The 68,270-nt window shown below is 54.3% G+C and overlaps 1 protein-coding gene across 1 annotated transcript; it reads right to left on the bottom strand.

The window, feature by feature from the left end:
- Window positions 1-986: 986 nt before the first annotated feature.
- On the bottom strand, window positions 987-35,205 carry TCOF1 (treacle ribosome biogenesis factor 1). The gene is made up of 28 exons (XM_054568181.1): window positions 35,062-35,205; window positions 32,697-32,752; window positions 29,912-30,060; window positions 29,354-29,403; window positions 28,245-28,392; window positions 27,603-27,676; window positions 25,472-25,708; window positions 23,434-23,643; window positions 23,044-23,217; window positions 22,597-22,818; window positions 22,193-22,423; window positions 21,872-22,054; window positions 21,465-21,719; window positions 21,177-21,374; window positions 18,433-18,567; window positions 18,046-18,219; window positions 17,702-17,908; window positions 15,169-15,279; window positions 10,677-10,839; window positions 9,294-9,415; window positions 7,726-7,839; window positions 7,173-7,416; window positions 6,608-6,690; window positions 5,945-6,125; window positions 3,578-4,117; window positions 2,841-2,938; window positions 2,086-2,129; window positions 987-1,418 (listed from the first exon to the last, which is right to left on the bottom strand). The coding sequence occupies exons 1-27, from the start codon at window positions 35,167-35,169 to the stop codon at window positions 2,103-2,105; spliced, it is 4,494 nt and encodes a 1,497-aa protein (XP_054424156.1). The 5' UTR covers window positions 35,170-35,205; the 3' UTR covers window positions 987-1,418; window positions 2,086-2,102.
- Window positions 35,206-68,270: the final 33,065 nt, after the last annotated feature.

Genomic DNA, 68,270 nt, shown 5'->3' on the forward strand with positions numbered 1-68,270 from the left:
CCAAAGTTCTTTAAGCACAAACTCCTCTCGGTCCAGCTTCCGCTCCCCACACCCCGATTTTCACTGCTATACTAAGACAAATGTGATGGCAAAGGGCAACACAAGGACCTCGGCTGGTTGCTGCCAGGAAGGAATGGAGGCCCCTGTTGCCAAATTTCCTGACTTTTCAAGAGGAGGGCAGAATCGAGATGTTCAATATAACATCTCCATTTCAACGAAACCCAACCGGACACCCCTCTGTGGCCTCTGCGCTAGACCAACACACTACGGGGAGGAAGCAGCTCTGAGGGCCTTGCCCAGGGGCCCTGGGTCAAGGGTGCAGCCAGATGCTGGCCTCGGCCTCCAAGTCCTCCCCAGCTCAGTGCTCGCTTTTCCTGCGCAGCCTCTCGCTGTGTCTAGCAGGAGGCCAAATGCGTTCGAGAAAAAGCTCCCCACGGCCCTGGGCCCAGGGAAGTAGGCCTCCGCGCTGCTGGCCGTCGCCAACCTGGCGATGTCGCCCTGATGAATCTTTTCTGTCCATCTACTTCTCGCCTTCGTCGTTTCAGAACCTGCTTCCTGATCACACGGGCAATCCAGTCCTAACTAGATTTTCTGCTCCTCCTGTGCCTGCCCCCAGGTACCCCAAAGGGCCCCTCCCATCTCTTGCCTCTGGGTGTTTGCCTGGCCCACCCCAGCATCTGGCAACCATGACCATATTTAAGCTCCCCCTTAGTTATGTCTCCTCCCCCAGGAAGCCTTCCCCATCCCAATTCAGCCCTAGATACTTAACTGAGGCAAACTGTCCCACTCAGCACAGCATCCCAGGGCCTCGTTACGCAGCCAGGAACAAATCCTGAGCAATGGCTTGCTGACCTTCAAGTGTCAGCCAGACTCCCTTCCATGAATAAGTGAACTGCAAAATCTTTGCCCCAGGAGCACTGGAACTTGCACCGTTCCTTTAAGTCTTTTATTTTATGAGTTCTTACAAAAGCACAAAATGGGGAAAAAACTGACAAAAGGACAAGTCCTCAGCACCAGCCAGGGACCAGGGACAGGGAAGGAGCAGCAGGCCAGGCCTCACTGGGTCTGCAGGGGAAAGAGGTGGAAGGTCCCAAGGCCTCCCGGCATGTTGGGTCTGAGGCGGGAGGGGCAGGTCACTTAAAAAAATATATATATACTGTACACATCTGTATGAAGTGTCCTTTGCCAGGACAGGTCAGCGCGGGGTCAGTGAATGGAAGTCACGGAACTGGGCGCACTCCCTTCTCCTCCTCCTCCTGCGCCTCCTCAGACCAGCCTCTGCAGGGCTCATGGCGGGGCCAGCACGAACACTGCGGCTGGCAGTCTTCTTCTGGGGAGGAAGGGGAAATTCAAAGTTCAATTCCAATCCATGGTGGGCCGAGGGCAGAGGCCTTGTGCACCGCTTGGTTAAGGAATCCCTGGGGAGAGGAAACACATCTATCTAGATGAGAGGTCTACTGACTTTTGTCTCCATCAAAGAAAATCAAATCAAATCAAAGCCTGGCATGTGGACGTAGGGGACGGGCATTAGCTAAGCCCAGCGGACCCTGTAGCCCTGGCCACGGCCCGGAAGGCCGGCGGACGCTTGCCCAGCTCCATTTGGCCCTGCCCCCAGCCCAGGCAGGCTCTGCACGGCCCACCGCGCGGAGCACTTAGCCCCTTCACCACCACCTGGGGAGCACAGGTCCACTGAAATGGCTCGTCTTGGGCAAACCACCTTCTTTCCCACAAACAAATGCCCTCAGGTTAATGAGCCCAAGGAAAAGGAAGCAGAGAGCAGCGAGGGAGAGACGGAGCTCAGGCCTTATCCTCATCCACAAAGGGGCCCATCCCAGGGCCCACCTGCGAGGGAACCTGCAGTGCTGCCTCCAGGGAGTGCCAGCCATCGCCCTGGCTGCCCTGCAGCTCCAGCTCCTGGCACCGCCGCACTGACCTTAGGGACGGAACCTCTTTCTCCACCCCTTTCCCTCGGGGACCACCTCCAGGTCCTGCCTGGCTCCCTGGGACCATGGCAACGCTGGAGCTGCCCTCCGACCCTCACCGGGGGTCGCACAGTCAGCGAGGGTCCCTGGGCCGGGAGCGTACCTGTCACCTCGTGCCCCTCAGAGAGTCTGCTGTGCCGTCTTCTTCTGTGAGGAGAGAAATGCAAGAGGGTCTTGTACCTGAAGTGTCTCCCCACCCATGCCGCCCCCACCAGGAGGGCAGGCGAGGGTTCGCTCCTGAGGACACAAGGCCCCCCAAGAACAGATGCTGGGTACAGAGGGATCCCCGAGGACAGGGACAGTGCCCCACATGCCCTCCAGGAAGGAGCCAGGACTGTGCCGTGGGGACGCTCAGCTTTTCTGAACACAACTGAGGGCCTGCGGGCCAGTGAGAGCTTCGTCTCTACAGGTGCCGAGTCTCCCCGCCCCCGCCTTCAGGTGAGCAGCCTCCGTCACCCAGGAGGCAGACAAGGGCGAGCGTTTCTGTGGAGGGGATCCCGGCCAGCTGGGGCACATACACCCCAGGGAGCGGCTCCCCTCTCACCTGGAGCCCGCACCAGCCTCTGTGTCTCCTGGGGGTCTCCTCCCCTCCCAGTCCCAAGAACATCCTTCTACCTCACAGACAAGGCAGGGTCGCTTCTGTGACTTCTACACGCACAGACCTTGTCCCTCCTTGAGGTGGCTCTTCTCTAGTGTCACAACTCACCGCCCCGCCCCGCCCCCCCCCGAAAGGGGGCAGGAACCTGGTCTGGCTCCTGCCCTGCTGCCATGCACGGGTGGGGCTGATCACGCAGCCTGGGAGGCTGATCGCAGGTTGGGTCCCTTTGCTGGCCTGAAACCCTCAGGAACTCCCTTTACCTTTTTCTTCTTTTTTTTCTGTAATTGTGAGTCAGGGTCTTTAGTTGAGACCTTTTTTGCTTTCTTTTTCTTTTCCTTTTTTTCCTTGTCTTTTTTTTCTGAGGGAAGAAAGTAAACTTCCTAAACAACAAATGTTAAGCTTAAGCTTTGGGGTCAATGTCGGGAGATACGCAGGGTAGGTCTCCAGGGATCCCAGAAGTCGCTCCTCCCGATGCTGGTCCCCGGGTCTCCCCACACCCAGGGGAGCCATGGAAATACGCCCACAGGCCTGTCACCACCTGCCTGGGCCTCATCATTTCTGCCCCATACGTGGCCTATCTGGAGCATTACTATTTTTCTTTAACTCACTTTTAAAAACATATATATGTTATTTAAGACACTTTCTACCTGTAAAGTGGGAATGAAACCCCACGTGGAATACAGGTTAAATGAGGCCCCACTGTGCGCGGATTCTAGCGCAGAGGCCAGTGAGGGGCGGCTTCCCCTCGGGGAGGGGGATGCTGCGCAGGGGTGCGTACGGCTGAGGGAGCAGGCACGCCCTGCAGCCCCGGGGTCTCCCTGGCAGCGCAGGTCCAGGGGCTCTGGGGTACAGTCCCGGCTTTGCCAGGAGCCGCCCACCGTGACCCTGGACACAACTGTTTCTCAGCCTCTCCCTTCAGCTGCGGCCTAGGGCCTGCCCCGCCTGTGTGGTGATGGACAGCCCTCAGGGTAGGGCCGGGCTGCAGACGGCCACTTACTCTTGTCAGATTTTTTCTTCTCCTTCTTGTTCTTTAGGTTGGCTTGGTCTCCACCCTCAACCTTCACCGTCTCCGGCTCTCCTTCTGGCTTGTCCTTGGTGCTTGGGGAGCCAGGAGCCTCCTTCTCCTTCTGCTCCTTGCTGTCACCACTCGCTGTGTGTCTCTTAGACTTCCCCTTGCTAGTCCTGGGGGCCTTTTCTGAGGAAAAGGCACCCTCCCCGCCTTCCCCGGCCGCCACCTGCTTCTTCTTCTTGCTCTTGGGAGCCCTGGCGGCCACCTGGTCTCCCAACAACTTCCGCTTGTGGCTCTTCTTGCCGCTCTCCTTGGCGGCCTCTGTGGCTTTCTTCCTCTCCTGCTCCAGAAGCTCTGCCAGGACCTTCGCCACCGAGGCCTGGACCTGGGCCTCGCTCAGGGGCAAGGGCTCACTCAGGAGGCGCCGGGTGATGTCGCTCTGCAGTGCCAGCATCGAGGCTTGGAGGTCCCCAGCTCCCTTCCCGGGCTTCTGGGGCTTTGGAGCCGTGGTGCCAGCCTCTCTTTTGCCTGCAGAGAGAGGGCCTGTGACATGGATCTGGGGGACTGGGAAACAGACTGCTCGTGGTACGAGAGCCAAGGGGATCCAGGGACAGGACTGGCCTCCTTGGATAACGGTCACTCTTCTCCCACAAGGTCGCCTAGCCCACACCTTCCCGCCACCTTCTAATCTAGAGCTCTGTGCTTTGCTCCTTCACACTAAAATCTCAAGTTCAGGCTGGGAAGGGAACCTGACTCCAGAGTGTTAAGGAAAGGGCCTGAAATCTGTCAACACAACGAAAGGTCAGATAGGAGGGAGACGGTGTCGTCCAGTCAGAAGTCCTGAGCCAGGAAGCAGGAGGCCCGGGTTCCAGGTCCAACTACCACTAACTTGCTCTATGACCCTGCTCCTCCCACAGCCTGTTCCCCCGTTTGTAAAATGAGAGGTTAGAGGAACAGTGAGGCCCCCCATTCTATACTGCAGAGTCACAGAAATGTGATGGCCACGCAGCCACTCAATGCACGTCCGTCTGTGCACAGTGGGCCCACGGCCCTCCCCGCCCAGGAGTCTGGGCGGCCTGGGGTTGACGGGGGCGGCGTGCGCATGTGGCTGCTGACTGAGCAGGCTTTCTGTCTGCCGGAGTGGCTGCTGGTGCAGCCTTTGTTTAGAATTTTCCATGCTTCTGCTCTTATTTGATAACCGTACTGACTGCACGTGTCAAACCCCCCAACAGCCACCTCTAAAATGTCGGCCCAACACCACTGCCTCTCACAGAGAGAAGGCCAGGGAGGCGAGTGAGCGCACACTCCTCTGACCTGGCACCGGGGAAGCCGCAGCCAAAAGCCCAGGGACCGTGGGACCGTGGCACCGTCCCACACCACCTGAACTTCCCCGGCGGCTGGCAGGTCCCCACTCCATGTGGGCCTCAGGGCATAGCCCTCCCACACGTTGGGCTCTGAGAGGTGCCTGGTGGCCCGGCCCTGCGGTGGTTCCGAGGCCGGGACTCTCCTGGCAGCAGGCAGTGGGCCCCAGGCAGGCCTGCGGCAGCCCTGGCTCCAGCTGTGGTGGGCAGAGCGGGCCGAGCAGAGGGTGCCCCAGCTCAGGCAGAGCTCCAGCGCAGTCCTTTGGTGCTTCCTAGCAAGGGCCGGAGTTGGGTGGAGGGGAAACTGAGGACGGTACAGGCAGCCTGACAACCTCTCTCCCCGCAGTCCTCGTCTCTGCTTCCTGTTTACAAATACCCACAGCACCAAGGCTGGGGTGCCCCGAGAGCTATCCCAGGTGTGCCCACCTGAGATGCCCATCCCTTGGCTCTGGCGGAGTCAGGGAGGCAGATGCCCTAGGCTGGATGACCTAGGCATTCCAGTCTGCCCCTGAGACAGCATGTGACTATTTTCCTCTGTGTGTGCCACATCCGGACACCAACAGCTCGCACCGGCCCCTGCCCTGTTACGACAGAGAGGCCACCAGTGACCAGGGGCTCGTCTGAAGCTTCGGAGAAAGTCAGCCCATCATCTGGGGTCTTCACCATGTGCTAGAGACTTCTCTGATGTGGCTCTTGTCTTTCATCTGAGCTCCCTGACTCCCTAGATCCCACACCATAAGCCCACTTGTTAGGAAGAAAGGTCAACAGGGTCAGCTAGAGAGAGCCCAGTTCTACACTCTGCAAGTCAGGGTGCCCTTCCGCTATGGCGGGGGTCTCCTCCCAGAAGCCCGAGCAGAGGAGCCAGGCCCCACTGGGCGAAGCCCTGGTGACAGACGGGACCACACCGGTGGGACTATCTGAGGGAGGGAAACAAGGAGGCCACTGCCTTGTCCCCCCATGCCCTGCTGTGTCCTTCCTGCGGCCCTCGACTCACCTGGGTTAGGGGCCATGGTGCCTGCCGCTTGCTGGGGCCCCACTTCCCACTTGCCATCCGGGGCATCACTGGTGGCCGGAGGAGAGGAACCCGAGGGGCTGGGGGCTGGCTTCAGAGTGGCCTTTGCAGCCTGGGAATTGGCTGGAGTCAGCCCAGGGGTCACATAACCTGAGAGGAGAGACTGAAGAAGCCCAGTGTGAAAGAGGCCGGGATCCCACCCCACCAGCCCCTGAGCGCAGCCGGCCCAGCGACCCCTAAGATCGAGTCAGCCCCGTCGGCCTGGGTGGTGGGGACGTCAGCTCTTTGTGTGTACCTCCTGTTCTGTTTTAATGAGTACATATTTTAGGCGCATTTAAAAAGGAAGTATTCTTATTACTAATGCAAATGGAAAATCACCAGCGCTTGCCATGTGCAGAGGATAACCTTAAAAGAGATCCCATCTGTTAAGGAGTGTTTTTATCTGGGAATCACCTCACATCAGGGTACAGACTCCAAGCGTCAGCTACTCATGGCTTCATGCTGAAATGGGGCCTCGAGGGAAGAGACAGCCCGGCTCCACAGATAGGACCCTGCCCAGGGCCCCTGGAAGAAGGGCCCAGACCTCTGACCGGGGGCTCCTGGCCCAGAACCCCTGAGGTTGCCAGCCCTCCCCCTTGCTGTTACCTGGGAGGGCGCGACCGCCTCACCCTCGCTGGACTCTGCCGTGGTCTCCTCCACCACGGTCTCGCTTCTGGAGGGCGCTGGACCTACCGGAGGAGCACAGGCGTCCTGTTGGGAGCCCCGGGTGCGCCCTGCCACGGGGTGAGACAGAGCCCTTGGGAGGGCTGGGCCCCTCTGCACGCCTCACCCTCCTGTCCACGGTCACAGCATTCCAGGCGAGACACCCGAATGCCAGAACCTTCCATTCTAATTGCCGAAGCCCCCTTACCCTTCTTTGTTTTTCTGGGGTAGGGGTGGGTTGGCCCTGGGATTTTGGTGGAGTCTGTTATGGGAGTCTGATTCCAAAGAGCTGGGAGCGGTCAAACAGCAGCACCAAAGGGACTTTGATGGAGTCTGGACCAACTTCCTTAAGGGGTTGTACAGATGGGGAGACTGAGGCCCAGTGTGGGATGACCGGGCCAAGGTGGCAGAGCAAGCGGAGACACAGAGCAGAGGCCTGAGCCTAGGGCCCCACCGGCTACCTCTCCCCTCCTCGGGGCCACCCAGCCTTTCCCCCTGAGACCCTCACCTGGCCTGTGGGTCAGCAGGGCCATCTGGGGCCTCTTAGCATCCTCCTCGTCCCCTGAAGAGCTGCTGCTGCTGTCGCTGCCATCTGAGGTCCCAGGGGCCTTGGCTTTAGGGCGTCCCCGCGGAGGGGCTGTGGCCGGCTGGACCGCAGGAACCTTGGGCTTTCTGAGCTTGCTGGCCCCTCTGGCTTTCGCAGGGGTGCTCTGGGGACTCGCCACAGGGGCTGTTCCCAGAGCACCATCAACCTAATTGGGTGAAAGGAGAAAATGAAAGGAAAAATTAGGGAAAATAAGATCTGATGCTTACTCAACACCTCAGTTAAAGGCCTGACACCGGGCGGGCTGCTTCGCGTACAGGCCTCACTTAACCCCACCACAGCCCTCTCCGACGGCAGCCGTGGCCCGGGATGCGAGCGCACACGTGTGTGGAGGACACGGGGCGGGCCAGTGCTGGTGCTGGACCTGGGGCCCTTGCCTGGGCCTCCCTCTACCCTCTGTGCCTCTGATTGCTGTTCCCTCCAGGGCAGGGCTGGACCCCGGGGTTCCCCAGCTCACCCCACTCGAAGATGGGGTTCTGGCAGCAGGAGGCTGGGCCTCACTGGCTTTCTGGGCAAGGACCTTCAGGGCGGCCTGGGTCAGCGGGAGGTTAGCCAGGTTCCTCTTTGTCACCTGTGGACAGCCAAAGGCGGCCCTGAGACTCCTGGGTTCTCAGGTGTCACCACTGACACACCCTGGTCAGATCTCGTCTTGCTGGGGTGGGAGGGGATCTGTATCTGCAAGGAGCCATGGGGCTGGAGTGGGGACTGAGGAGGGGGTCGAAGGGGCCATGCCAACATCTGCCCAGGACACAGGGCCAGGCTTTGGGTGATGAGCTAATCACATCATTCTCAGAGGCTCCAAAAACACGAGCAGCGCCCACCACTCAACTTGAGCCTCTGCTGGGGACAAGCCTCTAGTCTGGTGGCGACAGTAGCCTCCTGAACAGCCCACCTCGTGCCACTCCTGCTTCCCACACCCGCCAGCAATTAGGGAGAGAGAGCTGGGCATGCCTCCTCGCCCTAAACCTGGCCCCCAGCTGCCCTCTGGGGGCCATGCAGCCCTTGCCCCATGCTGCTTTCTCCAGCGCTCTGACCCCCTCGCACTTTCCCAGAGGGCCCCTGCACCAGGTGTCCCCGCCTGGAGTGCTCCCCCGCTTGCCCACCGGGCTGCTCCTCCTGCCTCCACACCCCCCTTCGGGGAGGCCTCCCCTGCCCATCCTTCTAAAGCAGCTCATCCCCCATCGTTCTCCAGTTAACGCTGCTTCCTTCAAACCACACGCCAGTTAGTGAGTACTTTTGTTTCCGGTTTCCTTCTGTAGTGGCTGCCACGGAACCTCACGCAGAAACCCCACAGGGGCAGCGACCTCCCTGTCTTGTCCCTGCTACATTCCCAGCGCCCGGCATGGACAGAGGCTCAGCACCATCTGCTGGCCGAGTGGATGCAGTGCCCACAGCCCAGACACCTGCCCAGCTGTGAGGAGCCCCTCTGAGCTGAGGGGGCCCAACTTCTGTCCCGGCCTCCCCCAACTCTCTCCTGTTTGCTCTGAAAGACGGGGTGAGGAAACAGGGAAACGAACTGGTGAGGCCCAAAGAGCAACGGACTGGGAGCCATGAACTCTCCCTGCTGTTTTTAGATTCAGGCGAGGACCAAAGAAAAACGCATTGAAAATGGTGAAGGTTGGGAAGTTAAGTCACTACTAGGAACAGTAAAAAAGGAAGACTTTCATTTTTGGCCTCTCAGGATTGGCGGGGGGCCGGAAACAAACCAACAAATCAAAAGCCCAGCCATGTTAGAAAGCCTGATGAGGGACACAGGGCGGCAGTGGCTCTGCGCGGTGCCACGTTCCCGGGTTACTGCTCCTGACCACTCCAGGGTCACCCGGGAGCTTGGGTACCGTGTGGCCAGAGGGCCAGGAGAGCTCCGGCTGCGAGGAACAGCTGCTCCCAGGTGTGGGCGTGGTGAGAGCAGGCTGCCGCGCCCACAGCAACACGTGTGTGTACACATGGGGGGAGGGGGCGGAGGATGAGGGCGGGGGGCCTCCTCACCCTGCTGGCCCACACAGCAACCCCTTGCCCGCCACATACCTGAGGGGCAGGTGCCTCCTGCTTCTTGCCTCCTGTCACCCGACTGGACACCTCACTGCTTTTGGCTCCGAGGGCTGTCCTTGCGTGGGCTGCAGGTGTGGACACCGCATTGGTTCTAATGGCTGAAATGGAGTGGGATGAGGTGCCCATTAGGACACAGAAGCCCCGCAGCCTCCTCAGTGGTGGCAACACCCGATCTACCAGCCCTCCCGGGACTCAGCGCACTGCTCAGGGCTTATACAGTGGAAGCCTGTGTAATGTCCTCCCCAAGACATCCAAGCTGCTGCATCTCCATGTCACAGGCCCAGGGAGGTCACGTGGCTGCTGGGCCAGTGACCCTGGCTTTCTCTGTATCCCCTCCCGACGCTTCAGCTCTCCGAGCCGAGATGTTTCCTCTCGGCTGGCCCAGCTGCTGCGACTCTCCGTGGAGTTGACAGTCTCTTGTGAGAATCACCGTGGTCCCCTGCCAAGGCTCAGCTACACAGTGCTCACTGTAGCACTAAGTACAAAAGCCAAAGAACGGCCCCAACAAACCCTCAGCTTCCTCCAACATGGCCCTGGCTAAAAACTGCGGCATGCCCACCCAGAGCACTGCTTTGCAGCCAGCAGGAATCACGCTGTGAATATGTGATGTCACAGTATTAGCAAGTAAAGGTTTTCGAGCACATGTACAACAGGGTCTCACTAAAAACCCATGGATATAGCTCAGGTTTCTGTAAAGTTATCAGCTGTAAAATTTTAACAGTAATTATTCTGGTGGGGCCACAGGTAACATTTTTTTCTTTGGTACTAGTCTGTATTTCTCACTTGGCCTACCAAAATTAGGTATTAATATCCCTATTAAAAGATGTCATAAAAGTAATACTAATCCACCATTTTCTTGCTATCACTGGTAGAATCAGATTCTCAAATATCAAAGAAATCCCAGATGTGGTCCTGTCTCCGCTGATAGAGAGAACTTCCCTGCGGCGTCTAGGGTTTAGGGATTACCTAACCCCCTTTACATGCCAGTGGGAATGGGAGACTCACTACCACCTCACAGCCCTCTCCATGCTCATGCAGGCAGCTGTTACAAAGCTCATCCTGACCATACAGACACCTGATCCCTGCCACACGGAGCCTCTCTTCTGGGCTGTACCCACTAGGGCTGGCATGGAGAAGCCCCAGCAAATATTTCTCCTGAGCCAGCCCCTCATCGGATGAGCCAATGCAGTGCCCAGAGACCTTGTCCTAAGCCCTTCCTGACCAACAACCTGCTAGGTGACCCTGCCAGCATCCTCTGCCTTCAGGGCATGTGCGGGGCAGCCCCTCCCAACTGAGCCCAGGGGTTGCAGCAGGGGATTCAGCCCTTTGTGGCGGGTCCACGCTCGCCCCCACGCTCACCAGAAGTCAAGCACTGCGTGGCGGGGATCACATCCTCATCCTCGCTCTCTGAGGAGGAGCTCCTGGCCGTGCTCTCCGAGGCCCGGGCCTTCCTCGGGGCGCCTGCAGCCTGGCCAGCTGGACTGCGATTAGGGTCGACAAAAATCAGAGGGGTTTTAATCACCTTGAAAAACAAAAACAAAAAACACCCCCCCCAATGATTAAAGGCTGGGCCAGGGGGAGGGGGAGAAGGGACGGGGAGAGAGGCAGGGAAGGGTTTTACAAGGCAAGGGGCCCTGCACGCCTGGGGCAGCCGGACAGAGGCCGTTCCGGCTGCCTGGGGCACTCGCTCCCCGCTCCCCGCCCCCTGCCCGCACACCTGCTAACGTCCAGCACAGCACCTCACAGCTCCCAGGAGCCCACCTAACCGGCACCACGAACCCCTGAGGTCGGCAGATGAGGGGAAGGGAGCTGCCCAAGGACACCCAGCTGACTTCAGAGACTGATGCCCGCTGCATGGTCACAACATACGTCCACCCGGGGAGCTGTTGAGTCTAGTTGTCCCCACCCCGGATTCTGATGCAGCCTACTGAGTTGTGGCCCAAGATGTAGCAACACAGCTACGCCGACCAATGGCTTCAACAAATAAACTGGCCGGGGAAAAACCACCAGGTTAACACTAAGAGGCCCCAGAGCAGCGTGGCCCCTTATTTGAACACACAAGACAAAACAAAAAGCATTCATGAGACAATGTGGGAAACGGGGACTGGGCAGTTCAGCCTTTTAGGTGTGATATTGTACTATTGTTGTACTTTTAAAAAAGTCATCAGCTGAGTGGAGGGTTTGGGTGAAATGGGCCTGGTCCTGAGTTCAGAACTGCTGAGGCTGGGGAGGGTAGGTGGGGGTCCTCTTTCTTGGTCTGTGGGTGTGTTTTAAATTTTCCAGTAAGACATTCAAAGGGGAGAAAAAAGAAGCCAGCAGCAGCTCCCTAGTATTTTGCGCACCCGCCTGGGAACCACAGCTCTGGTGAATGTGACTGCTGTACGTGCTGCACACGAAGCCACCAGCCGGGGGGGGTGGGAGGGGGCAGGGAGCCTGCTTTCCCTTCCCCCAAGGCCAGGTCTGGTCCAGTGGGGAGACAAAGGGCAGCAGGAGGGAGCTGTGAGGTCACTGTCTGGGACCCGGGTCTCCTCCAGGACACCGCCCTGCCCACTCTTGGAGCCTGACTCCATATCTCGCCCCCGCGGTACTGAGGGAGGGGAAGAGTGAACAGCATCGCAGAGAGGTGCCGCCTGAGGGTGGAAGCTCTGCTGGGCCCGGACCCTTGCTACCCCTGCCAAACAGCCTCCCCCGCAGCTGCTCGGATCTGCCGCTTCCAGAGCCTTCCTGCCCACGTGATGAAACAGAGAAGGATGGAAAGTGGGAGAAGGCTTACAGCTGAGGGAGGGGGAAACTATATATATGCGAGAAGACAGAGGAACAGATTGTTGGGGATGAGGAGAGGCAGCGAACCCACCGAGGAAAACAATAGCGTCTGGGATGCTAAAGCAGCTCGGCAGCAAGAGCCGCCTCCTCCTCATTCCGCGGCCCACACCGCCCGCCCGGCCTCTGGGCTCTGGGGCGTGCAGGGGCACACGGCGACCATGGCTGAGACCTGCTTCTCATCCCACCTCTGCTATGGCCTCACTGTGTGGTCAGGCCCCTGTGCTTTGTGCCTCAGTTTCCCACCTGTTGGTAATGCCAGCGTGTACTCACTCATCAGTGGGGCTCGGGTGTTTGAGACTGTGAGGCACAGTACACACTTGGCGGGGCGGGGGGGGCGGGGGGGTGGTGGTGAGGAAAGCCCTCCTGCTGGGCTTGTTAGAAAAGGCTCATGGGCAGGTGAAGCAGCCTGAACGGAAGCAGCTTGAACGTCTGGCTGCGCCTCCACGTGGGCAGCTGGGCAGTGAGGGCCCCGAGGAGATGCAGGGGACTCCCTTCCTACTGCAGGGTCTGCTGGCTGCAGCACCAGCCCTGGGAGCAGCCCTCACCACCTCAGGCCGAGCTGAGCCCATCACAGCCGTGCCCTCATTCTGGTCTGGGGCAGAGTGAGGGCAAGGAGCTGAGCAGCCCAGGCCGCTGACTCTGGGCGAGGGACACAGCCACGAAGGCACCCAGGGCAGCAGAGCTCCTCAGGGAAGGTCTTCTCCAAGAGCCTCTCTCAGAACCGCCTGGTTTACAGGTCCTGGGCCAGCCCCACCCCAGGGCACTGAGTAGCCCCACTTGCTGGAACGGGGCCTGGAGCCTCTGAGGGTCACAAGCCCATGGGGGCCTCATCCCAGGGGACAAGAGGACTGAGGCTCAGAGAGGGCAGGTGGCTTCACCCAGGGTGACCTGTAAACTGGTGTCAGAGCCAGGACTAGAAATTAGCTCTTCAGGTACCAGACTGGAGCTCCTTCCAGGAGCAACGATGCTAATCCTCGGATTTAATAACCTAATCTGGTTTCTTTCGGGTCTTCTTCTTTCTTTAAGATTTTTATTTATTTTTAGAGAGAGGGGAAAGGAGGGAGAAAGAAAGGGATGTGAGAGAGAAACATCTATCGGTTGCCTCTGGCACACCCCTAACTGGGGACCTGGCTCGCAACCCAGGCACATGCCCTGAACGCTCAGCCCACTGAGCCATGTGGATTGGGGCAAGGCCTTCTTTTTCTCTGTGCTCAATCTAAAGCTTTGAGGGCAAGGCCAATGCCTTTAATGTGGCAGGTATGCCAAGCCTCAGTGTAGATCCTGGCCTGGGGTCAATGCCAGTCCAATGGGCTGTGCAACAGACCACCCCTGTGAAGTTTCTCTCAACGTAAGAGGACGGCCCCATCTGCTACGGGCAGGGAGACTGAGGCACAGTGGGGCAGCCTGGAAACGCAGCCACAATCCCTTATCTACCTCCCACCCTGGCATTGATCTCTTTCCCCCACTGATGGGCTAATAATAAAAACAGCGAAACTTCTCCATAGAAAAGCGCTGGATAAAAGCACAATAACAGTAATAATTGTAATTAGTGAGCTGGGTATTAAGCAGCTAAAAATCCCCCAGTTCGGAGGAGGCAGCAGGTTCCCAGGCTGTGCCTTTCCCTCTGAATCCTCTGGGGGAAATGCACAAACTGCTAACTTCTTTTCCTTCTTTTTAAATAGGGACTCCAGAACCTTCGGGACTAACGTGCCAATTAAATGTTTCAGTTTAAGCATGATGTTCATTTTAATTGTGTTAGTCCGCCCCCGCGGAGAAGGGGAAGGGGCCCCCTCCCTGCCAGCTGTTGAGGTCCTGCAGGAGGCAGCCTCTTGAAGGCTCCACAGGGCCCGGGGCGGTGCCCCCGCCGTGCTCGCCTCCTCCCTGGAGAGGCGAGCACTGAGGCAGGGCCAGAGTGCGGGTGGCCAAAGTTCCAACGCCAGGTCTGTCTATTGCTATTGGCCATGTCACCCTGGGGCAGTTCACCTGCCTTCTCTGAGCCTCATTCCTTCCCCCTTAAAGTGGAAATAGAAGGAGCTATCCTCCTAGTAGGCTTCTTGTGAGGGCTAAACAGAGTAACGCAAGTCTGTGGCTGAGCCTAGAGCCCAGCACACAGGAAGTGGTGGACTACTTGTGGTTCAGTGGTAATTTGTGCAACCTGTGCTACTGAGAAGAGAAAGGCAGTGAGTGGCCCACCGCTGGGCGTGCAAGCGGCCTCTGACCTTCCTGACGGTCAGATAAGCATGTGGTGCGACCTGTGAGGGGAGACGGAGAGAGACCCTGCTGGTCTGTGAGTTGCAGAACTCCAGTATCTCCGAGGAGCTTGGGGCCGGAGGAGGACAAAGGGCGGTGCTCTCTGCCAGAAGGCCTGCAGTTCACAGGGACGCTTGGACACTGGCCCAGCAGACTCGGGCCTCTGACTTGGGGGGACAGGTGGCCTCGGTCCCGCCTCGGGGCACGACCTGGGCAGGGTGACCGGAGCAGCAGAGCATGTGAAGGTGGGCCGCAGGGGCTTGAGCGGCTCTCAGGGCAGGCCCCCGGGGTTCCGGAGAGCCCTGCAGAGGGGACTTTTGGTCCCAAATGGGAGGCAGGGACACATGGGGGGCCTGAGGACCAGTGATCGCCCCTTCCTCCGCTTCTCATGGGTCACGAGAATTTCAGGAAATGCCTTTAGCTCAGGCGCAGGCTTCCTGTGTCCCGGCAGCGTGCTGGGGGCCTGCGCCAGGCGCGGACGCAGGAGTGAGGATGCCGCCCTGCCTGCTCACCCCTGGGACCCCCCCTGCCCCTGGCCTCAGCATGGTGAGGCGTGCCCAGGTCACGGGGCTGGTGGCAGGGGAGCCGGCTCTGACCCTACACCCTCTGGGTGTTTGATGGCACTCTGCCGCCCACCTCACGGGGTTACTGTGACAGTGAATGTGTCAAAACAGAGGAAAGAGCCCTGGAGACTGTGAAGTGCTGTTTAAATGGGAACACTCTGCCCTGACCCCACAGGCCTGAGCCCATGTGTCATTAAAGAGAAGGTCCGGCCTACCTGGCTCGCCGGCAGCTCCTCATCACTGCTCTCCGAGGATCCCTCAGCGTTCTTCTCCGGGGGTGCTGGGGCCAGCGCCTTGCTTCCGGCAGTTTTGGAGTTACTCTCCTTCTGCGGGGACAAGCACATGGTGGGGAAGAGGGGATGTTAGCTGATGGGGAGCACAACCGAGGGACCAGGAAGCCACGGCCAGCGAGCAGCAACCCAGGGAAGGCAGCGTGGCCCCTTCCTACAAGCACATGCCTAGGGGTTGGGGGGGAACACAAGGCAGATGGGCGGACACAAGGGCTGCTGGCCCAGGATGGCCCACAGCCACTGGAAATACAGGCCTGTGTCCTGCTTATCCTCCTGCCAGAGCTGACTCTGACCTTGAAGGGGGTGCATGAAGAAGGCAACACCCGAGGACTAGGCACTGTTGGCCTGGCATCTACACGTGGGGCCAGCAGGCTGGGGAAAGGCTGCAGGGGGAAGCCAGTGGCCCTGGCATGGTGCGCCCCTGGCTGTACCACCTCAGTTAAAGCGGGTGCTGGAGCTGGCCAGGTGCTCCATTGGCGGCCAGCCTCTCCTGCCGGGCCCGGCACAAATGAGTGGGGCAGGTTGCGAAGACTCTGCAGTCAGGGGCCAGAGGAGGAGGGAGAGGGCAGCTCCGCGCTTCCCAAACACCGCGAAGGCCCCACCATTCACTACTCAGCAGAGCCAGCAAAGTGCGGCCTAGGTGTCCAGTTTCTTGAGAGAAGCTAGAAGAGCCTGATTTGCATGTGCCATTTCCCAATTTTAAAATAGATCAACTAAAACGCACACCGCAGCTGCCGTGCTGGTGTCTTCCTCGCTAACAGAACCCAGCTCTGCTCTGGTGGTTCCTGCTTGAGGCTCTGGGGAGGGTGACCCCTTCTCCCAGCCAATCCTGGGAACCGCAGGCCCCTTGTGAGTGGCTTTGGGAGAGGGGAGGGGGGAGGAAGCTGGTGACTTAGATCTGGACAAGAAGACAGGAGAGGTGAAGTGGGTTGGGGGCTCTGCTAGCTCTTCAGGCGACGCCACAGCCCTGCTGTGACAACGAGGCAGGTGAAGCGGAGTGGGAGGAAATCAAGGTCCCCAGCGATGCTGTGCTTAAGGAGCCACGTGTACAGCAGCCTCACCTGGGACTTCACACCACGAGAGAGCCAATCCCCGTACCACCTAAGCTCTTATGAATGAGGTTTTCTTCTACAGATTAGGACATCCTGACAGATATGCCAACTCATTTAAAATTTAAGAAGAAAAAGAAAAAGGAATCTGCACAACCAAAATGTGGCTGGGGAAACTGGGCCTCCGTAAATGTTAATGGTAACAAGCACTAGAAGTGCCTGCTGCCTGACAGCTGGCCTTTGCCGACCCCAGGTCCCCGCCTTGGCACACACTTGCCCCCGCCCCTCCCTGGAGTGCCTGTCTTCACTCCTGGGTCTGGGGAGCTCCAGGTCTCCCTTCCAGCTCTGCTCTACCATCTTCTCTCTGGCCTCTCAGAGACCTAGTCTCCCAGCTCCATCAGATAGACACTACCAGAATATTCCCCCAAAATCCAGTCATCTCGCCTTGCCCTACAGGCTATAAGCTGCAGGATAAACATCTTTGTATAAGGGCAGGGTAAACATCTTTGTTCCTTTTACTTCCACGGGAAGACAGAGGGCTCAATAGTTGGCCAGATGCACTGACATGGAGGTTAGTGCTAGGAGCTCTTGGTGCTTGTTTTACTCACGAAGAGAACAAATCTAACAGGGGATGGAGCTTGGCCTGGCACAGGGACTTCTAGCTTTCCTTAAGAAATGGAAGATACAGCCGCACAGAGGGTGCAGTTCTACAAGGTCACGAGTGGCTGGAGCTGACAGTGACTCTCTCTGGGATGGGGCAAGGGCTCTCTAATTTGCCCAGTTGCCGCCACTTCTTGTCTCTTGTGACATCATGGCTTAATGTCAGTTGCCATCTATCATCTCTACTAGGCCTCTATCAATCATTTCCATTAAACGTCAGAGCCCTGTAAGCCCTAGAGTTTGTTACCATGAACTTCTGCAGCACAAGGCCACTGCTGCTGCCTTTGGCAGGCGGACAGGGAGAATCACCCCAATAAAAGCCAGGTCTTCACTCCCTCTCGTCAAACCCCAGGCCCAGGAAAAGGATGCGGCTCCCCCCAGCTCCCCAGGGCCTTGTGTAGTGCCTGCAGCACCATCCAAGCCTCCCCGTGACTTTCTGGCTGTGGCATCTTTGGATTCTTGGCCTCATGTGCCTTGGCAGGAGTTTGTTTCTGGCCTAGCCTTCCACGGGGCAGGTGTGTCCCTCAAACGGTGAGAGCTCTTGGTAGATACAGGAGCACATAGGACACCTTTCATCGGGGCGGCCTTGGTTTGGGGAAGTCTGACAGCAGGTTCCACCGAAGGAGACGGTAAGATACCCTGGAGCCAGAGGCTTACTCTGGTCTTCCTTCCCCACCTGGCCCTGAGCCGAAGTCCTGACCGAGGTGGTGGCGGCTCGGCACTGTAGCTGCTTCCCCATCAGGTCTCACCTGAGCCTGGGTCACAGCTGCCGGCGCCTCCTCGTCGCTGTCCGACTCCTCCTCGCTGCTGCTCTCCAAGTCCTCCTCCTTCTTCCCAGGCTGGGCAGCCGCGGGCCCTGCCTTCGCAGGGGGTATCGGGTCAGCCCCTTTCCTGGGGGACCCCTTGGTGGGGGCCGACGCAGTCCTGACCTGGGTGGTTTTCCCTGAGGGCTTGCCCTGGGGTAAGAGCAACAGTATTAGGAAAGGGAGCGCAGAGGGACACAGGAGATGGCGGGGCATATGCAGCTGTGCTGTGGGGGACCCCTGACACAGAGGGGGGCCCAGGGCCACTCTCTGCCCGCCCCGGGCCCCACCTGGGCAGGTGCCGCCCCCTCGCTGTCCGTCTCCTCCTCACTGCTCTCCGAGTCATCTTCCGCTGCCCCTGAGGCCTGGGCTGCCACAGCCGCTGCCTTCCCCACAGCTGGCGCAGATGCCTGGCCCTTCACCGAGACGGCACTGCTCCGGGGGGTTCTCGCTGGCGGCTTTACCTGAATGTCAAGGAGGTAACAGTATTGGGGGAAGAAGTGGAGAACAGGGTTCTTTTCAGGTTAAGCCCCACCCGTGGTGTGATGGTGGTGAGGCTGCTCCCGCCTGTGCGGGGCCCTTGTCCAGGATGGGGCCATGGCCTGGCCTTTCTCTCTGCACCGCCCCCCGCCGCCCCCCACGCCCCAGCACCTCCTGGGGCTTCTGGTCCCACTTGCCTTGGCCGGGGACCCCTGTTTGGCTTGAGCAGCTGCGGTGACCACTTTCCCAGGAGCTGATGCTGCCCCTTTGGTTGAAGCCACTCTGGAAGCTGGGGTGGCTTTGGCCTGAAGGGGTTTCACTGAGGCCTTCGCCTGGAAGGAAAAGGGAATTAGGGAAGGGAAAAGGTGAGGTGCAGCAGGACAGTCAGCCAAGGACTCGGATTCTTGAGGCACATATCTGAGTTTGGGTTCCAGTGCCTCCATTTGATAGCTGTGTGAGCCTGGGCAAATCATTTGATGTCACTGGGTCTCAGTTTCCTCCTCCGTAAAAGAGGATTAAGTGAGAGATTCGTGGTGTCTAACAGTTCCCCGTGTGTAATAAGCATTAAAACTCATTATTGTGAGCACTTTTCTTAGTGTTAATCACAAGACTACTCAGAGCAAAGGTGTTCTTGGCATCCTTCTGTCTGGGTGGCCATGAGATTACAAGTTCTAGCTAATGGAATGTAAGTTGAGGACACATTTGACTTTCTCACACACGTAGGAAACGTGTCTTCTTCCTTCTGGCTGCCTGGGATGCTGAGGTAGTAGCGGGAGCTTGGGCAGCCAACTTAGTCTATGAGGTGGGAGCCAGGTAGCGAGAACAGAACAAGACACAACACCATTGCGGTTTGAATTTTCCTTCAACTTAATCTAATGTTCATTGAGTCTAGGGAATCCCCACATTGTCTTCAGGGTCTCCAGCAAATACAGACCCTGAGATGAGAGTAATAAAGAGCGAAATCCTCGACAGGAGACAGGAAGCCCTGCTGGTGGGAAGTAGAATGAGCAAGTGGCAGCGCCTCAAGGCCCCTGCCTCAGGGAGGCCATCTGATCAGGGCCGGCAGACGCCTCCCCGCGCCTCAGAAGCCCTCTTCCACGTGAGAACAAATGAAACGGAGAGCCAGGACTTAGAGAAGACAATCCCCCAAAGCATGGACCGTGCGTCTCAAGGCCAAGGTGCTCGTCAGTGCAGCTCTCAGGCCACTCACGGGGCGGCGACGTCTTTTACGCAGACAGAACGAAGACTTACCCTGACCCCCCAAGTCTTCATGAACTTAAAAGGACTAAAATCATACAAGGCAAGTTCTTCAGCTACAACAGGACTGAATTGAAAATCAACGACAGAAAGAAATCTGCATAATCCCAGATATTTGGAAATTAGTCTACTTCTAAATCCAAAGAATAAAAACTAAATCATTTTAAAATCCATGGGATGAAGCTAACGTAGTCCCTAGGAAACACCAAAGTAATCCTGGCCAGTGTGGCTCAGTGGATTGGAGCATCGTCCAGAAAGGTCGTGAGTTTGATTCCTGGTCAGGGCACATGCCTAGACTGTGGGTTTGGTCCCTGGTTGGGACACATATGAGAGGCAACCAATTGATGTTTTTTCTCTCACAACCATTTCTGTGACTGGAAAGGTTTTAACTAAGATGTGGCAGAAGAAAGTGAGATAAGGAAAAGGCACTCTTCTGAGGTAGGCACTCTTGGGCAGAGGCCCGGCTCTGACCCTTACTGGTGGCTGAGCTGGAGCACCCAGTTGTTACCAAGCAACTCTTTTAAACTCCAATTTCTGTCTCCAGAAACCAACACAATTTAACACCTATCTCGTGGTACCAGTGGGAAGCTCAGATGGGAAGACAAGCATTTAAGTGACTGGCACACTGCACCTTGCTCTGGAACGTGTCCGCAGCTTGGAGTAAGGGGATAGGAGCCTGTTGGGCTGAGACTCTGGGGGGCCCATGCATAGTTTAAAACCTCAGTAGAGGAATTATAGGACTTTGGGTCTCACAAGGTAATCGTAAAGGGAAACTGAAAAATTCCATAGAAACATGTGCTCTGGTACAGGGAAGAATGAAATGACTCATATCTGAGTGGTTATTGGGGGGGGGCAATTAAAAATAATGAGCAGTGGGTGGGTGAGTGCAGGGAGGGGGCTATCTTCACTTCGCCCTGTTCTCTCAGGCAGGGAGGCGCCCCGATTCTGGGGCACAGCAGCCTGGCCGCCCTACGGGGGATGAGAGCTGGCTGTGTGCAGGCCCCTTGCTGGGTGTGGCAGGGGAGATCTCCCTGAATTCTCAAGCCTCTGAGGGTTGATGTTCAATTTACAGACAAGGAAACAGAGGCTCTGACGGACTGCATCACTTTTCAGGGCCTTGAAACCAGGCACCAACCCCTCCACTGTTCGCTGCCACCACACTGTCTCCCCAGTGATCCCACCAGAACGCTCTGCTTGGGGCAACTTGCCCAAACCAGGCGCTCTCCTGCCCCTGGCCCTTGCACAGGCTGGGGTTTCTCTGAACACTCCATGTCACGGGGCCAACTCTGCCCACAGTGTAGATGCCATTCCTCCAAAAGGCTTTACCTCCTGAAAAACCCCTAGATGCCAGCCCTTGCCAGGCTCTGAGAGCCCGGGTAGGCACCCTCTACCTCAGCCCTATCACACTATGCTGGAATAATCTGTGTACATGCCCACGCCCCCTGTTAGGCTGGGAACTCAGGGCTAGGGCCACAGGCGCCCTGGGCAGGAGAGCACCCGGCAGATGGGGTGGCTCAACAGAGCCTATGGAAAGCGTAAGGAACCACCTCAGTGGGAGCTCAAAGGCCATGCAGGAGACAGTGTAAAAAGCAAGGAATGAGACTGAGCTGGGGCTGCCCCTGAGACTTCTGCACACCTGGGGACAACAGCAGAGCCCAGCCCAGCCCATCCTGCTAGGTCTCACCTGCGCCGGAGCCGAGGCAGCCTCCTCACTGTCCGATTCTTCCTCACTGCTCTCCGAGTCTTCGTGTGTCTTGGCACTGACCTGGGCCCCCGTAGGTCCTGCCTTCCCAGGGACTACTGGGGTGGTGCCTTTCTCCGAGGGCCCTTTGGTGGGTGCTGAGGCAGCTTTCGCTGGGAGGCGTTCCCCTGCAGACGCAGCCTAGAACAGTATGGAAGAGAGCCATGACACAGGAACCTGAAGGACCACGACGGGGCTGGCCCTGGGCCAGCCAGGCACACTTGGCCTCACCTGTCCCCCAGCTCTGACAGGAGCTGCCTCTTCCTCACTCTCTGATTCCTCGCTGCTTGAAGAGTCCTCCTCTGGCCACTGGGCGACCCTGGCCACAGCTGGGGATGACGTGCCGGCCGGTGAAGTCGCTGGTCCCGCCTTCCAGGGCGCTGGTATGCCCGCTTGCACTGGGGAGGCGTTGGCAGTTGCAGGGGTAACAGAAATTTCCTTCCTTGGGGAAGCCTTGGTGTGAGGAGTTTTCGCGGCCGGTTTTGTCTGAGGGGACACAGAAGTGAGAAGCTGGTGACGGGTCCTAGATTCCAAGCCTCCACCTGTCCTGGGGGGAAGCTCACCGCCGCCCTTCCCCATAGCTCCTTGCGGAGCTGACCAGTGGGGGCCACTTAGGGTTGGCTAGGTTGCGGTCTCACCTGGGCTGGGGTCATGGCTGCGGATGCCTCCTCCTCACTGTCTGGTTCTTCCTTGATGTTCTTCAAGTCTTCCTTGGGCCTTCTGACCTTGACCTGGGTGGCTTCAGGCCCTGCTTTCTGAGGGAGCCCCTTGGTGGGACCTGACGCAGACTTGACCGGGAGAACCTTCCCAGAGGACTTTGCCTGGAACGAGACGCACGGGATCAGGGGAGGGAGCCCAAAGCATGTCTGTGTGCAGAGACACAGAGACTGAGGTTAAACCGTCACTGTGTATAGAGAGGGAGGGGGCTCTGACACCGGGGGCGGAGCGAAGAGCCTTACAGGCGGGGGCCTCCCCTGGGCCGAGGCCACAGCTGCCGGGGCCTCCCCGCCGCTGTCCGACTCCTCCGACTCCTCTTCACTGCTGCTCTCCGAGTCTTGTTCCTGCTTCCAGGCCTGGGCCGCAGAGGCTGCCGGCCCTGCCTTCCCGGGGGGTGCTGGGGCAGCGCTTTTCCCGGAGGTCCCCACGGCTGAGGTGGCTTTGCCCTGGGCATTCTTCCCCAAGGGCTTTGCCTGGGAGTGACAGAGGGCAGGATTAGGGCAGGGGACCCACAGAGGGAATGTGTATAAGACAGAAGGTGAGGAGGGCAAACGGGGGACCAGAGCTCTGGGGGTCGGGGGGAGGACAAGCACATGGGTGGCTCTGCAGGCAGGGTGCCAGTCATGCCCGTGTCCTCCTGCCTCACCTGAGCCAGGTTTAAGGTTGCAGGCACTGCCGCTGGCGCCTCTTCCTCGCTGTCCGACTCCTCGCTGCTGCTCTCCGAGGCCTCCTCTGGCCTCCCTGCCTTGGCCTGGGCAGCTGCGGGCCCTGCCTTCCCAGGGGACACCGCAACGGCCGCTTTCCTGGGGGACTCCTTGGCAGGGGCCGAGGCAGCTTTCACCTGGGGGGTTTTCCCCGAAGGCTTCGCCTGGAGCCAGAGAAGCAGAATAAGGGGAGGCAGCCCAGAAGGTGGAGGTGAGGAGAGGTAGGCAACCATGCAGGGCCAGTGACACCCCCCTCACCCGCCACTGCCAGGCAGGCAGGCTGCGGCAGGCCCCTGAGCAGGCCCGGGGCTCTCCCAGAATGGGAGACCAAGTCCTCAGGCCCTTCTGGGGACAGGCACAGCTGCGGGCTCTCCTTCCCTGAGCCTCACCTGAAGTGGAGTCTTGGCAGCTGGCGCCTCCTCCTCGCTGTCCGACTCCTCGCTGCTGCTCTCCGACGCCTGCTCTGGCTTCCCTGCCTTGGCCTGGGCAGCTGCGGGCCCTGCCTTCCCAGGGGGCGCCGGGACGGCCGCTTTCACCTGGGGAGTTTTCCCCGAGGGCTTTGCCTGGAGCCAGAGAAGCAGAATAAGGGGAGGCAGCCCAGAAGGTGGAGGTGAGGAGAGGCTGGAAACCACGTGGGGACAATGGCACCCCACACTGCCAGGCAGGCAGGCTGCGGCAGGCCCCTGAGCAGGCCCGGGGCTCTCCCAGAGTGGGAGACCAAGTCCTCAGGCCCTTCTGGGGACAGGCACAGCTGCGGGCTCTCCTTCCCCAGGCCTCACCTGAAGTGGAGTCTTGGCAGCTGGCGCCTCCTCCTCACTGTCCGACTCCTCGCTGCTGCTCTCCGAGGCCTGCTCTGGCTTCCCTGCCTTGGCCTGGGCAGCTGTGGGCCCTGCCTTCCCAGGGGGCGCCGGGACGGCCGCTTTCCTGGGGGACTCCTTGGCAGGGGCTGAGGCAGTTCTGACCTGGACAATCTTCTCCGAGGCCTTCACCTAGTAAAAGAGAAAGGGCAATTTGTTCCCTTCCTCATGAAAACCCTCTGGAGGCACCTGCAGGATAAAGCCGAGGCCTCTGTGGGGCTCTCGGGACCCCCTGCTTCTCTCCTCACTTTCCACCTTGGCTGATGCTCTGACCTGGCCTATCAGCTCCACTCTTTAATCCCTGAGGCCTTCACGCCCCCTGCCCATCTCACCTGGCCGCCACGGCCTCATCCTCTGGGCCCAGACAGACACCAGTTCCTTACGGCGGTTGTCCCTCACGCTCCTGCACTGCCCCACGGTCGCCATGCATGCAGGGTGTCAGACCCTGACCTGGCAGGGCGGCCCCACCCATGAGAAAGCTCTGCGGGCACCAGCCCCGAGCCTGGCTGACCGGCTGCTGCACCCTTGGTGCTGTGGCCCCAGTGTGTACGTGGTTGGGCTCAGGGGAGGGAGGAATCGGGGGAGCCTGGATGTGGTGAGCGGCGAGGCAGCCCCAAAGTGAAAAGGGGGCAGAGGGAGGCCCGCCCTGAGCTTTCTACAAATGGACAGCAGGTGGACCCCGGGGAAACCTGTCCTGGCCTCATGTGGCAAGGTCCCTGGAGCCCAGGACTCCTTCTCACTAACCCACTAATGGGCTCCTTGTTGACATGAGGCTCTGCTCACGGCATCAGGGTTTTGGCAGGACGGCTACAAGCCCTGTCTGTCTGAGAAAGGTCACAGCTGCTCAGGCCTGAGCCAATCACCTCAGAAAATCAGTGGCTCTGATCACTTCCCTTCTAAAAACCTTCCTGAGCAGAGGGTGCGGGCTACTCCAGACGGGCTGTGTCTGGCTAGCACCGTTCTGAAGCAATGTGGAGAAAGCAGATAGTGGAAGTTCACATCTGGGTTCCTTCTGAACAATGGGTGCCAGGCAACACGGGGTAGCCGTGGGCACAGCAAGCCTGCCCTGAGCAGAGGAGCAGCGGCCCCCGGGAGACAGGGTCTGCACACGCTAACCTGTCGGTTCTCACTCTTACTCCCACTCCAGGGCCTTGGCAAGTGCTCTGGTCCCACCTGTAATGACCCCCCCACGGCACATGGTCGCCTCCCCTTTTCCTTCAGGTCTTCCAGCCTTCACACAGGGCTCCCCTGACACTCCAGTTTAAATGGCCACTCCCACCTCCCCACCATCCCCAGCACAGTCAATCTTATTCATCGCACGTCTCCCACTCACCCTCCTGCGTGGGGTGGGACCTCCGCTCCTGGGCCTCCGCCAGGCGGGCTCAGGGCTGCCCCGCCTTTTACTGCCACCACCTGACCCCGCCTTCTTCTCCAATTCCAACAGCTTCCCAGCCCCTTTGGATTTCCCTCTGGACGTACCCAAAGCCTCAGGGGCTGCACCCCCGACCACCCCCCCAGGACAGAGGGCAGCAGATGGAAAGGTAACCAAATTCCTCTTAGCTATGAAGCCATGATTTGGCCTGAGAAGCCAGAGGGCCGAGCAATGGAAACTTCTCAAGTCCCTTCACAGCGGACTAGCTGGGGTGAGGACAGCAGCCCATTTACTAGACAGGGAAACGGAGGTAAATGGGAGTTACTGACAAAATGGGGTACAGGACCACCCTCTTGGAAGCAGCCGCTCTATGCTGCTCCTTAGGCAAGAAGAGTAATTTCTACAGGCGGCTGAGCAAGCCCAGTTGCAGCTGCCCTTCATGTTTCACACCCCCGACCCTGCTCACCAAACTCCAAAGGGAGTCTTCTCTGGCAGAGGAGGTGCTCGTGACCTGGCGGGGGGCCGTGGGAGAGCCCCAGGCCGCTGGGACCAGGAAACCCCAAGGGGCAGCCCTCTCCTGGGCCTCACCTGGCTGGCTGTCCCCGCGGGGGCCTCCTCCTCGCTCTCAGAGTCCTCCTCGCTGCTCTCCAAGTCCTCTCCAGGCCCCTGGGCCCTGCCGGCTGGGGTCGGGGCACCTCCTCTGACTTGGGGTGTCACATTCCCGGCCTTCCCAGGGGTGGGGGCTGCTGCCGCCTTTTTTCCTGGAGACGCCTTGGCAGGGGCTGGCGAGGCTTTGACCTGTGGTGGCTTAGCCAAGGGTTTCACCTGGAACAAGAGGGTGGAAGTAGGGAAGGAATAATAGTTCTCACCCCTGGTGGGCGTAACACGCTTCACGGTTTATAAAGCCCTCTCAGACGACTCCCTGAGACAGATGTCACTGTTACACCCATTTTCCAGAAAAGGACAAGTGGCTCCGAGAGGTCAACTCACTCAAGACCAGCACGAAGAGGCAGAGCTGCGACCGGAACCCATGTCCGTGCAGCTTTGGGGACAGAACTTTTGAGCACCGTGCTGCTCTGCCGCCTGGCACACTGGGTCCGGCACAGGGGGCCGCCTTTCTCCATCAGGAAAGCCCACCCTCGCCTGTCCCTTCAGCACAGCATCGGATCATGAGGCCATTGGGAGAGCGGAGGCCAGCACCCGAATACCAAGCCTGCCGCGGCTTGCCGAGGTGCCCCGGGCTCAACCCTTCCCTCCCTGGGCTTTCTTAGGCTTCTAAAAGGCTGACATCTGCAAGGCAGGCGGGCCCTACCTCCACCTCTGCCATCAGCGAGTCTTCACGTGACCTTGGGTTTTGGGGGCTGCCCTCTCCTCCACCCTGAACCCCCCCTCACTGCTGCCGGGGCCCCACACTGGCCCCTGGCCCCCAGAGGCACATGTGTAACTGCTGGTTTCCTGGGGCATCCTTAGAGCTGGCTGTCATCTAGGGCCCCAAGGTGGGGATGGCAAGTGAGATGTGCCAGGGCTGTGGCGGATGGGGGAGAGGTCTCCACCTTCACATGGTGAGGCCGGAGGAGAGGTGGGAAGCCCTCGGACACTGATCCGTCCGTCCATCCATCCATCCATCCGCATCCTGCTGGCTCCCCCTCCCCTCCCCGCTCCCCCTCCCCTCCCCTTCCCACTGGGCCCCCAGGGGGCAGCCGCCAGCCTTCTCCAACAGCCCCTCTACGGTCGCACTCCTTCCATTCTGTCCTCCCGTCCAGGCCACATCCAGTGAACTTTTTGAAACATAAATCAGGTCATCTTACCTCTGTGCCTGAAACCCTGCAAGGGCTCCTCACAGCCCCGAGGCTACACCCCAACTCCTCCCAGCGGTCCTCACGGCCAGGCAGTAGATCTGGCCCGATGCCTGCCCCATGTCACATCCCTTTCCCTCACACACAACACTGCACGTCAGCGTTCTTGAAAAGCACCAAACTCTGTCTCTGTCCCTGCTCATGCTGTCCCCTCTGTCTACGTCACGTTCCTATCACCGCCCCTCAGGACTCTCTACCTTCTTCCTTCACAGTATCTGGCACTGTTGTTGCGAAATTTCTGAGGGACCCTATACCTCCCCAGGCAGCAGGAACCCCGCTCATCTCGCCCACCACTGCACCCTAGGCCGGGCACTTGGCAGATGCACAGCGAGAAATGACCCCCGGCCACAGTTCAGAGAAGAGACAAGGCCACAGAGTAAGACCTGCCCATGTCCAGCCAGGCACCCTGGCCTGGCATTCGCCAGCGGGCTCAGCACCCCCTCGGCAGCCTCGCCCCACTCCCCTGACCGCATCACAGGACGGCCGCCCTCCTGCCCCTGGGCCCTTGCTCGTGCAGCTCTTCTTGCTTGAACACCCTTCCCCTACATCCCTTCCCTGGTGACGCCCCCGTGCACCAAGGCCCTGCTGTGGCCGCCTCTCCCAGGAAGCCCGCCTTTGCCTCACTGGCAGGACGCGCTCTGTCTCTCTCCTACAACCCTAGACCCTTCTCAGGCCCAGAGAGCAACGGGCAGCACCTGGCTCCCCTCCCCTCCCCTTGCCCCTGGGCCTCAGCCTTTCTAGCTCCCAGTCACCCCGAAACACTTGTTGAACTGATCTGGTCCCAGTGGTCTGTGAAGCCAGGCTCCGGGGAGGGAGGGTTAGATGTTTGCAGAGGGCAGCTCCTGAGGATGGGTTGCAATTACCTCCACGTCTGTGTCATCGCTGGAGCTGGAGGTGCCCTCACTAGAGCTGTCAGCCTGGCCCGAGGATGCCATTCCTGAGGGATGAACAGAGAGGGCACTGAGGGCCACCCTTCCCAGACCCGCCACACCAGCTAGTCAGAGCCAGGTACTGAGCACTCGAGCTGCGCCTCACTCCACTGTCTCTTGAAGCCCCACAGCCAAGGTGCACTCCACTCGTGTCCCTATGTTTCTGCACGCCTCTGAGGCCCTGGTAAGGGCGTAATAGGTCCTAACACACATGCCAGCTTAGAAAAATCTCCTACCACTATCACACTGAGGCAGGCGGGGCAAGCCCTTTCATACGAGAAACACAGGCAAACCCAGGCCTTTGAGTTTAGTTCCTAAGCCTCCGAAAGGGGTGGGCCTTGTACCCACCTGGGAACAATAAACCCAAAAATGCTCCACCACCGGGCTGCTCACTTCCCTCAGCAAAGCCCGAGGCCTCCCTGGGGTGGACTCTCCCTCCTCAAGGGGAGGGAAAATGGCTGGAGGCGGGGGGGCCCTTGTCATAGAGACAGGCCTCTGAATGTCCCAGAGCTTGACAAAGGGGCGCCCAGGCCTGCCTGCCCCCCACCCCCAGCCCACATTCAGGGCGCTCCTCACCAGGCTTGGCAGTGGTTCTGAGGGCTGGGACGCTGCCCGACGACTTGATTTCTGAGACTGGGATGGTATTTGCCAACTTTTTGGGGGCCTTCCCGGAGGCAGGGTGTGGAGTGGAGTTCACTGTCTTGTTGACTGTCTTGGTCTTTGCCTGCAGAGAACAAGCGACAGACAACCTTGGGGATGGTCCGGTGAACTAAGAACACAGACCCCATCTGAACCCAGCTCCACCACTTCCTAGCTGTCTCAGTTTGGACAAATCACCTTCCCTAGGCCTCAAGTTTCTTCATCTTTAAAGCTGGGCATAAAAAAAAGCCCTGACTGGTGTGGCTCAGCAGGTTGGGCATCATCCCCCAAACAAAAAGGTCACCGGTTCGATTCTGGGTCAGAGCACATGCCTGGGCTGCAGGCCAGGTCCCTGGTTGGGGGCATGAGAGAGGCAACTGATCAATGTTTCTGTGTCTCTCTCTTCCCTCTCTAAAAATAAATAAAATCTTTTTTTTTCCTTTTAATCTTCACCCAAGGACAATTTTCTTTTCATTGCTTTTAGAGAGAGAGGGAGAAACATTGATGTGAGAGAGAAGCATTGATTGGTTGCTTCCTGTACACACTTAGACCAGGGAATCTTACACATCTGGATGGGGGGGCAGGCGGTGGTTGCACACACCTGCACCTCGAATCGAACCTACAACCCAGCTATGTGTTCCGACTGGGAATTGAACCTGCAACCTTTCAGTTTCAGGACAATGCGCCAACCAGCTGAGCCACACCAGCCAGGGCAATAAATCTTTAAAAATGGTGCCTCCCCTCAGAGAGGTGTAGGGAGAACTACGCTCCTGTTGTAACACAGTTGTTACTTGCCAAGTGGTAAGTTGCAGCTTGTTGTGGTTATTGTCATTATTTCCTGATTATTTTTATATTTTTAAAGAAAAGGAAACTGAGGCTCAGAGTGGTGAAGAGACTGACCAAGATCACACAGCTGGTAACTTGAGCTGAGATCTGAATCCAGGCTGGGCAATTACCCACTATCCTCCTCCTCTGACACTGGTGACTGTCCCCTACAGGACACTTCAACTCTTACAGGTAGCAGCTTGGAATGCGGCCCCACTCACCTTGGCTTTTTCTTTCATGCTTGATGGCAACACCGCTCCCACGACTGGGGCTGCAAGACACAAACACCTGCTGGATGAGCCAGGGAGCTTTTTCTCATCTAAAAACAGCAAACAGGTTTCAGCTCCCCTAACAACTGGTGTGGCTGCCTGGTGCTGGATACGGACCTGAGGCTGAGCCTGGTCTTGTGGGAGAGCTACATGTCTGCATCCTCGATGGAGCCCCAACTCCCTGGTGACGAGGCGCTGGGGCCCCCAGAGGAAAAGGATTGGCTCACAGTCCTGCCACATGCTGCTAAGAAGGCACCAGGGACACAATGTTTGGTACAGAGGAAGGGTTCAAATCAATCCTGAAACAGACAGGTAGGCCCCTCCGATCTTCCACTTAAAAGGTCCTGGTCTTCCGAGGGCTCACTGAGGAAGAAGCTGGAGGTGGGCCCCTGCTGGAACAATCTAATACACAATAGCCTATTGCCAAAAGGTGCCGGGCCCCGGGCTAAGCCCCCACAAGCACCAGTGATGCCTCCAGCCCCCGATGCACCCCGCACGCAGGGCTCTTACCGGCTTTGGCGGTTTCAGCTTCTGCCTCCACCTCCTCTTCTGAGCTCTCTGAGCTCTCGGAACTGCTGATGGGGTCTGACACACGGGCTTTCTTGGCCTGCAGCGCCGCATCCTCCTCTGCCTTTCGCTTCCGGCCAACCTCCGAGGTTCTGCAGGACAAGGGTGACCGACTATACCAAGTGGTGACAAGGACAACTCCAGGAAATGTGCATAGGGTTTAAACAGCAATGAAGACGTAGTGTACATAAAATTCTGTGTTTTCACTCATTTCATAGGGTATTTTCACAATTGTCTAGTAGCCTTCAAGATCATCAGGAATGGTCAGTGACGTAACAGTAGCTAACAGGTGTTGAGGGACAGGTCCTGGCAACTGCAGGCACTTCACAGAGCCACCCAGGCTCCTCCCTCCTCCAGAACTTTCCGCACTTGCAGTACCCTCTCCCTAGAAGACTCTGCCCAGGTCCACCCTGCCCCTCAGGCTTCAGCGCAGCCTCCTCAGAGAGGCCTTCCCTCAGCACCCCCAAGGCATTCCCCACCCTGTCTTCCTGTTTCATTTTCTTCAGAGCGCTTTTCTCCCTCCTGTTATTGTACTTACTTCCTGCCTGATGCCCCTGCTACACATGAGGCCCGGGAACGGGGAGGGCTGGCAGGAACCTTTCCCAGCTCATTACAGTATCCTTCGTGCCCAGCACGTGTCTCGAAATGAATGAATCACTTGCCCGGGCGTTGGTAGGGTAAGCACCCAGATAGCTGAGTCCCTGGGCCTTTCAAGTATCATCTCTTTGACCCCACTCTGGGACCCTGAGGAGTCACTGTCTGCCCATGTTCTCCAGCCACGACAGACATGGCTCTGCCAGCTTGGCTGTGTTCTCAGGTCCCTGGTTCCCAGGAAGGTCACTTGCTGAGAATCTCCTGGTAAAAACAGGTTTCGTTTATGACAAGTATCACTGAAGGAGTTGTTCTCTGGTTTGTTTCCAGTTATGTCAAGAACAGTCCTGGCTCATAGTAGGTGCTATATAAATTGGGGGGCGGGGCGGGAGGGGCAGGCCTCCATCGGCCAGGCTTAGCACTTTATTGACTATCACTTTACAGATGGAGGCAGAGACTCAGGGAAACCGTTTGCCCATGCTCCTCCAGATCGTTGCTGGGTTTGAATCTGTCAGGAAGCACTAGGCCAGGCTTCCTCTGGTGGGTAGGAGGTTCCTGCCTCGCTCAGCACCCCTTATCCACAGAGGCCAGGGGTGGGGAAGGGCTTGCGGTGCAGCTCGCTGAAGCGGCTCTCTGGGGGAGGAAGTGCTCTGAACACCCAAGGCACCTGGGCAAGTCGGAGAGGGTGAGGGAGAGGAAGTGTGGGGTGTGTCCTGTGCTTGCTTTAGTAGCAGAGAAGAGCCAAGAACTGAGGACTGAGTGGGCTTTTAAGGACCATAGCTCTCCCCTGGAAGCTGGGGTCCCTTCTATACCATTCCTGCCTTTGCTTACCTCTCTGACAACAGGGAGCTCACCATTCCCACTGGAGCCTATCTAATTTTGGGGTAGCTCTGAAGACCAAATACTTGTGTTCAGAAACCGAAACCTCTTCTTAAAGCAGGTACATGCAGATCCCATTTCGGCCTCCCAGGGCCCCAGAGAACATGCCACTTCCCTTATCCTCAGAGATGTGCAGACAGTGGTCCCCCACCTGCCCCGCGCCATCTCTTTTCCATCCTGGACAATTCGGTATTCTCTATGGGACATGACTACAGGTCCTTCGCTCACCTGGTTGGCTGTGGTCAGGCCAGGGCATGGGGGGAATACAATTATCCCCTCCTCCCCTCCCAAACCACTCCTCTGTTGATACACTCTTGGATTATTTTCCCATCTTTGAAAAGTACTTAAGCTTTACACATTTCACACTCAACACACCTTTGAAATTTTCCCCTCCAAAGCAGGCTCCCTTGCAGCTCCATGCACAAGCCAGATACCCGGGATTCGACTAGACCGCCTCCCCAGCCCATCCACAGATCCTGGGTTCATCCCCAGTTATTCCTGGAATGCACTTCCTAACTCCTATGAGTCCTGTCTCAGGCCCCCCCAGCCCTTGCGTGGATGATGAGGCCCGTCAGTCTCGCCAGGCTGCAGAGCGATCTCGCCATTCTGCGTCACCCTTCCATGGCTCCCCTCTGTTCCCGGGTAAGGACGCAACTCCTTACCATGGCCACAGGCCTCAGCGTCAGCAGTTCTCTCTGCTCGGTCCGCTCCACCTGCTTCTCCATACCCATCGTCCAGTTCACTCCCCCACTCCCTGCAGCTCTCAAATCAAAGGTTACCACAGGGAAGCTTCCCCTAGAAACCCAAATGAGGTTTATGCGGTTTTGGCATTAGTTACCTCTTTTTCGTAATCCTTACTACCGTTGTAATTTAACATTCACTTGTTTCGTTCTTTGATGTACGTCTACCTCCCTGACTCCGATGTCAACTCCAGGAAGGAAGGGTGCATGTCTGTCTCATGACATCTCCACGCTTAGAAGAGGGCTTGGCATTCAGTAAGTGCTCCTCAAATGTTTGTTGACTGAATAACAAATTGCTGAGAAGCTTCTGTCCTTACTGTTATTCAACACTGATCACAGCTCTCAATGTCCTCTCCCCTTACCCGACACCCATACATGTGACCTGGCTTCCTGGAGGCAATAATGGTGTCTCCACTGGCCTATAGGGACAGGTCTTAGACCAGATTGGTACCCTAGCTTGTTCCAAAGTGAGTGCTTAGGGTGTTCCTACATCACACCTTCAGCACCATCAGACTTACTGTTGCCAGTGCGTATAGATGTCCAGAAGGGTGACAGGCTGAGTCGGGAAACTTTTCTGCAGAGAAGTAAAGAGAGAACAGCAATTAACCCCCCAGCACAATAAGGGTCCTCCTTGGGCCCAACTCTCTACAATCTCACGACTTGCACAGACAGGTGGTTGAGAAGGGCAGTCTTTTTGCTCAGGGAGAGATATGTCTGCTTGGCCCTGCCAGTGCCACCATCCAAACCTTCCAGGGACAAGCAGGGCAAATATTTCCAGTTAAAATCTTTTAAGACAATGTGTTGGTGACAGGTGCCTTTGAGAGACTGGAGCTGAGATGTTCCAGGCTGGCACTTACCCAGCCCCCAGCCTCCTGGGCACTTCCCATGCTTAGAGGCTGGCCCTGAGACAAAGTTTTCCCCACAAGTGACCTTTTAAAAGGCTCTTAAAGGTCAGGCCGACCAATCTCCCCAGGGTAGTATGGACCACAACCTGGATACCCGAGGCATCCGGGTGGCATAATCACAATCCACTTATCCACTGGGAAAGTAGTGGAACCAAAGGGTGCCAGTCCCTTGGTAGAAGCAGAGGGAACCAGGTGAAATCCAGGCCTTTGAAGCCAAGGCCAGAGGGCTCCGTCTCTGCAAATACCAAGAACCTGGGATGTCAAGTGCCCCAAGGAGGCTGAGTGAGCAGCGTGCCGCGGGGACAGAGGGTATAAGGAATCTGGGCAGAGGGACCAAGAAGGTGCACCTAGAGTCAGGCAGGATTCTCCTGTAAAACAGCTGGGCTAATCGCTCCACCTCTTCCAACTGGTTGCTTCTTTGTGACATGGGGAAAACAGCAGTACCCTCCGAGCAGGTTGCTCTCAGGCCTGAATGAGGCAATCTAGTCGGTGCCCTGCACCATGAACCAGTAACGCTGGGACTTCAAGTACCAGTCTCACTCTACTCCACTGTCCCCAAGATGTGTCAGGCACCCTGTTCCCATCAAGACTTGCTCTTCTTTGTCTGTAATACTCTCTACTGCTAACTTCACACCTCACCCCCTCCCTTCCTTCTCTGCCCAAATGTCACATTCTCAGGAGGGCTTCCCGACCACCCTATTTATAACCAGACAGTCCTATCCCCTGTGCCTGTCTAATTTTTACAGCCAGCACTGACCATCACCTGGTACACTATGTCACCAACTTTTTAAATATTTGTCACCTGTCTGGTTCCTGCTATAATGTACACTCCATGAGCAGGATACTTTTACTTAGGCAAATGCCCCAATGAAGACAGGTACTGTCTTTTGCCCTCTTTAGCTGTTTGGGGCTATAAATTGGGTAAAAAGGGCAACTGAGGTCTAGAGAGGGTTGGAAAAAGCATAGAAAATGCTCCAGGAGGTCCTGAGAGTTACAAGCATCAGGGCCAGAGCTTCCACTGTAGCCAAAGGGGTATTAACTAATCATTTTACTACCTTAAAACCCTCCAGGGGTTTAGCACTGCTCTTCAGGATAAGACCAAACTGCCTACATTAGGGCTCCAACCAGCACCATGCCCCCAAGAGGCCTCTGTCACCCCTGTATTCCACATTTCACTCACGACGGGCTTTCCCAAGGCCAAGAGTCAGCAACAAGCTCCCTCCCACCACACGGTATTTGCATCTCTGTCTGGAATGTCCACCTCCCTTCTCTTAGATCTTAAATCAACTTCCACTTTCACCGGAAAGCAGCCCTGGATACCCCTGACCAGGGCAATCCGCCATCCCTGACTTAGTACTCCATGCCTCTCATTCTTGGCGCGTCACGTAGTGCTCACTGTTTTATCGCCAGCACCCCGAGGACCAGATTAACAGTTGCGAAAGAATGAATGAAGAAATGACTACACCGGGAGTTGGAATGCCAAAGCTGTTTGACTCCGTACGGAAGAGCTACTAAAGGCCTAAGGGCCTGAGCTCCAGCTCAGTTACAGGGCCATAAGCTCCTTCTCCTGGCGCTCTCCTTCGCGGAGCCCCCACCCCCGGGGCTGATGGCAATCCACCCCTGAAACTTGTAGCTACCTTCTCACCCTAGCGGGGCGCGCCAAACCACGTGGCCTGGCACGTAGGAAACTTTAAAACGCCGCTACTAGGAAGAGGGTGGAGGTACGGGACGCGGGAATTACAGAGCTCTGCGCGGAGATCGCACGTCCCGGCTAGCCCACTGCATACGAAAGGAAAACTGAGGCCCAGAGGGTCTGGGAGCCTCAGCGGAGGACAGAGGCTGCGGCCCCTTCTACGCTCCTGGTAGCGTGCCCGAGCACCACGGGACCCGGCTCTGGGCGCCCACCGGGGGAAGGGGCGCGGGCTGCCGCTCTCCCGATCCTGCACGCGGCCCTCACACATGGCCCGCGCACGCTTACCTGGCCGCTCTGTTCCTTCACCTCCCGCGCTGCGCGCACATAGCCTGCCTTCAACAGATGCTGGTAGATCAGGGGGAGCAACTCCCGCCGCTTCCTGGCCTCAGCCATGCCTGCGACCTGCGGCAGGCCGGCTCACCTGCACGCCCCCCGTCAGTACCCGCCCGCCACTTCCCCTGTGCCCTTAGACCTCGCACATCCCACTTCCGGCTCCTCATTAGCCCGGCCCCACGGAACGCCGGGAAATGTAGTCCTTTCTCCTGGAGCGGCCGGCCGGGCGGCTTAGGGTGAAAGGGGCGAGGGCGCGGAGTGCAACGACACCTCCCATTGGCGGGGTAGGGGCTTGGGCCTGAACCCGCCGCCTGGGTAGGCCACGATAAGAATGGCTCCATCAAATCCTTCAGCTTTGCCCCGTGAAGGAATTTGTCTTCCATGTTAGCTCTCTGCCGGCCATCCGAACATCCTAATCTGTATCTCTTTGTAGACCCCAACTCCCAGTTACCAGCTCAGTTGTTCATTTCACACTCTTTAGGACCCATGAACTAGAAACTTGCCCAAGAAAGAGGGGCCAATAGGAAACCTGACAAGTTTAGGGGAGGTCTGCAAGGTGGCCTACAAACTCAGAGACCTAAAGTAACCACATAGGCTGGTCTGAAATTAAAACTTATTAACTAAAAGTGAGTCATGGAGGGTAGTCATGTCTTGGGCTGGTATCATCCTTGACAAGGACCAATCTTTACCTTAACTGAGCCTGTCTGTTTTCTTTTTGCATCTGAGACAACATACCCTTGAAATGTCAGGGTAACTTCCTTTTCTCCAGACCTGTCAGGGCACAATCACTGCACCTGAGCAAGAGACCACAGAGCCCCTCATTGTTATTATCATGTTAATTGTTAACTGTTAACAATTACCACGATGTAAAAGAAGTATGTATCTACTTGTTTTACTTTTTATCCATTCCCAGAGATTTCCCCTGCTTTCCCTTCTCCTGCCTCCCTAATCTATCACTGGTGGATTTCATGTAACCCCTTTATGCCTCCTCTTTGGATTGTGATAAAATGCAAAACTGCCATTCTCTGGAGCATTTTCTCAATTCATTGAGACTTTCCTTTCTGGCAATTGTCAGTTTGGTTCAAATAAACTCATAAAATCTTACAGGTTTGGACATTTCTTATGTTGACAAACTATTTGTCATCATCGTTCATTCCTTGAACAAATTGTTACTGAGCCCCATACTTTGAGCTACTATGGGCTAGTAGGGTGGGAAGATAAAAAGATAAATAAGAAGACATGGCAGCTGCTCTCAAAACTCACAGGGAGAGAGATACCTTGTAACTAAGGAACTGGGATCCAACCATCTGCATTGCCAGAGGGAGCAGGGATGAAGGGATACTCAAAAGAACAGCTAATTCTGGAGTGGGAAATTCTAGGTGCAGAGGAAAGGACTAGCATCCCAGGCAGAAGGCACTGCCTGAGTATAGACAGGAGTAGCTATAGGCTGGTATAGGTTGGTAAACCCAAGCACAGAACCTAGTCTGTGCTGCTGGGCTGTAGACTTGGGGGTAGGGATAGGAAGAGGGAACATGTGGGGACATAAGGATGAAGAAGCAGACGGTACCTACAGCACCTCTGTACCCACCAGCAGAGTTTGCACTTTGCTTCAAAAGCGACAGGTAGTCTCTGACTGGTGTTGTCCAGGACTGCGTCCTGCGTTGGGTTTTTAAAAGGTTACTATGACCCAAGTGTGGAGGATGGATTTGCAGAGAAAAGAACAGGCTCTTGTAGTTGTCGAAAGGAGGTAGGCAAGCACAGGATGAGCTAGCTGGGGCCTATGTGAGCAAGCTGTTCTGTAACCTCATGGGCCTGCTGAGACTCTGAAGGCAGCATGGATCACCTAGCCTTTGCTCTAGAAAACTTTGAGTGTGTACAGGCACTTGACATTTTGCATTAAATACCAGGACATAAATAAGCACATACCTGAACCTCCTACGGTTAGCAATAAATGCTTCAGGAAGAAAGAGGGACAGGACCATGTGACTGAAGCCGTGCAGTGCATGAAGAGGAAGGAGAGTAATCTACATTCTGCTATTTAGCCAATATTTATTGAGCACCTACTATTGGGGATGAAACAGTCTCTGCCCCAATAGAGCTTACAGTCTAATGAGGGAGACACATATTAAACAAATAGGCATACCAATTCATTGTTACAGTGAGTAAGTGCAGAAAGGATAAAGCTAGTGTCTTCTATCCTGGAGTCACCCTGCCCTCGTTCAAATTCTGGCTTTGCGTCTTATTAACGATGTGACCTTGGGCCAGTTACATAACTTCTCTGTGCCTCAGTTTCTTCACCTATAAAATAGGGATAACGGTAATTTCTATCTCACAAGGTTGTCATGAGGAGTAAATGAGTTCTAAGTAGAAATACTAAGAAGAGCTGCTAACGATAGGTGTATGTGTGTTAGCCATTATCATGAAAACATTCAGTAGGAAGGGAGATCTATCTTTTCTCGGGTTTTAGGGAAGGATTCTCTGAGGAAACCGTGTTTGTGAGGGGAGGATGAGGGGAAGAATCCTGGGCAAAGGGAGGAAACTATGCAAAGAGCCTGAGGCAGAAGATACAGCTGAGAGAAGAGGCAGGTAAAACCCTCTGTAGCAGGGCCCAGAGGGAGAGCAGAGGGATTGGAAAGTACAGGAGGTGGGTGGAGGGGAGATTCCACATTAAGGATCTTTCTCTTCATCCTAAGAGTGACAGGAAGTCACTGACAGGATAGCCTGAGGGGAACAGGATGATATTTGAATTTTAATGTGGCCTGTGTGAATGCCCTGTGGAGAATGGAGTGGTGTGTGTAGGAGTAGATGCAGGAAGACTGGTAAGGGTTAGAAGTGCAGGCAGGCATCCAGGGAGAATGAAAGGAGGGTAGTGCTGGTGCCCGTGGTGTTGGAGAGCCGTAGAAGCTTCCAGACTTATCAGGAAGTAAAATCATCACAGAGATGTGTTGAAATGGAAGGTAAGAGACAGGGAGTACTAGAATGGATGCAGAGGACTCCGTGCAAACAGGCAGGCAGTGACTTCCACAGAGACAGGGTAACCTGGACAGGACGGGCCGGGGCATGAGTTGGGGAGGGGGGCATGCAAAGTGCAGATTCCGCTTTAGACGAGTTGAGATTGAAATGCCTCTGAGACACTGAGTGCGGATGTTGAGTAGGCCCCGGGAAGCCAGCCTGGGTTGGACTCACAAGGAGATGGGAAGCTGTCCACGGAGAGAAGAGGACTGAGTTGGGGGACGAGGGCCGACAGTCCAGGAAGGAGCTCCCGGATGCACCCGCAGTTTAGGGCTGCTCTGAGAGGGCTCTGCCTGGAAAGTCTGAGAAGGAGTGCACAGGGAGGGAGGAGAAAACCCTGGGGAGTGGCCGCAGGGAGGGAAGGCAAGGGAAGAGTTTCTGGAAACTGGGGAGAGTCCAGGGGAACGCACTGAGAGGTGGGGCCAGATGAGAAAACAGAACCACTGGCTTTGGTTTCATGACCAGCGGGCAGGGGGGGGGCGGGGGGGGGACTGTTGGTGGCTTTAGGGAGTGCTACTTCTGTGGAATGATGGAGAAGTTCAGGTGGCAGTGGTCTGTGAGTGAGGGGGAGGAGACAGTTCTGTGACAGGGTCCACATGTGCTGGGGGAGGTGTGTTAGGAGGTGAGAGAGAGCTGAGTTTGTTTAAAGGCTGAGGGGAGATCAGAGGGAGAGAGATTAATGGGGGGAGGGGGAGGGAAACAGGGGAGGTAATCCAGATGACTTAGGAGCACGTGCAAGGGGCTGGGATCAGGCGGGTAGGTGGAGGGGTTGGTCCGGGGGAGGAGGAGGGATGACTTCTCCAGAACCAAAAGAAGGAACAAAGACAGGATGGGTGCAGATGTCGATGTAGGTTTGTAGTGGGATGTTAAGGGAGATTTCATCCTGAGCTTCTATTTTTTTCTGCCAAGTGGGAGGCAAGGTCTTTGGCTGAGAGCGAAAAGAGGTGGGGAGGAGTTTTAAGGAAGGAGGACAATGAGCATTCAGAGAGTTGAAGAGCACACTTGCCCACAGAATTCCCAATTGCCTGATAGCGCTGTCGACCTAGCGGAGGGTGGTGGCCATTAATTTATGTGTGTCCCATTCTGTTCTGCTGAGTGATTCCCCTTTCATAGCTCACCTACCTGGATACAGGAAGGGGGACAGCACGTAGTGGCATTTATCAAGGCCTAGGGCTTTGCCAGATGAGTCAGGGAAAAAGTGCAGGGGTCTCAGTGTTGGCAAAAGAGATGCCCAATCCTGGGCCCTGGGATCTGGGCACAGAAGGAAAGTGAAGACAGATAGGGCCATTTTCAGAGAGAAAGAGGAAGCCTTCATGGACTGGGCCTTCACAAGGCTGGTAATCAGGAGCCTGAGCTCAGAGAGGGTTGGCAGCTTGAACCGATGGTGATGCCCAGGTTACTGACTGGGTGGTGAGGTGGGCAGCTACTCACAGAGATGGCGAACAGGGTGGTAAGTAGAGAAAACAATGGAAGATTAAACTGAGTTTTTTTTTTTTTACCTTTCCATAAACAAATTTTTACCCCCTCGGGGGCATTATCATCCCAGGAGAATGTATATCCTGCCCAGTAGAATGTAAATTCTCTAGAAACAGTCTTGGGCTTGTCTTGTTGGCTGCACCCCAATCAATACATATTGGCAAATGCAAGGGTGGTTGCAGCTTGTCTCCTGCAGAAGAGAGGAGGGCAGAGCAGGCTGGCGCACTGTGCGTATCAGCCTGGGAGCAGAAATGTGGAAGGCTTCTAGCAGGTAATGGAGAAGGAACCAGGGGCTGAGTCCTTGGCTGACCTTGGAAGAAACGGAGAACTGGTATTAAATTAAAAAATCAAAACCAAAACCAAACCAGGATGGTTTAATACCTTCTGTCTGGCAACAGTTTGTTTTTGTTTTGTTCTTAATAAAATTTATTTAAGGCACTTAGGCTTTGCCCTCAGCTCCTGGGAAGCTGCCTCTTTTATGGACAATTTCTTTACTTCCTTGATTTTCCAAATCATACCCTTCACTGAATTGCCTCAGGGCCCAAGCACAAAATTAAAACATTATACTGATAAAATATAACATGGCAACAATTAAGACAGTGGCAAACAAAACAGTGCATTAAAAAAAAATTAGCCTCAGAGCGTTTTTCTACCCATTAGAAGAAGATGTCTTTGTTAGCAGTAGAAACCAGGAGCTTCCAAACCACTGGACTGTGAGCGCCTCTCGGGTACGCAACACGTCTTAGTCATCCTGAGTTTCCAAGCAGGGCACAAAGAAAATGAGCTAAGGAAGGACTGTCAGCAGAAGAGAAGGGAGCTAAGCAGGTGTGTCATTATATCTTTCTTTTCCTAGACGGAGTAGCTCCCACACAGGTGGGAGGGGGTGCGAGACGGAGCAGGCTACTGGGCCAGGAGTGAGGAAATGAGCCTTTTGGCCTGGCTCTGCTGTGTGACCTTGGCCACTTTCTTGGCTTCTCTGATCCTCAACATTTCTCTTGGTTAGAGAGGTCGGGAAAGGGTCCTTCCAATATTGGAACTCTCAAGAGAGGGGCTCATCTTGGGAAGACTGCCCTTGATCCCAGGAGCCAGAGGTAGTCCCTTCTTCCATTGTAACAATAGCTTCTCCCTGGACCAAGTCACTTGGGCCCGTAGATTTCCCAAAGCCTCGTTTCCTCTCGTGGGATGACAATTTCTCTCTTTTTTTTCCCCTTCAATCTCATAGGAGGTGAAGGTTTATAAAATGCTGAAAAGTTATTACTGAAGGAACAAGTCAAACACATCATAGGTGTACAGAGACGAAGGTAAATGTCCTGCCTCTCATCCATTTCCAGCCTGCTACCCGCACTCCAGGCCCTCCCCTCTGCAACCAGTCTTGGGGCAGGGGAGCTGGTGCCAGGTTCCTTCCCATCCTTCCTCTGCAGGGACAGACCCGGACCTCCTTTTTAATCCTCCTTTTCTTTTTCATTGCTCTTTTTTACAGAAGGAGATCATCCTAATCTCACAACTCTGTGACTCGCTTTTTTCACTTCACAACATATCAGATACTTGGATCTTCCGTAGCCATCTGAGTAAGAGTGACAGCTCACATCCATAGAGCAGGTACCCTGAGCCAGTGCCGTGCTGGGAGGCGCACAAGCGCTAACCGGCTTAACCCTCAGAGCACCCCATGAGGCATGTAACTGGGTCCCAGCCCTGTTTATAGATGAGGAAACTGAGGCTCAGAGAGATCAAGACCTGGGCCATGCAGCCAGTGAGGGACATGCTCCAGATGCCTGCATACACAGTCCTCGGGCAAGACGAGTGACAGAGGTGGAGACTGCATGACATAGATCATTCACTTCTAGTTGTATGGCTCATATGGTGGTGCTGCTCTAAACACCCCAGTAAATCTTCACAGCCCGGAGCTTTGATGATGGCAGGATGGAAGCAAAATTGGGCCAGAGGGGACGCCCGCATTTATTCTAATAGCTTATAGCCAGATTAACTACCAAAAGGGTTGTAGCAATTCACAGTCCCTTCAGCATCATTTCTTATTTATGTGGTTTTATTCCTCAGAGCAGGAAGGGTCCTCGGAGAGCATTGAGCCCAGCGCTCTCCTCTTACTGATAAGGAAGCAGGCCCAGAGGTAGAAATCGATGTAGCGAGGTGAAGAGGCCCTGTCGCTCCTTATCTGGACCACCTCCCTCTGCCTTGCCTCTGCCCCTGCCCTCTTCTCCCCTGCTTGTCCTCCACGCTGTGCCTAGCATTGCACCACTCCCCTGGGGAAACCACTGACCAAGGGATCAAGTCACAGCTGCTGCTTCTTTCTTTCTTTCAACATTAAAAAAGACCTCACCAAAGGATCTTTTTTTTTTTTCCATTGCTTTTAAAGAGAGGAGATGGGGGAGAGGAAGGGAAAGAGAGAAACATCGATGAGAGACAGAAGCATCAATCGGTAGCCTCCTGTATGCACTCAGACCGGGGATCCTATGCATCCTGACTGGGGATTGAATCCACAACCTAAGTATGTGCCCTGACCGGGAATCAAACCCGCGACCTTTTGGTTATCGGACGCCGCTCCAACCACTGAGCCAGAGTGGCTAGAGCAACTCACAGCTTCTTAATAGACATTCAAGCCCATTCCGGTCTGTTCAACGTTCAAAGCCGAGTGCAAATGCCATCCCTGCAACAATGTCTTCCCTGACTGCTGCAGCTTCTTATCACTTGCAAAATCATCTCTATTCCACAACCAGGCCCCTCTTCTGGCCACTCTTTCTAGGAAGAGGAATATTGTAGAAGGACCTGCCAGGAGGGGGCAGTGCGCAACCAAAGAAAGGTCTCTCAAAGGTCAAGGTCCCCAGGGTACCTGGGGCCCATCACAGCCCCTTAACTGTGCCTGTGTTTCCAGTGTGTTCCACTGGGGTGGCATGATATTTGGCAAGACCCACCTCCCTGTGCTTCTTTCGCATCACTGTAAAACCAGAGGGTTGGACCAGCTCAGTGTTTCTGGAAGCGTGGTGACGCACCAAGTAACATCAGGAGATAAATAGATGGACCCTCAAAAATGGAAAGCATTATGTGTTTATTTTAATATGTATTAACAAAAAATAACTAGCACATGAAACCTGTTATTTTACAAATATTATTGCTTAGAATGGGACTGAAGTAGGCATTCAAGTAACAAGACAGTGAGTCAATATAAAAGAAAGTGCCAATTAAATAGTAGTACAAATGGTAAAATGGTGATGAATGGCTGCAATTGAGAAAACATTGGTCTGCTTTTGATGTTCTAGAATTCTGGGATTTGTGGGGACTCCTGCCCTTGCTAGGGGTGGAGGCAGGGAGGAAGAGCCACAGGCCTTGGGGCAGAGGGGCAAGAATTCAGCAGGGGGCCTGTCCCTACCACCTGACCCTCCTCCACCTGTGGAAGGGTGAGTGCCTGCCCCCCTCCTCCTTTCTCTGTTTCTCTGCAGTTACTAAGGAGTGGGAGGCTGAGAGGGGCTGCATTCTGGAAGCTCATCTGCTCCCTCATTCTCACCCAGCACCCTGCTTGGCATAAACTATTCAGGGTGATGATTAACAAGGAGGCAGGAAGGCATTTAGGGTGGGGAGGGAAAATCAGGCGGTGTGGCCCAAGCGTTCTCACTTACACGAATGCCCAACCCGGAATGACCGTCTCAGGGTTCCCAAGCTTGGCCATGCATGGGAATCGGGAATCACCTAGTAAGTCCATAGAAATACAACTCCAGGGCCCACCTCAGGCAATTCTGACTAAGGGGTCTTGCACTCACGTTCTTAAAAGCTCCCCCGTTGATTCTGATGCTTCTAGGTTTGGAACTACTGCACTAGACCATGCGTCCTCGCAGCGTACCTGTGGAGACCCTGAGGCTCAGAGAGGTTGTGCCCCTTACTCAGAGTCAGCCAGCAAATCAACGGATGCCATGACTCCCAGCTCACTTCTCCCTACTGCACCCCTTGTTAAGCCTAGTTTGCGGTTAGCAGAGAACTCCGCTGACAAGCGGGTGGGGTTTCTTGGCGCCTCCTTTGTCTCTGGGCTTGTCAAGGACTTCCTACGGAAGAGAACCTGCTGTGTGGGTGGCCAGCCATCTGCTGAGAAGGCCGAAGAGGTGGGGAGGGGCAGAGGTAGGTGGCTGTGGAGGGGTGGCTGGGAGAGGCAGCCTCTTCCCTCCTGTGGCCAACCTGCGTGTTAGCCTGCTGCGGGCAGGAGCCAATCTGATATAGGCCACTGGTAGCTGAGGTTTCAGGCGGGATCCTTAAGGAACAGAATTAAGAGCAAGAACTTGGAGGAAAACTCCAGCTGGCATTTTCCAACATTTATCAGTCACCTGCGAGACAAACTTTGGAGCAGTTGTCCAGTTTCCTGCTTTTTTAAAGTTATGAAATATTTAACACATGAAAAATATGGGGACAAATACATATAGCCCCATGTTCCCTGCACCTGGACTGTGAAATAAGTCATCACAAATAAACAGATGTTTCTTGGCCTGCTCCCCTCCCTTCTGCCCAAGAGAGTCACTACCCGATTTCCTGAGGTTGGTGTGATTCATTCCTATACATGTTTTCATATTTATGCTCCGTATGCATGCATTCCTAAAACATATAAAGCATTGCTTTGCAGATTTTGAAAGTTTTTGTAAACAATATAATACTAGAATAACTTCCTACACAAGCAAATTGCTTGTTTTTGTTCAACATTTTGTTTGAAATTTATCCATGTTGATGGGCAGAGCTCTGCTTATATGTTTCCCCTCTCCTACTCTGTCTCTTTAGGTAGGTACCGCAATTTATTAATCCATTTTCCTGTGCATGGGCATTTGACTCATTTCCAGATTTCCACCATACAAACCACATTGCCATGTGTCACTGTGGATGCCCAGCGAGGGGTTCCCGGGGCACCTGCCATTGCCTGACCGCACCTGAAGGGCTGGCCAGTGTCTATAGTTTCACATCCAGACTCTCTCTGGCGATTGTCAGACTTTGGAACTGATGCCACTCTAACAGGGACCGCCGAATGTTTCTTTTTTCATGCTTTTAATTTGCATGTCTCTGATCTGGGCTGAAACTGCCTTTGTACCACCAGCTGCGTTTCCTTGAGGTTCTTATTGATTTGTGGGAGCTCTCATCCTGGGTCTGTTGCTACTCTTCTGCCCAGTCGGTGGCCTGTCTTTTCACCTTATTCATGGAGTCTCTGGAGGCACAAGGGCTTCACATTTTGGAATAGCCAACGACATCAATCTCTTCCTCTGTGATCAGGTCTGCAGTAGGTGAGGCCATTCTGTGGGTGTGGGACACTTCTCAGGAGGCCTTGTGACAGAGTGAGAGGGGAAGGGGCTCTTGACCCCAGCCAGCTCGAGTCCACGCTGAGGGACTGACAGGCTAGATGAACTTGACAGTCAGTTATTTTGCTCTGGGCTCTGGCTTCGTCACTTACAAAATAGAGGTAAGGGCCGTCTCTAGCTCTCAGGGATGCTGGAAGGAGGAAGGCAAGGGCAGAAGTGCCGAGATCCCGAGGCGAGGGGAGGCTCATTGAGAAAAGTCTCTGTAGAAGCTGTCACCTGAATGTCCCAATCTTGCCTCGCCCACAGGGATCAACAGTCTCTGCAGACCCAATGACATAATGACATCGCAGAGTGGGGCTGGGTCTCTGGAGGAACTGGGACAAGTGGAGCCCCCATCTACGACCCTCTCCCTTCCACAGTGGCCCTGGGTCCTGAGCCCACGTCTGGGGACTCCAGAGGCAGGGACATGTGTGGAGTGGCACTCCCAATCTGGTCTCAGGGAAGGAGGAAGGACGTTCAGCACAGCCACTGAAAGCTGCCTGTTGACCGGTGGCTGGGGAGGGTGTCTGATGGCTCCAAGGATAATATTTGTCTGGGGAAAGAAAAGGGCACACGTGCCTGGTCACTTTTACTCATATGTGACCACATGATAGCCCGCACAAACAGGTCTCTTGAGGCCACAGCAGGGGGTGGTTACGCCTATTACCCTCAAGTAATTCTTCCTGGGCACAGCAGCCTGTTATGGCTGGATTGAGCTGGGGGTTGGGTGGGTCAAGCCCTCTGGGGTCAGCAGCCTTTTGGACAAGGCCATAGAGCCCATGGTCAGCAGGGCCAAAAGATGCCTCCTTATTCACCCCATTTTCTGACCCCGAATCACTGCACCAGCATTAGCCCAGAGGGGTCAGGCTGCTTGAGTGGCCAGAGCACTGGGTGGCGGTCAGGAGCATTGTTTACAATTAAAACTTATTTCTGAAGTAGGGGATATAGATTCATGATGGAAATCATAAAGGTACAAAGGGGATACAGAGAAAAGTGGGTCCCCCAACTTTCTAGGAGGAAGCAATGTTATCAAAGATTAAATACATACATGTATTTATATAACAGTGATAGTAGCACATTAGGCCAACTATGGTAAACCTTGCTTATTATTTTCTTAACCCCATCTTCTCCCTCCCAAATTTAGGACCTGGAATAGAACAGGCAGAAGCTAATGTTGATGGATGGACAGGTTAGTGGATGGGGTGGTGGATGAAGAAGTGATGTTCATTCAGGGTTAGGCTTTAGGCTTTTTCTGCTCTGTGTTTCGAGACTCATCCCCACCCTCGGGTGGAGGGGGTCCTTCTTGCTTCACTGTGTCGCTGCAGGTAGGTACATTCAGGCCTTCTTGACCCTGGCCCAGAGCCATATCGGGGAACTAAGTGAACCAGGCCGCTGAACAGCTTAATTGTCATTTCCACCAGCAGATGGTTACCAGGGAAACTCAAAGAATGTTAGAAGTGGGAGGGGTTTTCGGGCAATGTAGAGGCAGCCTGACAGAATCTCAGATGGGAGGGGGGTTTGTTTCACAAGTTCTCTAAGACCTTAATTCGTTTATGTTCATTTCAAAGATCATCTAAAACAATGTAAAATTATGTTTTTGGAGCATCTGGATGTCTGCCTGATAACACCGAGTGGGTCATGAGACCATGCCCGTGCTGGTGTGTGTATTTCCGATCACAACGTCACTGGGAAGATCAATGACTCCCCAGCCCCCTGAATATGCCAACATTTTCATGTAGATCCAACCGAGCAGCTTCTTATATTTCATATCTGCAGGCCTAAGGTCCTGGATGTATTCTTAGGATTAGTGAGAATTTTCCAGAGGCAACTTCACGTTACTCAAGTACAAGAAACCCTGGCCAGGATACAAGGGCCCCCACATCAGGGTCAGGAACCTGGATTCACATCTTGTCTCCGCCTCTTACTGGCTTGGTCTCCTGAACTCTTCTGTCTCTTCAGCTTTAGTTTTGCCGTCAATAAAATGAAGATGGAAGTGCCATCCCACAGGATTTTAGGAAGGCAACGTGAGACAGTGAATGCGAAAGTGCTGTCTTTACAAGCGTGTTCCGCCCTCTCAGTTTGGAAGGCAGGGAAACGAGGACCTTGGAGAGGTGATATGACTTTTCCACATCAGTTATTGGCAGAGCTGGGCTGCTAGTCAAGTTCCTAACCCCACCTGGCACTTCGTCTGCTGCCCGGGTCACCTAGGCCCTTAGCAGGAGTGGTGTGATTCTAATTCTGGAAAGTGTAATAATAACATCTCAGGTGGGACCTGTCACTGTTTGGGCAAACATATTGTACCATCTTTATTTTTATTTGTTACAGAGATTAAATTAAGGAAACCAAACAACAAAATGAACGTATTGAACTCCCCACAGCTATACTTCTCTTCCTGGAGCAAAAAATAAGTTACCTCAGGCAAGAGGCTGGACAGGAGGCATGTGGCAACAGGACACATGACCAAGGACTGTGGTGCTAGACGCTATGATTCACTGCTGTGCCAGGTGAAGGGCCATCGAGCCCGGCGTGTGACCTTCATGTCAGCCCCTGCTGTTCTGAAGGGCATGGTTTCAGAGTTGGGGTCACAGGGCAGCCATGACTTCCAGAGAGCAGGGACTGTATCTGGTCACTGCTGTTTGTCCCAAGCCCAGCTCAGGGTCTTGCACATAGGAGGTATCTGATCAACATTTAGAGAACGCAAGAATGAGTGACTACAGTCATATTCTTTGTGTTTAAAGACTTGGAAGGGTGTGTCAGAGAAGATGTCTCACAAATCTGGGTTCAAAATCAGGAGGCCAGGAAGCAAGGGAACTGAGGGCGGACATGGCTCCTGGCCTGCATTTCAGGGACCAGGCAGGAGATAAGCAGGGAGTGAGGCCTGGTCGGAGGCCGAGGTCAGACACACCAGCGTGATTGATTCCTTGTGTCAAGTCTCTGGGCCAAGCATCTTGCATGTGCCAGGCTCAAATGCTGGGGATCCTGAGTGGAGAAAGTCCCATACCCCAGGAACCTCCAGTTTGTGATGATGAGCTCACAGTGGCGAAGGAGAGTTTGGGCTTTGGAATCAGACAGACGTGAGCTCAAACCCCAGCTCTACAATATGTGACCTTGGGCAAGCCACTTGACTTCTCTACCTTTCTGTTTCCTTTCCTGGAACATGGTATGAGGAATAACGATGGCCTCTTTGGCTGGCAAATGAGATACAACTCTGGTGTGGAGCACCTGGCCCAGAGGGAGCGCTTAGTACCTGCTATCCAGCATGACCATTTGACTGCGCCAGGGCCCTGCCTATCTTCCCACCTGCCCTGAGCCCTGAGCCCTAAGCAGCTCCTCTGACCCAACAGGATGGGCATCTCCCATCCATACACATCTAGTTATTTATAGTTTATTTGTTATTGTGGTTGTTGGAGTGGTTGTTGTTTCTACTAAGAACATTAATGCTATGAATAAACTTGCTCATTTCCCCTGGTGCATATGAGTAAGAGTTTCTTTAGTGTGTACATAATAATAATAAACAACTGGAAAAGGAAAGACACTGAGCAATCAGAATGAATGCTATGGAGCTGGAGGTTGGAGCTGGAGGTATTCTCAGAGGCCGTGGATCATGGAGAGCATTGGGAGGGTCCCCAGGGGAGGAGCTGGGGCGGCCAGAGCACAGGAAGTCACACGGCATAGGGGTAATGGGAGAGACCCAAAGTAGTAGCCATTTACCAACTGTCATGAAATTATTTCAAAATTTTGACAAGTGTGGTCAAAATGATAAGCACTGGTATATGTGTGCCCAGGAGTAGAATTGCTAGGTTGTAGGGAAAGTGAATGATCAACTTTATAAAATAATACCAGCTTGTTTTCTCATAGACATTCCTTCTAGCAGTAAGCATCCAGTTGACCCACATCCTTGTCAACACTTGGTATTGCCAGGTTCCTTTTTTTCTTCCAGTCACAAGTCAGTGTAAAATGATATCTCATCATGGTCTTAATTTGTGTTTTTCTGAATCTTAATGAGGCTGAACATCTTTTTACATGTTTACGGGCCGAGAGCTATTTGCTTAAGGGATGTGGTCTGACACCACAGAGAACATTCTGCTACCTGCCTCGAACAACAGCCAGGGCGAGCGGTAAGGGAGCCAGGGGACCTGGGTTCCAGCATTAACATGGTCACCCCCAACCCCCCTAATGGCTTTAGGCAAGGCATTGGCCTTTTCTGAACTTCATTTTGACCAGCAGTCAAGTAGAAGAGAGACTTACGCTATTTATAGGAGGGAAGCTAAGAGATCAAATGAGATCATGAAAGTAAATGTGCTTTCGGGACTGAAAAGTCCTATACCAGCCAGGAATTAGTAGTCCCTCCTTGAAGACAATCTAAGGAGGCTTCGGAGCCAGGGAACAGGGGCAGCCAGCCAGCCTCCTAGTCACAGAGCGTGCCAGCTCCAAGGCTTGAATGGGCGTCTCCTTCCTTTCCCCTACCCTTACCTTCCTTACCCTTTCAGGCAGAGAAGGTACAAATCCCATGAACCCCTGGCCTCAGGTACCCTGAGGGGCTTTGGGAACCAAAACTCATGCCCAGGCTGCTGTACTGGGAAGCCAGTCCTTCCCTGGGAGACTTGCCCTTTTGGGCTGCTGGGCCAGCAGGTGGCCATGGACTTACTTGTCCAGGCTGAGACACAGAGCTGTGGCCACGTCAAAGTGCCTAACCCTTAGGCTCCTGGCTCTTTCCTCTGTTCCTTCTGGGTTTTCATTCCTCACCTGTTGAGTAGCGGAAGGGTTAGCTTAGACAACCTTTCTCAAAGCAGTGCGGTGGAGCACTAACCATCATGGGGGGTGGCTGTCGCAGGGAGGGGAGGCGCTGTGGTGAAGGAAACTTTGACTTAAATTATTTTTGCAGCTAACATTTGCTCAATGTGCCAGGCACTGGGCCAGGCATTTTACAAGCATTATCTCACTGGCTTCTTACAACAACCCTATGAGGCAAGTACTATGCCTGGCTCCATTTTACAGGTGAGGAAACGAAGGCTTTGTATGGTTAAGTGACTTACCCAAGGTCCTTCTGGTAAGGGACTGGTAAGTCCTAGAGCCATGATTCAAAGCCAGGCAGCCTTTTCTAGATCTCCTGTTCGGTTAAGGTTGAATTAACAGTTTGTGACTGATCAGATTGTGGGGGGTTGGGGAAAGGGAAAGAAGAATTCATATGCTCCTTCTTTGATTCAGCTCAATGTCAGACAGTATCCTGGTGGCAGGTGGAGAAATACAATTAAAAGAAAAAACCCATCCAGTTAGTCCCCCACCCCCTCATCCCAGAACTTCAGGTAAGGAGGTAAATTCAGCAGCGTGCGAAAGCGCACTGAGGTGGATTGGAGACAAGGCTCTCTTTTAAACCAAGACTTAAAGATCCATTAGACCTAGGGAGAGGGTTGGAAAAGGGTGTCCCAGGCAGAGGGGGTAGCACGTGCAAAGGCCAGGAGCTAAGGGACAGCATTCAGCGTCACAAACACAGTGGATTGAAGGGGTGGGGGGACATGGGAGATAAGGCCAGCACATCAGCAGGGGACAGTTACCCAAGGCTTCAACCTTGAGGCTTCTAGATTGGGGCTGGGACAAAGGAGGGGTGAGGGTGTTGAGGTAGTACAGGGGAATAGTGGGCTGTTGGCTAAAGCTGGGAACGTGGGAGGAGGAGAGAGGAACAGGGCAGAAGGGGTGGTGATAACGCACTTGGCTTTGGCCTCCCTAATGTTGAGGGGGCGTCACTGCTAAGGTTCCTTCCAGTGCTGACCTTCTCAACTTCCCTGGAAGGAAGGAACATCTCCCTGCGGCCCCTCCACCCCCAAATATTCCAGGCAGGAAGGAGCAAGATCTGTTTTGTCAACGCAGCTTGCAATAAAGAGTCTCATTCAGGGAGGCAAACAGCTGCTTGACTATTAATAGGCAGGGGCCTCAGCCACAGCCTGCTGGGAGGGCCTCGGCATGCAGTTCTGGAAAGGTGAATCTGTTCCTTTGGCCTGTCTGGATTTTGCACCCGGTGGTAGGACAATTGGCCGGGTGCTTATTTCTCAGAAGGTCAATCACCCTGAATTTTTGTTGGGGCAGCTTGGGAGGTGTGTGGCATGGCTCTGCTGGCTGGCCCTCCTATTTCATTGGGTCCCGGCCAGAAGGAGAGGGAGACCAGAGGACCCAGAGCTGGCCAGAGAAGCAGATGTCCATGTGCATGGGAGATGCCTGGTTGGGGTCTCCACAGCTACTCTCATGGAAGATAGGCGCCTGCCCTTCAAGGGGCCATAGAGAGATCAGAGTTGGTGAGGGACTGTGATTAGTCTAGAAACAGAGCTGATAAAAAGAAGTGGGGGACAGAGAGTGGAGGTTGAGCATGGGGTCCTGGAGACCCCATGTGTGTGGCGTTCCAGCTCATGAGCTAGGTCAGGGCAGAGGGGAGCCTGGAAGACCAGACCTGCGGGCGAGGCCTGGGAAAGGCTGCAGGCTCCTCCTGGCCGCCGCCATCACGACGTCTGACTTCATTTGTGGCCGGCCAGCTCGCCCACTCGAACGAGCCTGTGGAGAGGGCGCCTGGGAGCGAGCTAATGGAAACCCGCCGGGCGCCCTGGGCCACACCGCGGCCAAGTCGTGCCGTGCTGGGAGCCCCGTGGCGCCTGCCCAAGCGGGCGCGGGGCTCACAGGCCGGCTTTGTTCTCTGCCCTCTCAGGTGGCTGCTTCAGGTGGTGGCCACTTCAAAGAAGCCCCATTTAAAGCAGGGCTTCGCCTCAAGTTTCCTAAGGGCCCTGTCCGGGCTAATGAGATCATTAAGAGCCTCCTTGTTAAATGGGTTTAAATAGAGTTTGCCTGTACGGCCTCTGGCTGAGCCCTGCGCCCTGGCGTAGTTTCTTTTTTTAAAAAAACTTAACATATGTGTGTTTGTACCTGTGTATATATATACATGCTTGAGAGTGTAGGCTCTGGCCTCAGACTGCCGGGACTGAATCCTGCGCCCAGCCCCCACTTTCTGGTAGTGCGACCTCAGGACAGTTACCTATCGCTCCTCAGAGCCTCAGCTTCCCTGTCCATTCAAGGGGGCCATTCATTGTACTGCTGACTTGTACTGGAGAACCCTCCCCAGTGACTGCCCATCCCCCGAGGGGAGTGTCTAAGTTCCTGAGCAAGTTCCTTCGGTGGCCTGCCCTTGGCCTCGTTCCTTACCTGGCCTATTTCTCATACTGGCCACTTGGACTGTAAGGACCAGCCCTATCCATGCAGCCTTCATGTGCACTGTTTCTGTATCTCAGCACGCCTCTCCCTGCCTGGCCTCCCTTCTTCAGGTCCCCCCTGAAGTACTGCTTCCTGGGAAGGCTCTGCCCATCGTTCATGCCGATTCCACGTGTCCCCCGTGAGAGCACCCACCACATTGTACTGAAATGCCCTGCTGACTTGTTGGCTTTCTGTGCTAGATTGCGAGCGCCACGAGGGCAGGGACTTGCCCCACTCCTCACAGCGTCCCTGGGTCCAGTGCTGCACAGGATAGTTTGTTAATAAGCCTCTGTCATTTACCTGTTTGAAGGTTAAGGCTGCCTCAGGGTCTCCGGTCATTGGCTGTTCCTTGAAGTTGTCCCTGCTCCTCCTCACTGGCCTTGACTCAGAAACCTGCTCCGACGAAGTCTGGGCCAGGAAGGAAGCACAGAGGGTCCCTGACCCAGGCGCCCAAGCTGAGCCCACCTGGGAGCAAGCTGTCATTACATCTGGGAACACTAACCTCTTGATTAGGCCTATTTTGGCTCAGCTGGACCTTTACTTGAGGATAGTATCCAGATGTGCAGTGCATTCCAAGTCTTTGTGATCCCCGCCAGAACCCCACAATATTGGTGTCTACTCTGTATCTAGACTGATGGATTGGTAGGGTCCTGGGGAGCAGGAAGGTAGGGCGGTCCAAGCGGTGGTGCTCAGCTTTGAGTGGGAGGCCTACAAGTCGTACGGCTGGCAGGAGCGAGAGCCGGATCACTGCAGAGGGGGAACAGCATCTTTTAAGTTGAAGTGGCGAGGAGAGGGAAGACCACTGGGAGGGAGGGTGAGAGATCTGAAGTTGGGGGTGAGGCAATCAAGAGAGAACCCAGGCCAGCTTCGAGGAGTGAGTGGAGGCTGGTTGTCGGGACCAGGTAGGTGAACAGGGTAAACCCGTGCCTAACTCTTGCCGTTGGGGACAGCTGGGTGGCCCACAGGGGCCACTCAGGTTAAATACACACCTCTCCACTAAACCAAGAGCTCCTCGAGGAGAGGGACTGTGTACTTTTCACATCTGTGTTCCCTGGATTACAGAATGAATCCCAGATCCTTCCATGCAGTCAGCATTTAACAAAAGAGTTGTCTCCCCGGGCACTTGAAATTGATGGTATTCTTCCTTCTTATAAAAATAGCTATCATTTGCTGAGCTTTTACCATGTACCAGGCACTGTGCTGAATACTTCCCATCCCTCATCTCAAAGATGTCAGATCCACGAGAGCAGGAATGGGGCCTATTTTGACTCCCCATTGCATCCCAGGGCCCAGTAACAGCCTGACAGAGAGAGAATACTAAATACATATTTGTTCAATGAACAAATAATCTTACTGAGAAAAGAAGCTGAGGCTCCAACAGGCTAAGTAACTAAGGTTATTTAACTAGTGGAATGGGGAAGCTGGGACTCAAACCCAGGTCTGAGTGACTCCCAAGTTCATAGGCTTAGCCATGCTCTGCTGTCACGGCCATCATCTCTGAGCTTGCTGTCACCGCGTGGCCCGAAAGACAGTGTTATCAGCCTCACCTCAGAGCTTGTTGGAAATGCGGAATCTCAGCTGCATCCCAGACCCACTGAATCAGAATCTGCATTGTAATAAGACGCCCATGTAATTCAGATACACACGCCTATGTAATTCAGATACAGTACATTAAAATGTGAGAAGCTGGTTTTCAGCGGCAAGCACTTCCTCCCCCACAGCCGTACAGGGGTCTATGCCCTTGGCCAACAAGCAGCCTCAATCAAAATGCACTTGGCCTTTGGGTCCTTTGTCCTTTGCCACGAGACTGCTGGGTGTAATTACAGTGCTGGCAGCTTTGGCTGTGACTTAAAATTATTATCACCCTAGGATCAGAAGCATATTTTCACCTTTTAAATTGTGCATGTCCATCAGGTTTTTAGCATCGCAAAGAACACGCTCATGAGGATGGGGACAGTTTTCCAGCTGGTGGTCTTGCCTTTGGACAAGATCATCTTGGACGGGGGCGGTTCTCATCCCAGCAGGCGCCCTTCTGGTTCTCGGCTCTTCTCCATCCAATCACAGAGGTTGTGGACTCTCAGCCCAGTCTGTTTATTATGCACAGACAATTTAATCCAATAATTATATTCATAAACAATTCTCCAATGATTTAAGAGGCTCTGCTTGTTTATGTTTTGAAGCTTCTGAGTTTGGTCTTTCGAAACAGCTTAAAGAATGGCCTTGTCTAGCAGGAGCCCAGAAGATGGCTCGTGGTTTATTTCACTGAAGTTTCCCAATCCCTCCTTCTTGCTCTGGTAGAGACCCCCAGGTCCCTTGGCCATCGACCACATGAGTCCCTGGCCTCTCCTGATAACTCATGTGGTGCTTTTGGTCAAGGATTCAAGTGAGAGATTTGCTCCGGAGTCACCTGACTTCTGTTTATGGGCTTATTTAATCAAGAGTTCTTCACCTGAGGTCTGGGAGGTGAATGAGGAGGCCTGTGATCACTGAGAAATTGTATGAGATGTTTGTGTGCGTGTGCAGTTTTATGGGGGAGAGTCATTACTTTTCTCAGATCCCTGCCCCTCTCCTGGAATCCATAGCTCACAGGTTGAGCCTTTGATCGTAAGCAATAAGAAATGAAAAGCCCTTAGATATTATCAGATCCAACCCTGCCAATTTACGGATGAGGATGCAAAAGCCATTAAGAAGAGGAGTGACTTGCCTGAGGTCATATAAAGAGTGTCTGTCAGAGCTGGGGCTAGGAACCAAGTGTTCTCACTGCCCAAATTCCATTGCTGACACCCACACCCTCTCTGCAGTTTTAGCCACACAGATGTTTTCAAGAAATATTTGTGAAATAAATGAATGAATGAATGAATGAAACGAATGAATATTGGGCATGGTAAGGGTGCGTATGGATTTGAAGTTTTTTCTAGTTAGCTAAAATAAGTGAATAGAGTCTTGTTCTTCTCTTTCTCTCTCTTTCACACACACACACACACACACACACACACACACACCCCAGACTGGATTGATGTAGCAGCTTGAGCCTGGAGGGAACTATAGAGGAGGATGAGGGGGTTTTTCTTTTCCTCTGGAACTTGAGATTAAAAAGCCCTAAATTGCCTTTGTTTAACACCAACCTCAGGTTCTAATAATGATCACACCACTGTTCCAGCTTACATGCATTATTTGATCATTATTTATTGAGCAACTTCTGCGTATTGAGTAGTGCGCTGGGCCAAGGACATGAGGGTCAGTAAATACAGGGCATGGCCCTGCCTTCTGGTCCCCTACAGTCTGCGAGGTGATGACTGCAAAACTGCACAGGCCATAAAGCCGATTGCCTGTTCTCCTGACTGCAAATCTAACAGGTCTTCATTGAGCCAAAGGAATCCGAGGAGCCAGGATCATTTCTTTCTTGTGTTTGGCATTACTGCATCTGCCACTCCTGATGCTAGGACTGAATGGAATTTGGAGTTCATGCAGTTCAAGGCTTTGTTTCATATGGGGGAACCGAGGCTCAGAGCGGCCATGTTGGGCCTTACCCAAAGCAACCAGATAATGAGGGGCCCAGCTAGGACCGTCGCTTGGGTCTCAGAGGTTGGTCCTAAGGGCTGGGTCAAACAAGGGCAGGGGAGGGGCACATGGGGAGAAGGGAGCAGGAAAAAAGGCTGCCCTGGCTTTCCCTAGATTGCTCTGGAGTCAGACAAAGAGAAACTGGGCCCCGGCCAGGGGTTGATGCTGCCCTCGGGCACCAGGGGGCCTGGCAGGAGAAAAAAAAGAATTGTTATCAAATTTACGAAGTCCTCCTGTGGATCAAAACATTTATATGTATTGACCCTCCAATGAGAAAATTGCTGTTAATGCAAGCCGTTCTCAAAGAATCAGGAGGACCAAAAATAATTATTGTTTTAACAGTAGCAGAGGCAGCCATTTATTTGCGTGTCCACATGTCCAGTGAAGAGAGAGTTGACAGAGTTGAGAGCCAGTGAGCAAGCACATGCGGTAGTCAGAGCTGGTATATCCATCCCGACTTTACAGTGAGGAAGTGGTGTCACAGACAAGGGACTCGCTCTAGGTCCCATAGTGGGCTGGCAGTGGGTGGGATTAGGACGTGGGCTCTCCTGCCTACATAGTTCAGGGCCTTTCCCGAGAGCACCGCAGCTCTGTAGCCAGCCCGAAAGAACCTCCAGGGGTGTTGGGGGCTCTTCCCACAGCCCCTCACCCTGGACTCTAGGGGTGCAGCATCCCCAGGGCTGTGCATGCTCTCTCTGCCCTGCAGGCAAAGGCAGCTCTCTCTGGCCCAGCTCTCACCAGACCTGCATGGAAGCAAGGTCATCTCTGCCTGGCCGAGGCCTGCTGCTGGCTCCGGGACCCCTGCTGTCTCCTGGGATGAACATGGGTGATATCCAGGGATGGCACCGAATACAGAATCACTCAATGAGAAAAAGATGAAAAGTTCCGTTACATTTTCAGTGCTTCTCATATCGTTTCAATTTGATGCTAGTATCTCTTTAAAACCACTCTAAGCCTTGCTTGCTTGCTTGCTTGCTTGTATATGTGTGTGTGTGTGTGTGTGTGTGTATTAAAAAAAAGATGTTTTATTTTATTTTTTTAAAGCAGGCCTTGGGCTGGGAGCCTTTGGCAGGCAACAGTATCTAGTTAGAATTTAATAACATTGTTTTTATTGTATTTATTTTTACTTTTAGCTCCTATTTATGGCAGGTGAGACCGGTTTTCCATTTGCAGTAGTGATATAAAGTTTCCATTTTAAAGACATTTATTTAAGTTAAAAAGAGTCTATTTAAAGAAAAATACTAAATGAATAATAATACAGGTGGCATGCAGACAGAGCTTAGGTGGTAAAGGTGGCTCAGCTACTACTGAAACTTGGGAAACACTGACACATGCAGCCGTGGAACAAAAAAGTCATATATTCTCAGAACCAACCACCACTGAATTTTAAAAGCCCAGGATTCTAGAATCCCAGAACACAGAATCTCAGTACCGTAAATCCTAAAACAAACCATGTAATATAGGAGATACTGTAAAATATTGTCTCTCAGAAAATATTAACATGGGGGGAGGCAAAAGCCTTGAAGCCATCTGTTCAATCCCCTCATTTTGATGTGGGGAAACTGAGGCCCCAAGAGATTAAGGATAGAATGGAATAACATGTGAAAGAGCCTTGTAAAATGTAATATGTTCTTCAAATATTAGGGGTATTTGTAAAAGGGCCCCCCAAAGTCACTGGATTTGCTAGCAGGGAACTGGGACCCACATCAGCTTTCTTGACTCCTGTCCCTGCAGCTGTTGCTTTCCAGCCCCCCTCCCCATGGCCCCTCACACAATGACGAGGTCCCTGAGGCTCCTCTGGCCCAGGCCCAGCCTCTGCTGGGAGCTGCGGGGGTACCTGCGGAAGGACGGCTCCGCGGCCCTGCCAGAGATGGGAGCAGAGGAAGGGGAGGCTGGAGGGTCCCCACCTGCAAAAGCAGCATGTTTCCAGAAGGCCTTCAAGGGAAAGTCTGTTTTATGATTCTAACTCAGTTTTTCTTTGGGGCCTCAGTTTCTTGTTCCATCCAATAGTCAGGAACCCAACCCAAACTTTCCTGCCCCCAGGGCTGTATGCAGAGTTCCTGGGTCTCACCTGTGAAGAGAGCAGGGCTCCATCCCAAGGGCAGCGTGGAGAGCAGCAGCGGGGACCAGGCACTAGGCAGGGCCAGGTCTTGAGAGCTGGGGATGTGACGAAGGGGAAAGAGGCCCTTCACTCTGTCGGGAAAGATCCCGATCGCCCAGCTTCATTTCTCCATGTCCTAGGAATTGATGGGGTCTCCTTGGCGCGAGACCAACTGCTCTGAAAATTGGGGTTACGAGTTATGGCAACAGACTGGGCCATTTGGAAAGGTCAGCTGTGCGGCTCTGACTTGGTACCTCTGGGTACCCGGCTTTTGGAATTGCCCACCTCACTACAGGCACCCAGCCAGGCCCCAGTCCTTCACATAGGAGGGAGAAGGGGCCTGTGGCAGGGGTGAGGCGGGACGCAGCTCCCTCCAACCACACGGCCAGTGGGCCCTTTCTCCCGATGACCAAACCTAAGGGGACTCCTTGGATGACCAGAAGATCCAAGGCCATAGCGTTGTCCCCTTCTCACGGAAAGCACCCCATCTGCCAGGCCCGAATATTCACACCCACTTCTGAAGTGTGTTCTCTCTCCCTTGCCCCCCAAACCGTTTCATGTGGCTTCTGGGAGGGGAATTCTAGGGGCAAGTTGCTTCTCTGTAGTGGCCTGGCTGGGACCGAGCAGCACCTCCTTCCTGAGGTGGCCCGTGGTCCACCTCTCGGGTGCCAAGGGCCCTGGGTGTTCAGTGATGTGGATTCCTAAGTTCCAGGCGGCCAGCGGCAGCCTCCACCAGCATGGCTGACCCTTCCCGGCCCACCATACTCCAGACAGGCGCCTGAGGAGGAGGAAAAAAAAGGACCACTTCTCCTCACCGCCGGCCCTCAAAAGTGGCTAAGCCATTCTCTCCACATTAATCATGGAAAAGACAGCCTGCTCCGGCCTGGGAGGGAGAAAGCACCTTTTTCATCTGTCTGGCTACACGGAGCTCAGCACAAAAGTTCAGTCCTGGCTGCGCTCTCCCTCTTGACAGCTGTCCCACCGTCTCCCACCCATCCTAACCTCCTCAACCCACACCCGCAAAGGATAACAGGATTAAGTCAATTTCACTTTTCTGAGAAAATGCTCCATAGCCTGCCCTGTCTGCTGTGCCGTCAAGGCCAGCTCATGGCTCCTTGGCGCCCATCCGCGGGGCTCCCGTCCTCCCTGGCCATTGCCCTGGGCTGGGACTGTTAAGTATTTCCTCATTAAAGCCCTGGCAGCTCAGCTCAGGTCTGCGAGCCAACACCAATAGTTACAACTGCCCTGGAATGTTTGGACAGATTTCTGCAGTTACGAGTTTATGATGTTGAAAGGTTTTATAGACAGGGGACCGTGTTGGTGTTAAGGGAGTCCATGTCTCTGGGGGGCCCCAGTCTGCTGTCTTAAGATCCTAGCGGCAAGGGGAGAGGGCCAGAGGAACCAGGGAGGCCAACCCTGGAGCGAGAAGAAAGAGCAGGACCACCGAGGGATCTGCTGAGTTAGGGACAGAAGGGAGAGGGGCACCCAGGGTCACTTTTGCCTCCAAATAAGGAAATGCAAACTCCACAGAAGGGGAGTGTCCAATCCTGAGCACCTTCGGAGTCCAAAGGAACCACCATCTGATCTTCTTTGCGTTCTGTTCCCAAATCTGAAAACCTCAGAGAGGAGTCTAGAGTGGGCTTCGAACGGGCGGGGCCCTCCTCTCCAAACTGGATGCAAAGTGCTGTGTGTCTGTGCTTCTCGGGGAGAGGATCCCTACATCGCATCATATTTGAAAAGGCATCGATGACCAGAACTACTGAGTTATACCTACCCTCTCATTGTGTTGAGAGGCAAGTGGAGGCTCATTCTAGTCCTTCATTGAGTCGTTCATCAAATACTTTTGAATCTCTGAGCACTGAGGCCAGAATGGGGAAACAGAGAGAAGAACCTGCTGGCGTGATGCTGACTGTCGCAGGGAGGGAAAGCGGGTACACGCACAGACAATAAAAGCGTGAGCACACAAACTGCGTTCAGATGGCGATGAGGGCTGTGAAGACACTGACATGGGGCGGGGGCTGATGGGGAAACTTCTCTGAGGGGTGCCATCGCAGCTGGGGCCCCTCAGAGAAGGTTTCCCACCTGCCCAGCCCCCAGCCCATGTCAGGGAGCAGCCACTTGGCGGTCTAGAGAAGACAGCTGCAGGCAGAGGGAATGGCCAGGGCGAAGGCCCTGTGGGCCAACGGGCTTTGGAGGGAAGGCAGGGGCCAGTGAGAGATGGGAGCAGAAGAGGCCGGTGAGATGGGTCACGCAGGGTGATGGTAAGGAGCTTGGGTTTATCCCTGGTGCAGGTGGAAGCCCTGGAGAGTTTGGAGGAGAGAGGTCAGAGGTCCCAGGTGGAGGGGAGCAGGCACTGCCCACCTAGAGAATCTCCCGCTTAGAGTTCCTGATGGCGGGCCCGGTGCACCTCTCACCCTGACGCACTGCCTCTCCCAGGCTGTCCTCCTGCACTCCCCCTCTGCTTAAGAAAATGTTTTTAAATGGATTTTACGGAGAAAGGGGGGGGGTGGTAGAGAGAGAAGCATTGATTTGTTGTTCCACTTATTTATGCAGTCATTGGTTGATTCTTGTGTGTGCCCTGACGGGGGATCAAACCGCACAACCTTGTTGTAGCAGGACGATGCTCTAACCAGCTGAGCTACCTGGCCAGGGCACTCTCTGCTTTTTGTGGAAAAGGAGGAAATGCAAGAAAGATTTCAGTGTTTCAAAGGCTGTCTCATTGGCCTTTGCAACAGTTGAGCTGTAGGCCATTCTATATGGGAGGACCTTACTGTAGCCTCAGGCACAGAGAGGGAAAGGGGTTTGCCCAAGGCCACGCAGCATATTCATAGCAGACAAAGACGTAGACCTAGTTTCCCTCCCAAGCCTGTGGTCTCTCCACTGGTCCATACGCTGTGCTTTATCACATATGCTCTGGCCCTGACAATTAGCCATACACCAGGGCCAGTCGGGTGCCCCAAAGTGAGTGGGTAGGCGTTCAGAGTCAGAGGGGATGACAGACAAAGAGGAATCAAGTGGCCCTGGAAGAGCAGCTCAGAGAGTGACCAGGAAACTCCACCATTTCCCTGCCATACAGGTAAAACCACTAAAACACAACAAAGCAAATTATCCACATTTTTCTATTTTAAATTAATTGATACTTATATTAAAATTAGTTATACATAGACCCTGGCCAGGTCGCTCGGTTGGTTAGAGTATTGTCCCAATAAGCCAATATTTCGGGTTCGATCCCCTGCCAGGGCACATACAAGAGTCAACCAATGAATGTATCAATAAGTGGAACAACAAATCGATGTCTCTCTCTCTCTCTCTCAATCTATATCTCCTTTCCCCTTTCTCTCTAAAAATCAATTTAAAAAAAAATTAGTTAGACATAAAAGTAGAAAAATTCACCTATGATCTTACTCCATACACAACCATTGATGAATAATATGCTATATTGCAGATTTTGGCTGTGCCCTCTCTGTTTAGCCTAACTGCCCCATCTAACGGAAAGCAGCCACATATAAAGGCCAGGTGGCAGGGCTGGTGTCATGGATGTGTGACCTGGGCAGCTGCACAGGTCTCTGAACTTAGAAGGGCCCATGCTTGGTTGAATGCGCTGTGGCCGCCATTTTGAAATTCCTAATACTGTTTGAACCAGGGGTCCCAACATTGTCATTGTGTCATTTGCTGCCTCCTCCTTAGAGCTGTCCCTTGGCCCTGGGTGTGCGATGGTCCCTGCCCTTCCCAGCCTAGGCTGGTGCCCCTTCCTCCAAGAAGCCTTCCCCAGGGTCTGCATCTGGAGAGACCTCCCCCGAACCTCCACGGCACTTGCGCGGTGTCTTACGAGGCCCCCTGTTTGTACTTCGGGTTGTGAGCACTGTGTCCAGCTCTTCCTTCCGCCTCGCCTGCACTTCCAGGCCTGGGATTTCCTAGACCAGACATTCCAGATAAACTTAAACAATTAAAAACTGGAAGACTGAGATAGGATTGACAACTATTTTTCTTTTGCTAAAGACATGTGTAAAAGATTATTGTTTAATACAGCTACGATCTCCTTAAAGAAAGGATTTTTGTCATCAAAGCGGCAAGAGTGTAATCACTAAGCAAGAGACAGTCTTTTAAACTGGATGAATGCAACTTTAGGACAAACCCCACTGTTCTTTCCCTCACTTTGCTATTGATCTATGCAGCCTTCCTCTTGGACCAGAGCTTGGGCCTGTTCCTCATCAGAGTCTGCCAGTTCTGCCAAAGCGGCCCTTGGCACCGCTCCCTGCCCTAGTCATGATGTTCAAGGGGTTATTTTTTTCACCTTGAAAGAGCAGCAGGGTCCATGGGTTCCAAAAACTGCTATTAATCCTCAAAAAAAAAAATCCACGTTCCAACCCAAATGTGGACATGCTTTTAAATGTTTGTAGTGCCTCCCTCTCCCTCTCAGCTTTCAAGAAGTGAGGACTTCAAAGGCCATTTCCTTGCCGAAATAAACACTGGGGCTGGAGGTAGGAGAGAGAAACATGGGCTCAGTTGAGTGGAAAAGAAAATTGTATTTTTCTTCTAAGAGGCATCCGGACCCATCACCATGAAAACGGTCTCGGGTCTGGAGGACAAATGTTTAGGAGGTTGAGGACAAGGGCTGGGGGCATATGTCGTTTGTTCCAAGTTGAGGTGACAATTCTGTGTACAAGGGCTGTCAGTGACTGAGAAACGCTTTATCCGTCAAGCTTAGGAGCGTGACCCCCGAGCCTACTGGCTACAATCACAGCCCTGTCACTTAGTAGCTGTGTGAATGCAACTGTTCCTTGCCTTAGTGTCCTCGGCCGTAAAGTGAGGATTATAGTTTTTGTGAGGATCAAGCCAGTCAATGCTTGTGTAACTGTTTAGAATGGTGCCTGGCACACATAAGCACTGGAGACTGTGGTTACTATTATTTATGAAAACATCCAGAGGGCAGGATGGCTATCCAATTCCCTTCTCCGAGGTTTTGCCCAAACCTGAAATGCTCTACAATTCTGATTGTTTCCCTATCCCATCCCCCTCTCTCATGACGGGAAAGAGCTGGACTCCCGGAAAAGGAGCAGGCCCGTGGCTCACGCGGGGGCCCTAGCAAGCCCTTCCAGAGGGGTGTGGAGCAGCTGGCCCCGCCCTTCTGAAAGGCGTGGAGAGGGGCACACAGAGGGTGTTGGACCCCTGGCTTAGACCCCTGCTCAACCACCTGCTAAGGCCTTTACCTGTAAAATGGGGCTAACAACAGAGTCCATGTTGAGGGCGCAACAAGACGATACTTGTAAGGGGTGCGGTGCAGGGAAGCACTCTTCCTCCTCCTTCCCTTCATTATTATTATTACAATTATTATTATTATTAAGTGGAGCCTTGGATGTTCTCTCATATCACCTGAGATCCGCAAGGTGCTGACTGTGGGAAGAAACACAGGGCTGCGCCCAGGCCACACGGGAAGGTAGAAGATGAGCAAAGACAGAAAAGCATGGAAGGAGACAGACAGGGGACGCCCCAGAGGGAAGGCAGAGGTCAGGGGGTAAAGAGCAGAGGTCAGGGAGGGGGCCCAGAGCCTGGCCCCAGGGTGTGTCGAAGGGGAGGGGGGGTCAGGCATCTGGCAGTCCATGGCAAGGCATGGACTCAGAGAGAAAAGAGTTGGCCACCTCTGTGTGCGGACAGTAAGGGAAGGACCCTGGCTTGGCTGGAGGAGGGGGTGGGGCGGGCCAACTGGGCAGCCAGGGGGAAAGGCTTCTCAGGGAAACAGGTAGTGGAGGCCCAGGCAGGACAGCTGAGCCCTGTCCCTGGACTGCCGTGGTCCATGCCAGTGACCAGGGAGCCAGTCCAGTTTCACCCAGGCTCTCTCCCCGGCCCGACTGACCACGTAGGTGCCTGGTCACTTCCTCTGAGAAGGCTTCCCCTGACTCCTCCCCCACCCCAGCCTGTCCTCAATCCCACTGCCGCATGGTGCCCTGTTCTCCCTCAGTGCACAGGCAGCAAGCCTGGTTTATTGTCTGAGTTGAATGTTAACTTGTCCCCTCGTCAGAGGATATAAGATCCAGGAGGAGATGGTCAGGGGCATCAGCGTCACCTCCACCTCCCCTGGACTCAGCTCCACGCCTGGGCAGAGTCAGCTGGCAATCAATATGGTTAAACAGACCAATACAAGCTAAAAAGACATAGCTTAGCAAGGGCAATGGTGAGAAAGAACAGGATTTTAGGTGATTTTAGGCTAAATTCATGGATGTAGGTAATGTTTCCTTCCTCCCTTCCTTCCTTCCATACTATAGCAAGGAACTACTATGTGCCCAGTCCTATGTTCGGCACTGGGGTACCATGTTGAAAAAGATAGAGAAGGTCCCTGATATTATGGGGCTTATATTTTAGGGGGAGCCCGGGAGAAAGGAAGCTACGACAAAGAAACATGTAGCCTGACATCAGGCAATGATAAATGTTTCGGGGACAGTGTCAGGGCCGTGTACGTGCCTGTGTTTTTGGGCAGGGTGGAAAGGGAAGGCTTGGCTGAACGCTGAATTCCTGAGTGCAGAGAGGAGGCGCACCACGTGGACATGGGGAACAGTGTTCCTGGCGGAGGGCACAGCAGATGTTGAGACCAGGTGGTGAGGGTGCGCTACAGATGGGGATTGTTTGTTGAACCGCAGAAAAGCAGGCTGAAGGGCTTTGATTCTGGCCAGGCTGTTCTGTGATGAAGGAGCAAAGAGCCCCAAAAGAGGGGAAGGAATTGCCCAAGCATGTTGGTGGCCGACCAGGAAGCAGGACCAGGAGTCCCGGCCTTTGCCTGAGCTCCTGCTCACTGTGCCTGTCCTCTCCCCCTCCTGGTCTGGGGCCAGAGTATCCCAAAGGACCACCGCAGGCTGGTATCACACAACAGGAAAGCCGGTGGGCCTCTCAGAGTTTGCCTGGCCTGATGCCCATTGTGCACATGAGAAGTCTAAGGACCAGAGACAGAGGGCCATTCCCCAAGCCACACAGCAATCCTAACCAGCAGGATTTTTAAGGAAGCCAGGTCCTTCCTCTTTGAAACCTGACAAGACTAAATCAAAGGCTGCTGAATGAATGCATGAATGAAGGCCCACGGGCCAAAGGGAGAGGCAACGGCCACGATGAACTGCCTGTCTATACGTTGTACGTGCTATTTCCCTCTGGTGATGATTCAATCAACATTAAAAAATATTTATTCATGTTGATCATGTGTCAGGCTCTGTGCTTACTCCACTGCCTTGCAATAACCACACAGAATGGCCATCACTCTTTCCACTTTACAGAGAAGAAAGCTGATACTTGGAGAGCCAACTAACTGAACGAAGGACTGCCAGGAAAAGGATGAATTCACAGAGAGAACCCTGGAGATGGAAGGGGTGCAGCACCGAGGGCCCAGTCTTGGTCATGTCTAATTAGCAGGCTTGGATAGAAAACGTACTATTGTAGTAACTGCCCAGCTCATGTGAGAGGCAAGAGAGAGAAATCAAGGCCTGAGAGCAAGCCTTCTCATCTGTGCTGGGTTTTGAGGCTGAAAAGGCTCCTTTGCATCCCCTGCCTCATTTAGGTCTCAAAAGAGCCTAGTTGGGGGTGTGGTGCTTTACCCCATCTTACCATGAAGAAGAATGAGGCATAGAAAAATGGGAGTGCCCAAGGTCACGCTGGGAGCTCAAGGCCGAGTCTGGGTGTCCTGGTGCCCAGGCCAGACCTTCCTGATTCCCTCTCCCTCCCAGTGAACATGGCTCCCGTGGGGAAAGCCAGAGGTCAAGGGGCCATGTCTCTTGACTCCTGGTGTTTTGGGTTCAATTGTGTCCACCAGAAAGATAAGTTGAAGTTTTAAGCGTAGTACCTGTGAAGACGACCTTATTTGGAAATAAAGTCTTGCAGATGGAGTCAAGTTAAAATGAGGTCAAACTGGACTGAGGTGGGGGGGTGCTAATCCAGTATGACTGCCAGCCTTATGAGAAGCGAAGACACACACAGAGAATGCCACATGAAGACACAGACACACAGGGAGAACACCCTGTGGCACGATGGAGACAGACACTGGAACGATGTGTCTGCAGGCTGGGGAACGCCAGGAATCTACAGCCACCAGCAGAGGCCAGGAAGAGGCAAGGAAGGATTCCACCCAGAGTCCCAGAGCAAACGTGGCCCTGTGGACACCTTGATTTTGGACTTTGAGTCTCTGGAACGGTGAGAGAATGAATTTCTGCTGTTTTAAGCCACCCAGTTTGCGGTGCTTTGTTATGGCGGTCCTGACAAACTATTATACTGGTATCCAATCTTTCCACCTCTAGCCAAAGTGACCTGCAGAAATAATGGGGAGGGTCCCAAGCCTTCCATGCACAGACCAGAGGCACAGCCAAGGCAGAATTTCAACGAGCAAGGATAATGCTGATAGTTTAATGCTTATACACATCTTACACTGTTCCATGTGCCTTACAGATATTAACATTTACAGATATTACAGATGTTTACACTAAATCCTCACAACAGCTCTGTGAGTAGTAGAGTCTGATTGCTATACCCATTTTAGGACTCCATCTAACAGTCCTCCTGCTGTCTCCATTTATAGACGAGGAGACTGATCCTCAGAGGGCTGGAGTGACTGGCCTAGCATCCCACGGCTCGTAGAGAACAGAACCCCATCCAAACCCAGGCTGCTGCCTCTTCACCTCGGCACTGGTCGGCGCAGAGGTGGACGTGTGCATCATTCCTGCCACAGAGAAGTGCATAGGCAAAGCCCCAGGAAGGGGCACCTCAGGGAAGTAGTTCGTTTCCTAAGGGAGTGAGCCCAGGGAAGGCGACTCGGCAAAGGTAAGAGCATTCCGCAGGAACACGAAGGCGTGGGCCGGGCCAATGCCAGTGCGGCCCAGAGACGGAGGCTGAGGGCTCTGAAAAGGGGGCTGCGTCTTCAGCATGATTCTGGACGACACGCTGTATTAGTCAGAATAGTTAGGTGATGCGACAGTAAATAAACAACCTGAAAGCCTCCATGGCTTTCTCATCGAGGCTCCTTTCTTGCTTGTGTCACATACTCACTGGGCCTCTCCGGGGGCCTCTCTCTCCTCTGCACTGTCCTCACCCTGGGACCCACTCTCTGCAGAAGAGAGCATCGGGGGGCGGGGAGGAGGGGCTCACACCAGCCATTAAATGCTCCAGCCCATGATACTGTGCAATTCAGAACCAGAACTGGCCATGTGGCCCCACCCAGCCACACGGGGCCCAGTGGTATCATCCTTCCTCATGCCCAGGGGAGGCAGAAAACCACAAATGCTCGGCGGGCGGCTCTAATGAAGATGGCAGAGCTGAGCTGCTTTAAAAGACAGGGGAGCACACAGGGAAAACTGAGCTCCCTTTCAATCTCGTTTGAGCCTTCACTCAAGGAGAAAGCTCCAGTTCCGTGTCATTGACGACCTTCCAGTGCAAGTGAAACCTGTCTGTGACCAGCTCAGAATGCCTCTCGGGCTCAGAGGTCTTTGAACAATAGTATTTACTTAGACTTCCATTCGAATTTACCAACATCTGGTTTTTGTTGCAATTGTTTTTACCTTTGCTCCATATGGGCTTTTTATTAATAGTCGTAATAAGAAATTACCTTTCAGACAAGAATTAATTTCTGTAAAGAAAACACAATGAAAAAACCTGGGTGAGCTTTAGAGTCCAAAGGCATGGGTTCAAATCCAAATTTCTCCATTTAGTAGTTAGTCCCTTGACCTGGGGCACATAGCTGAGCATCTCTAAGCCTCAGTTTCCCCATCTGTAAAATGGCGGCCATATGAGTAACCACATCACAGGGTTGTTGAGAAATGTCCGTCAAGCTCTCACTACACTGCCTAATCCATAATATATTCTCGATGTTAGCAATAATTACTATCCAGCTGGGAGGCCCCTTCCCCTCAATGACCTCAGTTTCCCTGTCTTGGAAATGGGTTCAGGGGAAGATCTACTGCAGCTGGTCCTCTCTACTTAGGACAGTCAAGATGCAGGTCCTTGTGGCCAGTGTGGCCGAACTGGGTGGGCAGGGAGAGGACCCCCGTAAGCCTGGCAGCTCCCCCTCCTCCCTGCTGGTACCCGCCGCGGGGGCTGCGCTGGGCCTCTGGTGGACCCAGCTGTGTTTTCCTGGCTTGGCACAGGCCTTCACCATACACAACAGAAATCGGGTGACCTCCAGCCCCCCAAAAGCCTCACCCCTGGGGCCGGGGCGAGAAAAGGCTCCTTGTGTCTGGGATGAGGTGGGCTCTGCATTCCTCTGGCCTAACCGTTGGGGCAGGTTTGCTCCTGGAATGCAGCTGAAGGGCCCGGTCCCCTGCCAGGAATAGCGGTGGGCCGCCTTTGCTGTGGTCTCCCTGCTCCGGGGAGGGGCTCACCCCCAGGGGCCCTGCTGATGCCGGGAGGGCCGAGGGGCACAGCAGCTTGGACAGGACACGGGCTGTCCCCTTGGGAAAATGGTCAAGTTCTTCCCAGCTGAGTTCTGATTTGGG

This window comes from Pteronotus mesoamericanus, unplaced genomic scaffold, assembly GCF_021234165.1.
Source record: "Pteronotus mesoamericanus isolate MK-2021 breed Mesoamerican mustached bat unplaced genomic scaffold, CSHL_Meso_final contig_2, whole genome shotgun sequence".
In the NCBI taxonomy this organism is placed as follows: Eukaryota; Metazoa; Chordata; class Mammalia; order Chiroptera; family Mormoopidae; genus Pteronotus; species Pteronotus mesoamericanus.

What these genes read in the sequence shown, in the direction of transcription:
- TCOF1 (XM_054568181.1), bottom strand. Translation starts at nt 35,169, where the DNA reads ATGGCTGAGGCCAGGAAGCGGCGGGAGTTGCTCCCCCTGATCTACCAG. An exon ending in CCGCGGGGACAGCCAGCCAG is followed by an intron (nt 23,644 to 25,471) that starts GTGAGGCCCAGG and finishes CTCTTTTACTAG; the next exon opens with GTGAAGGCCTCGGAGAAGAT. An exon ending in CTGCCAAGACTCCACTTCAG is followed by an intron (nt 23,218 to 23,433) that starts GTGAGGCCTGGG and finishes CTCTGGCTCCAG; the next exon opens with GCAAAGCCCTCGGGGAAAAC.